The sequence below is a fragment of the Hyposmocoma kahamanoa genome, unplaced genomic scaffold, assembly GCF_003589595.1.
Source record: "Hyposmocoma kahamanoa isolate Upper Pololo Valley unplaced genomic scaffold, ASM358959v1 94, whole genome shotgun sequence".
NCBI classification, from domain to species: domain Eukaryota; kingdom Metazoa; phylum Arthropoda; class Insecta; order Lepidoptera; family Cosmopterigidae; genus Hyposmocoma; species Hyposmocoma kahamanoa.
The window spans coordinates 8,681,893-8,753,981 of NW_020654878.1; the positions used below are offsets into that span (position 1 = coordinate 8,681,893).

General features: G+C 34.6%; 1 protein-coding gene across 2 annotated transcripts; it reads right to left on the reverse strand.

Moving 5' to 3' along the window:
• Positions 1-3,116: 3,116 nt before the first annotated feature.
• On the reverse strand, positions 3,117-55,417 carry LOC113237756 (homeotic protein Sex combs reduced). Of its 2 annotated transcripts, XM_026474393.1 has the most exons (4): positions 55,084-55,417; positions 51,604-52,516; positions 4,993-5,308; positions 3,117-4,869 (listed from the first exon to the last, which is right to left on the reverse strand). In XM_026474393.1, the coding sequence occupies exons 2-3, from the start codon at positions 52,364-52,366 to the stop codon at positions 5,004-5,006; spliced, it is 1,068 nt and encodes a 355-aa protein (XP_026330178.1). In that variant the 5' UTR covers positions 52,367-52,516; positions 55,084-55,417; the 3' UTR covers positions 3,117-4,869; positions 4,993-5,003. The 2 variants fall into 2 exon arrangements, with proteins under 2 accessions (XP_026330178.1, XP_026330177.1); XM_026474392.1 differs by having other exon boundaries at positions 3,117-5,308.
• Positions 55,418-72,089: the final 16,672 nt, after the last annotated feature.

The window sequence follows — 72,089 nt, forward strand, 5'->3', positions numbered from 1 at the left end:
GTTGGTAAAATTACGGGCACATGGGAGTTGTCAACTTATGTCTCAGGATGACGGAGGCAATGCCCCTCAGATCTTTGTGATTTAAAGCTCTGAGTGGGTACTGCAACTGTTATGGTCAGGCATGTCGCTTACCACCAAGCGCACGACTTGTTCGTTCCGTCACTTGGTATCATAAAAAATAACTCATTCATTAGTAATAATGTCAATACAAGTACATATAAATGTAACGTCATTTGAAATTATTAATGGTTTATTTCTTTTCTTTTTTTTTTATAAATTATAAATGCGCATTTGACCTCTATCTCACCTGATTGAAAGTTGCGATGAGGTCGACGATGGAGCATAATACACCGAAACGCAAACAAAGAAACATTTTTTTAAGAAAAAATTCCCAACTGGTCTTGTGTAGAAATTAATGTATAAATTTACGAATGTTTATAACTGTTGATTAATAGAACTCAGAACAGTTGTTAATAAGTAGAACTAATTGTTAATTTAGGCAATTAAACAGGACACTACAAGACATTTCCCTTTTTGTGACCTTTTAAAAGAGATTTATTGGACAAGTTTTTGTTAGTTGTTCCGTGGTGATGATCTGGACAAAAGCAAACTAAACTTAATTGACGTTCGCCGCATCGGTCTCTCTTATTAACAGAAAGAAAGCGACGAGATGTTTTATTTTGGTTTTTAGTATGTAAAATTTTGACAACTTCCTCTAATTTGGCCGTATATTCGAGCGCATACTATCTAATAGGGTAAATGAAATTTAACCCTTTAATCCTTTTCTTAATGACGTCGAAAAAGACGCACTAAACTAATACTTTATTCAAGTCTAGTTTGCACTCGCCCGAATTGACGCCAGTAGGTAGTATAAGTTCGTGTCTAATACAGGTGTCGTTGTTGTAATTAGGTTTTTTATTCTGTAAGATTAATTAAACTTTATAAATCTATAATTTAATTCAATCAATATTGCTTAACATTAGTGACACATTTTTAATTTTTATTTTCTTTTTAGTTTCAAATGTCTTTCTGCTGACATAAACTTTTAATACGAAACTTTTTAAACTAGAGATTATAAATTACATCTTCCACAGATGATATATTTCTAAAATCAAACAAACACATGACTGAACAATTACTCAAAACACTAACATGCTTTCTTATCACAGTTGTCAAAACAGTGTCACACATGAGGTTCGCACAGCGTGAAAAATGAATCGCGACATTGAACATACTTTAATGCAAGGTATCTCGTGATCGTCCAGCTACAGACGGACAGCAAAACATTAATAATATTACTCATTGTGATGCTCTTCGATACGAACTGAGATACAGGAATACCACTGGAAGTATTCTTGTATCGGGTAGTATCTTTTACTAAATGGAATCGTTCGAATACTTGCGCGGAGGTTTTTAAAAAGAGAATCGGTGTCTGGAATTGCGTTTTTTTTAATCTGATTAATTATAAACTGCTACTTGAAATTGGTTGGGTAATAAATAACAGTGATAAAATGTTTGTAAGCAAATATTAATCGGATTTGGCAACTCTTTGGGCCCTCGGGAGTGTAAGCATCCCAAAGTTTTCATTGTAGAGCGTTAGTTTATAGCATAAGGGACTTAAAACAAATCTTACGCGTCTTTAATAAGATTCCGGTTGATACTCAAAATTAAAATTTTGAGGAGGTATAAACTACAGTGAAATAATTTATACTAAAGGTTATTATTACAGCTTCTGCATATTTGGATAACAAAAATCCGTGGTAGTGACGCGTTTATCTCTTACAGGTTGTCTTGGTCTTCGATGTTTGAAATAAATATTGTAAATGATAAATGTGTCCAAATGTTTACTTACAAAGAGCAACCCTTAAAGTTTCTTGGCCATTCTTATCAGGGGAACCTGCCTTACGTATGAGCAGTAGGTAGAGTTTAATCAATATGACGATTTCAAGTGCAATTTCGTAGGTTGACACATTAGATGTGAAATAGTCAAATTTACAACGCAAAGGTGACGATGATGATGAACTAGGCTTGGTCAGTAGGTAGTAAAATACAAAAACTGGGATTTACACGAGATTTCGTCACAATGGACACCTGCCGAACCAGCCACAACCCAGAGTGTAATTGGCTTATCTATGAAACAAAGATTATTTGAATTATTTTTTTTAAATTTAAGATATAATAGACATACGCTTGGTCATAATCTCACCTGATGTTAAGCGACGATGTGACCGACGATGGTACGCGTTTGCTTAAAAAATGCCTATTCACTCTAGCCTTGAACAGCCCCAAATTGTACTTTTCGGGAAACACAGATGTAGTACATCTGTGTTTCCTGAAAAGTAATACTCTACTGAGTAGAGTATTCCAGTCCTTTGCCGTACGCAGCAGAAAGGAGGAAACAAAGCGCTTAGTGCGAATGGGTGGAATTAATATTGTGACAAGTAGTTGTACCAACTGTTATGTGCCAAACAAATTTTCTTTCAGATTTCTACGGCCTGACGTCTGTATTAAAACTGTGTATAAAGCGAAATATTCCGACACGATGATTTATAGGTCCAGCCTCCGATACGCGCCCGCGACCTACAAACTAAGGCAACCTTCGCATTTTTCGACACTCCTTTGTTGCCGGCACGTGGTTCCGGCGCCCCTCGCAGGTTCGCTGGCTGTCATGTCATTGCTTCGTCGATCATTTATCATCGCTCAATACTGCCATCAAACCGGGCGTCGGGCTGGCGCTTGCAGTCGAAAGAATAGTTCCGAATTTACCAACTTTCGTGAGCAGATACATTATTTTCCCAATGGCTAGACGTGGTTGTTTCGATTTCTATTTTACGTTGGATTTGGTATTGGCACTTCTTGAAATACAATTTTAGAGTTTTCTTTAGCAGCATTTTTCAATGAAAACGCAAGTGTATCTTCATAATTTATTTTATCATCTTCACCAATTTTCAAATTTAATACATTTTATTCATACAATACAATAATTTAAATGATCAAGTAGCATACTTTTCTAGAGTTCTCATTTAAATTGGAATGAACGATTATAAACATATTTATATTTAGTTACAAAGAAATAACACAACTAAGATAAAGAAAGATTTTTTACAAATGAAAGACAGAGTATGAAAAAATTAGGCCACATCCTATTGCACAGATAAATTTACATATAGAAAAACATAAGTGATGTTAAAGTTTTACATTACAAGAATTTGAACATTATTCAGTTACGCTAGTCACGTAGGCATCTAATATTTACAAACAATAAATAATGTAACGAATGAACCAGTCGATGGAACTGAAAACATCATCCAAACATACTTTGGGAGAAAAATCAAATATACGAACTCAAAACGCGCTGTACGACTTAAGAATTAAATTTAACAAAATATCACAGTTGACCACGACATTTCTTACAAAAATGTGATAACAAAACATTAACCGAAGAAAGAATTGCTAAATCGTAAAACGATCGTTAATGTAAATTAATTTTGAAACAACCTTAGTTCACTTGAGGGAAGAAATTAAAAATGTTATTAATCACTAAGCATATTAAGTACATTTTACAAATACGACATTAAAGATTTAAAAGTAGGTACGTAATAGAGCCACATTAATTACTTTAATTGGTATTGTTTGTGGAAACTTTAAAAAATCACTACCTATTCATACTCTAAACAAAGTTTTATTTTATTATGCATTGAATCGTAGAACGATAAATACTTTGTTATTTACAACTAAGGACAGGAACATAAGACAGTTCTTCGGGAAGTTTATTGAAATATATTATCTTTATATCCATTATCTACTAAACGACAAATTACTTTTATGTACAAGTTAAGAAGGAATATCTCTACCTATTCACATGTCTATAGTTACTGAGCTTACTTTCTCTAATTAAGTTCACAGCTCTCTTACAAGCCCTCCCTTATTTTCTATGCGTAACAGGACTGGTAGGAAAAACTGGAAATCTTGATACTGAGACTCCTTCAATTATTTATGTATATCTTCTAAAGCTGATTTTAGGATTTTATAGTATGGCATTGATTTCTCGGTGGACAGAACCTTATGTGCCAGTTTAAATAAACGACGCAACACCAAGGCTACAGTTCTGTCGACGTCGTGTCGCTTTACCACGGTGATTCCAAAGATGCACGAAGACGTTTGATAAGTTTATAATTCCTTATTTCAGTACCAGAATTTCTTTCCAGCTCTTCTTAATCCAGCATTTATAATTAAGTTTACATCTCGTCCTAATTAAAAATTTGATACATTGATTTGTGTCTTAGTTGTTTTGGATTTCACTTTACATAATCCCTGTACAATTCCGAATTTGTTCTTCACTGCGACAATCACTGATATCAATTAAAGTGTAACGACATGTAATGATGATGTTGAGCCACAATTTTAAACACAATCCTCAGCCACCACAATTTATACTATTCGGTATACAGTAGTTTTATCTTACAATTTTAGGAATATGCAAATCGAATTATAGCTTATGACTAGGTAAAATTCTTTCTACTTTAAAATTTAATACCACTTTATAGTATTTTAGAATTTACAATGAAAACAATGTGAATATTGAATGATGAGATTCATTAATTTGTTCGCAAATATTAATCAGAAAAAATTGGTAAGGTAAAAGAATAGGAAACCTAGTTGGAACTACTGATACCTTAAACAGACTTGAAGGTACTTGAATAAACTTGATTTGTTCTTAACATTAGCACTTGCACTTATTCTTTTTTTAAGTCTTCACTTAGTCCACTCAATTTCACTTCGAGCACAGAATGCTCTATTTTAGAGCCACTGATAGTGTCATCAACAATTGCAACAAATTAGACTAGAAATTTTTCGGACAGCGAATAACTGATCCAGTCTAGTTGCTGTAGCATCTAACTTACCGGAGTAAAGTCAGATGTTACAATCAACCCCGCATGACTTACGGCCGACTGTCTAGTTTAATAAATCAGTTATCCGCTGTTCGAAAAATTCCACTGATCCTATGCGGAGAGGTGCGCAAACTGACTCGGGTGAAGGTCGAATTGGTAAGGGTGGCCATACGGATTCATATGGTACGGGACGATGTTCATCGATGCCATTTTATGCTCCTTCTTCCACTTCATGCGCCGGTTCTGGAACCAGATCTTTATCTGTCTCTCTGTCAGGCAGAGCGCGTGTGCAATCTCAATCCGTCTTCGTCGCGTCAGGTACCGATTGAAGTGGAACTCTTTCTCCAGTTCAAGTGTCTGATATCGAGTGTACGATGTTCTCTGGCGCTTGGTCTCTCCGTTCGCGTTTACTGTACCTGAAAAATAATGACACAAGACATAAGTATTCATCCTTTGACATATGATTGAATGAGTATTTATTGCATAAGTTCGTTAAGTATTATTCTGGTCACAAAACGTTAGGCATGTTAATATTTAGAACTGAATGTCCGTTTGAGCGCCAATGAATAGTTGGCTCGATCGACTTCGTGTCTTGCCACGCTTGCTCGATTGTGATGTACAGCTTGCGGTAACATGCATGATTCAAAACAAGATTTCTATTCAGAAATCCAAACACTATTGAGCAATTAATTTGAATTTATATTCCGACCTGTCACATTTTTCTTAATTTATAACGTGCTACTCGCCACATTATGACACCTTTTCTAAAGACTATGTTGGCACGTGTTTGTTCCTGTTTGTTGGATTGTATGAAAGACCAACGGAAAAATCTATGATTTGAATGATTAAACCTTCGTTGTGTTTTTGTGTCATATTCATTTCTATAATTCATGTCTATTTAGAATCATAAATTATTTACGAATATATTTTTTTTACAATTAGCGAATATTGTTATTGAGTATGATATTTATGTATTTGCATAGCATTTGAGGCGTAGTGTAGTTAGTATAAAGTTGGTATGTGGATTTCAAAGGAGGAACTAGCGTGACTGTGGTACGCCGCCGCGTGGTATGGCATCAAGTCATGGGTTGCATGCCGCACCTGTCACGCCGTGTCGACGGTGCGGCCCACCACTTGGTCCGCTTTGGCCACTCGCCAGTGGCCTGTGATCGATACGCGGCCTGTCTCGGGTGTGTCTACCAAATTAAACTGTGTCATTTGTTATATATTTATTTAAGCAGCCTCGGTCACTAATGACTTAAACTTGTAGATTGTTGCGGCATCAGGAATTCAATTGAAAACATAAAGGTGTTAATATTATTAAAATTGCAAGCAGCTGTAAACACAGTAACAAAATGTTAATGCCACCTTTAGTAGATAAAATGTGTTATCAAAAGTATTAATAATTCTCGAAACAATTGAGACTTCGTGAATAAAACCCTAATAGATTCAGTATAAACGTCCATTACTTTCCCTTATTCCGCCTGGAGATGTCAAGCCCGCGTCAATAAAGATGTTTAAGAAAGTATAAATATGCGATTCGAGAACAGAGAACGCCAACAAGTGCAGCCGCAGCAAAAACCCTACGCGATTGAAATGTTAGTGACAGCTTGATGCACAAACAACTGACTGACAGGATTATTTTAACATAATCCTTGTTCAGCAACGAAACGAATGAAGGCAATACGGGAACATTTGAATTTCAATGTGAATTCACAAATATGGTGATATTGATTAAACGTTTACATCGTGATTCTAATCTGGATGTTAAATTGTGTCGTAAGACGCGGATAGGACTTAATCAGAAGAAAGTGGACTTACTTAAAGTAGTTCTTGGGTAACATTGATTGTAATGAATATTATGATGTTTTACTATCATGATATTCATGTATTTTTTTGTGAAATACTCTTCTAGTTTGTTATAATTATTAATAAAAAAATCGAATACAGAGACTTCTATCACTACATACTAGGGCATAGTTCTTAGGTTTTCGCGATGGTTACATATTGGTAATGGAATATTTTTGTTTCGAATCTGTTTCTTCAGTCGTGACGATGGAACTTGTAAAGAGAACTGTATTTCTGCCGCCAAGCAGTAATGTGAGCATTACAGCGTTCAGGTTTTGAGGGGTAAGGGTTCTGGTGAAATTGCAGGCACATGGGACCTTCAAGTTATGTGTCAGGGTGACGGGCGCAGTGGGTATGCCCTTCAGATAGTTGTGATTTAAAGTTTTGAGTGACACTGCAACTGTTATGGCCAGGCGTGTCGCTGATCACCAGCCGCACGACTTGTTCGTCCCGTTACTTGGCATCACAATAAAAAATAAAAAACCTAAAGAAATCAAATTGCTCAGTTATTAAATTGGCTGAAATTAGATCAGTCATTACAGAAAATATTTTAAATAATATGAAAAAATACTATAGTTTGAGTTTTTGCTATGATTAACGAGATTTTAACAACAAACTAAACTAAGCACTAATTAAATGTGGACCCATAAACAAAAAAATCACTATTTACTCCTAAGCAACTCTTGCTTATATTTTTACCTTAAATATTTCACCTAACAAGAATAATATTTCTGGTTTAAGGTCCTTGTCTATCAGCAACGGAACTCAGCTAAGCAAATAATTCTAGGTCACAGACCATTTCATATTCTGTGTTCAGTCTAGACATATTGCATGGTCGAATTTTAAACGAATGACATCGCATTACCTATGGATGAGACTAAAATTTGAAAACTAAAATAGACTGTCTGGAGATCACTTCATAAAAATGTCCGACTCAATTTTGTATTGCATGTTATTTATTTACATTCAAGGAAATATTGTTTCACCAAACCCAAATCGTGTTGTTCATACTTATTATGATTATTTCCACACTTGGATGATTTTTTTTAATTAAATTTTTTTAACTTCTGTATCAAAGATATATTTCTTCCGGTGCTGGTTCAATACGGGTTGCGGTCGAGTTTTGTTTCTCGTAATGCAAAATTATTTATGACGTTTTTCCCTGACTTCAAGTGATTAATAACAATCTCAACTGTATATGTATAATATTCACTTATTTAAGCATCTTTCACCATAACGATCTTTCTTGCTCTGCTCGCATCCAACGAATAGGTCTCTCTTTTTAACCGATTTCAAAAAAAGGAGGAGGTTCTCAATTTGACTGTATGTTTTTTTTGTATGTATGTTATGCGATAACTGCTGCGACATTTGTGAACCAATTTTGATGATTCTTTTTTTGTTGGAAAGAGGGTAACTCAGTAGTAGTTCCATTTCAATTTAAAGAAAATATTCGACCTCTACGGGTGGCAAACTAGGGGATGAATCCGGTTTCGCGCACTTTCCGGTAACCGATTTCAATAAAACTTGGCAAATAGATGCAATTCTACGAACTTTTGAGGCCGGTTTTTTTAGTACTCTTTACTGATCATTATATTCCATTGTGCGTTGACTTATTTAATATCCAATTATTTTCCGAAGTTTGGTCTCCTTTAGGTCTACTTATTTAAATATGATACTGTATTACTGTATTTACTAACTTCTATGTCACTACGTTTCGTCAATTCTAAATTTAGAGTCACATATTAATCATTTCGGCTACTTGGAATATTTTTTCTATCAAGCCTTTTATCTTTCCATCAGCAGAAGGTACTTAAATAACGGCCTGCAACTATGCCAGCATAAAAATGTTTGGCTATAAAACATCAAAGAGAACATGACTAATGTTATCTAGATGAAAACAGAAAACATGCAATAAAAGTGTCACATATACTTTATATTTGTAGCTCTATAGACCGTGCAATTGTTAATTTTATCATTTTTAATGGAAACTGTAAATCATATTTTAGTGGATTTAATGAATCGTTTGTTTATGCTATTTATAAAACACTCGCTTCTTTATAAAACGCCACACTATTTGTCGTTGTCGACGCATTTCTTATTTCGGCTCCAAATATACCAGAATACAACATTAATAAGAAAAGTCTTCATAAAAAATTTCACGCCAGTATCTTATAGCAGACTTAAAAGAAAGAAGTAAAAAGCCTAAAAATCAGTAATAGAATCAGTTGCCATAGAATCTAGGTAACCAGTGAATGTATAACATCTTCTCATTACTGAACAGTCGGTGCATCGGCAAACAGGTCATAAGATGATATTCAATACAACATATCAGCAGACACATTTGTCACCAGGCCTTGGCCTTTGTCATCATTTGAAAACTAGGGTCAGACTGATTTTGAATTCGTAGTTTTATTTACGAGAAATCTTTTCATTTCATTTACCAGTTCTAGTCCACGGGCCATTGTCCAGTTCAAAGGTATAGTTATAGAACAATTGTGGACCGAAAATAGTACCTTGAGGTAGAACATTGGTTTTTGTTATGAATTACGTACAATAACATATTATGACATAATTAGTTACACTTAATGGATGAATTAATTAAAGGAATGGCTTTGTGAACACATAACAGACGTTATTTAATAATTGTCGTTCTACTCTCTTTTACAAATAAACATTTTTTTCAATGACAATAATATCAACAGTATTTTCATCCATCACCGTTAGTAAAATTGATGTAAAAATATAAAATCTATATTATTACGTAAATAAACTTTCCTAAATGTGCATCAATCCTAATAGCGCTACTTCACCTGCGTTCAGACTTCTTGGCTAGCTGTCACTTGTTCGTGATAGTCGCAAGGTGCTACGATATATGAACATTTGAACTAGCCTTCCTGTTACTAGCCTCTTACTATTAAAATCAACTCTATATGTAAAGACGTAGAGTTCAAGAAATTGATCTTCACATGTGTGAATGTTATTTATGTATATTTACTGATTGATAGGCGTACAAGCAATATATCTATCATTATTATGATCGATTATATACAGTGTTCTAACCGTGCCGTGTCCGGCATTTATCGTTAAGTTTGCAAGTATTATTGTTGTAGAATTTAACATAAAATTTGAATAAAATAGTAAAGTGAGTATGGCATACTTTTGTGGATAATAATCAATAGCCGAAGTAAAACCATTTCTTTTACGTGCAAGTTTACTGTAATTTTGCAGTTGCGTCATCATTAAAAGATTCAATTCATAACATAGATAATTTTTTATAAAAACGCTCATACAAATGTATGGTTCATGTCAATGTATTTCCTCTTAGAAGGTACTACTGCAAGGTTCCTTTAGCAAAAGACGTACCATTAATATGTACTTGTATACTTTATATAGTTGTTGCGTGTGTATAAGTTAAAGGTTTTGCATTCCTTTATTCGTTGCTAACCTCATGCAAATATCCACCAGACGAATACGATTCAGAGTACTGAAGTCATAAGATTTATTTTCGTATGTTAAGGTAACGATTGCAGGAGTACCACAGGGTAATTATTTTTACACGTCGCCTACCTATCGCGAGTCTTTGCTTTTTAAAGCTACCCGCTCTTTGGTTCGAGTTATACAGCCTTTTATTTGTCTCTTTTTCTATATCTCTTGGAGTTATCACTGTAATATGTCAGCGTGTCCCACGGCGTCACTTTACGAAAGTTTTGATTCTGTGTTTATTATTTTATGTTGCGATGGGTACTGCTAGGGTGCATTCGGGTTTTAGTGTAATTGAAAACATTTTTAGTTTCACTTAATTTAACTTTTACTAACTATTTTATGAAGGAGATACATATGTATCTAATATTTGTATACAAGATGTAGCCCAAGAAAGAACAAAGCTTATAACAAACAGTTAAATCAAATTTGTTGCAAAGATCGGAGACCCTGAGTTACATATCTCTTCATTTAGAATTTAAATAAATCAAATCTCTAGTTTCATTATAATCTACTTCACATTCAATCACGCATAAATATAGTCACATACACGCCTGAAACTGAAGGTGGGCCAAACGCAATAATGTAATATCGCGATGATGTGCGTATACGCACGCTCCTTCAAATCGTGTCATCGCCCAACCCGCTAGATCATGTTCTGTTACCAAATGTCAGTAGTCTCAGCTTGTTATTATTTGGCTCGTTGCCTTTTGATTATTAACGTCGGTGTTGGTGATTTTGGGAAATACATTTTAAGATCATGAAAGATCATTTTGTTCCGTACTCGTAACTTTAATTAAGTTATTATAAGACAACATTTGAAACTGGAAGTTAAAATAATCACTAAAGCAATTTGTCTTAATAGACTAAACGTTAACAAAATAACTAAAGAGTATGTAAAGAAAATGTCAAATTAATACAATATATCGTACGTTGAAATCAATACTGTCACTAAACTAAAAAGTCAACTTTCGGAAAATGGCGTATAAATTTATGAAAATATGTTTAAATTTGAAACATTTTCGTTTACTGGCTGTATCGTTTTGGTCGAACGTTGTGTTTTATGGAATCCACAACAACAACAAGCAGCCAAGTATAAGCTAACAGAGATTGTAGCTACAAAGATTCTAATAATAACAAACAAATAAACCAATAGCAATACAGAACGTAAAAGGATATGTATCGATAATTATAAAAGGTAATAGAGACTCCCATTAGCGGTGCGCGAGAGCTTATAATCGTACTAAAACAAGAGTATGCGAAGATTGCCCGATTTGAATCCGACCAAGCACGAAGCTTACCACATTTAAGAGCGGTTTTCTCACGTTCTCAGTGAGCAATAATCACGACATTGAAATATTAAGGACACTGAGGCCAGTGGTTCTAGAAGGACACTTATATACGTTTGATCACTGATCACATGAGAAGTTATACTCATGCAGACTAGACGTAATTAGTTGTCAAAAAAATCCTCTACAGCGAATCACCTATTTATGACTAAAAATGTGGTCTTCCAAATTTCATCGTTTTTTTAAGACTTCTTGAGCTTCTTTATTAGATATTGGTCTAAGAATGGATTTCTTACGTTCCCAGAGAACAGTAATCACGACGTAGAAATATTAAGGACACTAATATCTTGTATACATTTACATAACACGCAATAAATCTGGGTGCGCTGGCGCACTGGACCGTTTCCGACGGCGCCGTTGATAAATTCTTATTGGAGCTTTTTCTATGTTCTATTTTGGAATGGTCGTGTCTCAATCTAGAATTGTTGTTTTGAATTGTTCAATTTTGTTATTCTATTGTCTACGTAAGTGAATTGGTCTTACATAATTTGGGCATAAACGATTATTACGAAAAGTTGTAAAGGTTTGTATGTCTGTAAGAATTTTATATCGTGATTTAACGTCATACTCCTGCAACAGTTCTGTATCAGCATAGATTTAAATGAAGTGGGTACTTAAAATTGGATTTCGTTGATTATTTAAATACGAAACTAGAATTTTCCGGATACGTCTATAAATATAATTGTAAGGAACATCTGCCGATCCAAGGGCGAATAAAAAGGTAGTTTACATGGTGGATGCCCAATAAAATTACTTGATGACATAAAACCTGTCACGCAGAACAAGATATTATTTTAAATGGAGAAATAATGTGGCACTGTTGTCTATGTTCAAAAGAGACAACTTAATGACTACTACCACTCCATTAGCGTAGATTCAGTATTTAAAGACATTGAAAAAAATATGCATTATGAAAGATTCTTAAGTCTATGTTACTTAAGAAACAACAAATGCTTTATCAATTCTAGATACCGACAATCACGATCTACAATCGTGAAGACAACTATTACCACTAAGACATATCTAAGCTATTATTAATCAATAACAGATACATTGAGATACCCCAATTACTCTGATTATGGAGCTATTGTCTGGATACGAAACAAGAATAAAATAACCTATAATTTTATCAGACGTTAAGTTGAACGTTTAGTACGAAAGCATAAGAGAATAATTGTAACTTTTTCATCGAAAAACACATCGACCTCAAAACTTTGTTTATCGGCTTTTTTCGTTTTCCATGGGATCCCCTCATCAGATTCTGACTTCTTGGTGAAAGTGAGACTGTTACGGACTCCTTTGTACATTTGATTCTTTTTTCTGGTTGTCATAGTGACAGTGATTTGTAGATTACATGTATTGTGTCAAGTGAAAAGTCGACTTTTATTTGCGGATAATTTATTAATTTTAATTTGTGCTAGCCTAAACGAACCTTGAACAGCATCGTCGGCATCAGACTACCTCGAGAGTATACCCATTAAAAAAAATAAGAATTTTCAAAATCGGTCCACAATTTACGGAGAAAACGGTGAGTACACTACATGCCTAAAAGCCTATAACATTTGAGGATTTTCCTTGATTTCCATGGGATCCCCTCATCAGATTCTGACTTGGTGATTATGAGACCACCACAAGACTGCACCATTTGAAACAAAAAAATAATTTTCAAAATCGGTATACAGCCCAACGTATAACTTCCTCCTTTTTTTGAAATCGGTTAAAAAATAGAATTATATATATAATTTAATACTTTAACTGGAATTTGTTTGAAACGTTATAGCTCTTTGACTGTGCTTAACCAGAGATCGCTTATCAACAAGAGTAACCGTCTATCTATCCCCGTTCAGCTGTTTAGTAGCTTTATACTGTAAGTATGATACTTAACTGGCCAAGGAAAGTCAGAGTAAAACTATGAAACGGGGAAATAATATAAGATTTATTATCGATGCATTGCCAGAGGCAGGTTAGGAGATAAATCAAAATAAGCAAACGATGGTAATTCGGATAAAGCAGCATTCTGCAATTTGCACGTCATAAAAGGAAGCTTCGTAAACTACCGGCTGTGTTGCGCTGTGAGTATTGTAAGGGTAACTTATAAGAATGTATCTTGATTGCAATAAATAGAGTAGTGGTGGAGGAAACTGGTGGAAAAATGTAGCTAAGAAATTGAATTGTATGATAGTATAAACAATTATATCTATAAATATACTTGGCTTAGCAGGTACGAAATGGGACAATGTTACTTACTTTTAATCACAAAGCACAAAGCTTTTATGAAGCTTCTTCTCCTTGAAATAATTTAAGTGCTTCTATATAGTATTTTCGTAAATGTAGTTTCCATAAAGAACCATTTATTGGAAAAGTCCCTTTACTCAGTAACAGAGTACATTCAAAGTACTGTATAAACAATTATATTTATTAATGAATTTGACATTTATCGTATTATTATATAGTTTAATTGACATTTATTCGTTATTATAAATCCATATTGACATTTCCTGTATAGTGCCTACACTTGACATTGTTAGTTTAATTCAATTATTTATTACTTTCATTGACTATCTTGACTTTTATATGTGCACTATTGTGTACTATGACTTACTATTACGTAATTATTTCTCATTATTCTGTAAACTGATCCTCGCTTTTCGAAGAATATAAAACGACATGTAATTGTATTTGTATGCAATTTGTAATGTTGATAGAAATAAACTCAACTAAACATATTAGAGAAGTCGTAGTTCGAAATTTTGTTAAATAGTTAGTAATTATTTTACTTAACCATACTGAACGTCAGTTCGTAACCTTTTAGTCAATTACTATAGACTCGTTTAGATCCTGCATATATACAGTTTTGTAGAACTATGTTTATGTTAACAAAAGCTAAAATTGTACTTTTTTTTGAAATAATAAAATTAAATAACAAATGCAAAGTACGTATTTGTAGGGCTTATTAATATTGAAGTTGAAAAGTTTTTGAAGTTGAGTGTGACTTAGAAGTTTCATATGTTGAAATATGAATTCTAAATCATACACGTAAAGTGCACTCTAAAGCCGGGATGACAGGATTTGGTTATTAAATGTGTAGATAACGTAACTAAATGCAACAGGTAAACATCAAAGCAACAAAACGAGAAGAACAGATAACCTCTTAGATACGGCTTCTTAAACCGTTCAGTCCACAATTACCGCGGACGCTGGGACCGGCAATAATTTAAAAAATATCGCCCAACAAATGATGCTATAAATTAAACTTAATAATACGTACGCCCAGCGCAAAGGCATCATGTGCGGAAAGCTAATTGAATATTAATTTCATAATAAATCTGGTTGAACGAGTCTCTGGTCTTTTATTTATAACTTAACTCGTATCGTCTATAAATGTCTAATGTAGCGTTGGTTTTTATAAGGTGTTTAATGGTTAACGTAATGTAGCTGTTTAAAAAAAATATTTATCCTTTTGGAGCCGATTTATTATTTATTCCAGTTTTAGTTTACAAAATTGATAATTAGTTACATCGACGTGCAGTTTTTGTTTTGACTTTTCTTTAATTAAAGTTTCATTTATTGTCATTACAACAAAGTGCATCTCCTAATGCAGTGGGTCACACCTCTGGCGGCGACCATTACAAACACCTTCCGTTTTGTAATTTATTACTTTTATCTCGAGCACTGTCGCGGTCACCGCACACAAACAAACGACGTCTCCGACAATAAGACAAATCGACCGATTACGAAACACTACCTGCCTGGTAGGTCCGAGTACCGACCCTTGCAAAATCCGAGAACTTAAAAGAAACAATAATCTTAAAGAGAGTAAAAGTATAATAGCAACGTTCAATGTGTCGCATTAGCACATTAATTACTGTGACATCTGCAAAGAAAGGCTTTTCAAACTTTCCTATGGCGCACAATGGGGCGAACGTGGAAAAAATTGTTCCAAAGAAAGAATGCAAGCTGACCTTGCGAGTGCACGCAAACTCGGTTTTGTAACATTTGGTAATTTTCGCACAGCCCGTGATTTATTAAGTCTGGTATCCATGCTTTGTTAAAACATAAAACCGCTTGTTTTAAAAAGACCACTTGCGGTGAATTTGTAACAGGGTTGAAATTTTTAAAAGGGAAAATGTGAAGACATTCCAAGAATACATTGAGCATACAAACGAATGCATTCAGTACTTGCAAGACGTCAGTTTTGTATAAAACAAAGTGGTTACAGCACGCATGGATAGTGAGTATAAAGACCTCGGCGATCGCGCGGATGTTAATGTACGTTATAATGGGCCAGGAATAGATCATGATATCATAATACCTACTCCGCAATTTGGATATAAACCGTTTGGAAGCGTGGAGTAAATATCAACGCGCTATTGTTACTGGCTCTATAAGTCGGCCCTTTGAAATTAAGTGTAGATTTAGCGATTGCGCTAGTATGTCAGTGGTTTCATAACGAAAGGAACTACTGGTTGTCGTTTATCAATTTCGTGCATTAATCTAAGACTAGATAAAGGCCACTACACGCGAGCGGAGTTCCGTCGAAAGAAATCTCCATACAAACATTACTCGGCCGTGTTGAGCGATTTATATGACGGCCCGTGGCTGCGGAACAGTGTATCTCCTTATTGTATATTATTGTAGTGACACCGACTAATTTCTTGGTCGACTGATGAACCAACTGCGGGGAAAGGATGGTTTATGTTTAAGGATTGCGTTAATTTTATCGATTTTATTAATAAAGTATACCGGATACTTATTTGAGCTATCATTTATCTACCATGTTATAATAATATGTTAACACTCATAAACATGAACGTCTATTGCGTAGCCTTATGGTAAATAACATATATGTTCCTGTTAGAACGATGCTAATGATCAGTCCTCGAGTCATTTACAACTTGGAGTAATCAATATTAAATGTCGCATGTAGCTATTACTAAGATAGATGTCGTAATTAATGGGGATTACATCAACTTTATGCGGGCTTTTACGTGGATTTATATAATCTGTGGTTCTAGGAGCTGAGCGCTGTCGTCAAGTGACAGTTGGCGCACGCGCGCCTCTCTTCAATTCACTTGACGGTGGAAACATGGAGCTATGTTCCGGTGACTGCATAAAGAGAAGAGTTGTGTGGTGTGCATCATTATATTTTCAGATTAATTCAGAAACGGTCGATTTGCCGTGCATGTTTATTTTAATGAACCCTACCAAAGATGTGAAATTTTAAATAAGTCTTTTGTTTAGTAAGATTACCATAATGTATTTGTACGTTAGCACTGTGAACTCTAGATGAGCATGTCCCGGGCCAGATTCCCGGTAGAATCAATTTGACAATAAATTAACTTTTTCAATTTGGTTCTTAACTGGTTGCTCTGAGTGAATTTCTTTGGTACTCATAGTACACGGAATGCCTAAGTTTGGAACCAGTCAATTGGTGTGCTTGTTTGTCACATAAAATTAAGCAGGGCTAATTTGAGCACGCGTAGGCTTCTATCGGATACGTTTTTTCGGATTTGATGACCAGAGTGAAGTCTCCTAATTGCGAAGTGAGTGGAATTCCTGAGGATGTACAGCATTAGTTATTAGTTATGAACTGTGTTCAGAGGGGATCTATTAGGGTACGATCGTTTAATATTGGGTGGTTTTAATCCGTTTTGTTTGAGCCAACAAATAGTGCGTCGAAGATTTTATAGATATACCTACCTGTTTGGTTAGATAGTATTTTGACTTATCTATTTGGATACTGTTCAGTGTTTTCTTGATGTAATGTTTTTCTAATGGAGCTGATATGTTCAATAATACTCAAAGCCATAAATAAATAAAGTGTATAGCGCTCTTACTCCAAAGCTAACTGGCGGTCTCAATAGAGAGCATGTAAACCGATGTCGACCATTATATGTTAAAAAACAAAAATTTGCATTATTGTAACAAACCTACTTTATGTAATAAACGGCCTTTAGCCAGATTGTTCACTTTTAGTTCTCTAAGAATCCGCCAGATGGCATAGACCCATTTGGCGTTATTTCTGAATCGCGGTGTTAAGATTTTCCCTCATATGGTGACTACTCGGACACAATTTTGTTAATGCTGAGAATACAGAGAGCTCAGTAAGGCACCAGGAGTTGAGTCCCTTCTTGGGAACTGCTACCCGGATCTTCTGATATTTCGTACGCTCATATACGGTGAAAGATTATTGCCCATCATATAGGGTGAAAAAACCTCATCTCGCGGAACGGTTTCCAGGAGTAAGTCCCTTCTTGGGAACAATTGCCCGGACCTTCCGCATATAGGGTAAAATTGTATTGGCGACATAAAAGGTGAAAAATAAAAATTTTCTGAACCACTTGGAGTTTCACTTGGCTAGTTTTGGTAACCTCATCCAACGGACGAAAGAACCTCCCTCCTTTACATTATTTTATTCCTACATAAATTAATAAGTTTGTTTTTAAAAATGCATACTGTATTGCGATTATTAAGAACTCACGACTGAAAATTCATCCCACTAACATTTATTAAGTGTAACTCAATTCTGTCGTTTCATAAAATACTTCGTACTCTGGTATATTCGTCATGACATGAAACGAGTGCCCGATCACCGTCGACATTTCAAAACAAACAGTTTTTCCAAACGTCAGTATTTAGACGCATGTTGCTCGCAACGTGCTCTGTTTGAACATATTTTGATCGGCTAAATCGGTGCCTAAACCACTGTGCTTATTAGAATAATCCGGTATATAAACATATTTATTAACTACTTAAGTGGAATTTGTTTTTGTAATTTGATTGGTGTCTTCTAAAAAGTGAAGTAGTATAAGAATTTAATTTTTGACTTTTTTGCCTGGTTGAAATATGTCAGCAGACCATTGTCCAACTTAATGCTAATGTTATGAATTAATGCGTTTACTTTTTCTTCGATAATAGTACCACTTTTTTATTCCTAGACAAGTTTTTTCGTTGGATTTGTTTCTTAGTGTATTTTTATATTTTCATTTGAGTTGAAAGGGGTGGTGGTGTAGTAGGACAATGGCTGCTTTTTAATTAAAGTTCGACGTTGCGAGTCCCAGTAGTGAACACTTAAATGTATGCAACATTTGAGAATGATTTTGATACCAATATTTAGCGCTTATGGTGAAAAAAATAAATCATGATGACACCTTCATATTAGGTGTGTGAAGTTCACGTTGGGCTAGATTGGCGGATTAAGACCTAAACCATAGTAGCCTACTGCTAGCACCTTGTGAAAGAGTTCGTGCTGGAAATTATTGCGACTTAAGACCTGCGAATTAAGACCTTATCTAATTCAGAATTAGGTACGGTGGCAGAGTGAGCATTACTGCATTCCGGTTTTGAAGCGCAAGGGTGTTGGTGAAAATATAAGTCTCATAAACATGAGACTTGCATTTTCATGAAATGAAAATGACTTGTATTTTACTCGATGTCGGTGAGGATATTCAACAAGCTCCCGCCCATTATTAAAAACGAGGAAAAGTATTCACTGTTTGTAAATAAATTAAAATTACATCTTATTACTAAATGCTATTACAATTTAAATGAATGCTTTGATGACAAATATTATATATTATAATAAATTTGAATAATAAATAAATCTTAATTATATACAATAAAGGTATGCTTTTGTAATGTAATTAAATTACAACTTTCCAGTGACATAATTCTACTTATAATGAGTTACATATAAGTATTGAATACAGACACTTGTCAACTTTTGTCTCAGGGTGACGGGCGCAGTGGCAGTGTTCCTCAGATCTTTGAGATTTAAAATTCTGAGCGGAATTGCAACTGTTATAGACAGGCGTGTCACTTACCACCAGACGCACGACTTGTTCCTCCCATCACTCGGCATGTTTGATATAATGTGTTGATAATATTGCTGTTACACTGTGAAATGAAATGACTATACTAGTCGGTTTTTTAATCGGTCTTAATTAAGGGTTATTTTTATTTTTAAATTAAATTTTATTTTTAGATTTCCCCAAAGTGTAAGAGCATAAATGCTTAATTTAACTAAGCGAAAATTCATATCGTTTTATGAATTCTAATAATGAATTGAATGCGCATTACCACCGCCACCTTGCTAGTCCCCTGAGCAATAGTTCGGTAACATTAATCATAGTGTAATGATGTGTGGAATGGAACGAAAGTCATAGGATCTTAATTACGTTGTTAAAGGGTATAAAGTACACCTTATGTTGACGGGTAGAGAAACAAAACAAATAAAGGAATATATTTCAGCAAAAATCTTGTTTTGAATTTTTTTATGTTTAATAAAAAATAGGCTTTTTATGACTTTGAATTTTATATAGAATTCTATTTAGTATACTTTGCTATTAATTTTGGAAGATATGTAACGAATGAAATATTTTTTCTCCCTCGAGCTCTTAGCAGTAGAGCTCCTTGTGATAGTGTTCGTCCAGGGAAGTACAGCCACCTTACCTGTTTCTGCCGCCAAGCATTAATATCAGCATAACAGCGTTCCGGTTTTGAAAGGTAAGGGTGCTGGTGAAATTGCAGGCACATGGGACTTGTCAACTTACGTCTCAGGGTGACGGGCGCATTGGCAGCAACTTTAAACGGACTCCGGGTTCAGATGCTAGAAACCCGGCAGTGCCGCTCAGATCTTTGCAACTTAAAGCTCTGAGTGGCACTGTAACTGCTATGGACAGGCGTGTCGCTTACCATCAGGCGTACTTGCACTTGATATCATAAAAAAATATAATTACACAGAACAATAATGTAAGCGTCACAGAATAATTATTAATAAAATAGGCAGCCTCACTCCTAAGTTGCAATTATACTTCATATTTCATTTTATTTCAAATAATATACGTAATATATAATCAGAATCAGAATCAGAATCAGAATCGTTTATTGTTTATTGTATATATATATATATATATATATATATATATATATCCTGAAACGAATGATTATTTATATATTCTGATATAAAAAAAAATCGTTTTGAAATACATCTAAACCTATAAAATGTTGTAAGACCTAGAATAGATACCTATAAACTCCAGATCCAGACTGCACGTGCGCCAGGCCCGCCCATTTCACTGATAATAATTAACCAATTACAGAATGACAACCCATCGCCGCCATTTTAATTGGCTCCCCATTCGCTATGCATTGATCCATAAATCTATCTGATAATACAGAATTGCAACCGGTTGGGTTTGTTCGTTTACTATATCAGAGATACATACATAAATTATTGCATGCAAAACTATGCCTTATTTTGTAGATGATTATCAGAGATCAGAATATTTGTCTAAACTTCAAAGAAATAACAAACATAGAGTGCATAATACCGCCCTCTGAAAACTCATCAAACAAACGATCTGTTTTCGATATGTACGGGAGTTAAGCGTCAAGCCTGTCCATAACGGTTGCTTTGCCACTCAGAGCTTTAAATCACAAAGACCTGAAGGGCACTGCCACTGAGCCCATCACCCAGAGGAGTTAGTTGATAGCCGCCTGTAATTTCACCAGCACCATTCAAAACCGGAACGCGGTAATGCTCACATTACTGCTTGGCGGCAGAAATAGGTAAAGAGGCAGTTCTTCCCTGCACGAACTCGTTCACTCTTAAGAAGCTCTACTGCTACTATATAATAATTAATTTTCGATCATTTACGTATAGTCCATAAATTAAGGTGTACCTATACAATCTCGAAAAATTATAGTTTATTTAGGACAGTGTACATAATAATATCGTATTCATTTATTTGAAAGCTTTCTTACTTGTTTATGATCGTTACATGGTAAGCGAAACCGGAACACAGTGATCCCTCTCCCTAATTTGGCAGGCAAAACTAAAACTTTCGATCAATCAAACCATCAATCTGCTATTGGCGTTTTAATTGCACACTGTTTATTGCGCTTTAAAAGCGGGGAAACGAAACACAACAATATTTTTTCCATATAACCATTAATAACTGTCGGAGTGTTTCCTCTTCGCCCCACTGTGCGGTTGAGGGTAGTTGTGCAATGGCACAAACTTATCTGCTCCGATAGGAAAATTTTAAGTAATGTTTTATTTGTAAAATTTAAAGTGTATAAGTTCAGCGACAACGCCGTTTTCGACTGCAAATGCAAATTGGTGATATCGTAACAATTGCAATAATTTCTTGTTTAAAAAGCTTATTTTGATTATTAAGCTTTAATAGCTGGAGCTATGTTTTAGTTTTAAGAATTATAAACTACTGTTTGAAAACTAAAGTACGTATGATGGACCACACACACACACACACAAAACTTTACAATTAAAATTTGGTTGCTATAAAAATAAATACAATCTATTGCAAAGAACTTTTGTCTTTGTCTATGCGTGAGATATTGCAAGATAAACAAAATTTTGATAAAACTTCCATACATAACTACCAAAATCAGAAAGTGAAACTAACTTTAGAGAAAATCAATAACATGCAAAACTATTCTATCCGAAATTTTACATTATAAAAAACTTTCACTTCTCACAACATCGACGAATACACTACTGCTTTGAAATACACAAATACGACCTTTAGACCCCCTAGTCGGGTAATAGGAAACCAAACAAAAATCAGCTGATTTTCCCTTCCCAAACACAGAAGCAATAAGCTATATATCGTTCTAGAATTAATGAACTGGCCGAGACCCGCGTCACAAGTCACATGTCGACCTGTCCCAAACTGACTCGGGACCTGCCGGAATGTCTATACCGGACGTGTTGACTTTTCTAATCGTCACTCCTACTTATAGCATGAAAATAAAGTTCATTTTGTGAAAAATTACGATTCTATTTTCAAAACCAAACACATACTTATATAATCTGGACCACTGTGCAAGTATCCGAAATGATGTTGGTGCACTCAACTAAAAATGTAATGACAGTAGCCACAAAAAGGGTAGAAGAAAAAAGAAATCATTAATATTTTATTAATATTTTTTTACTAGGTGTTAAATTTGATTAAAGAAAAATGTTATATTCTTTTTATGTTTATTTTTCAATTATTACACTTTTCATTGTGGCGCCCTAACCTAAACCAAAACCTAAAGGGTCGTGTTGGTCCTACCTACTTAAATTTTAAGGTAGCTACGTAACATATGCAAGCAATAAACACTTTGTCTTATTTTTATGATCAGTTCACATCCATAATAAAAAATACATATTCTAAAAAATAACTTTGAATTTTAGGACGTAAACCCAGACATACTAAAATTCAAAGTTATTTATGAGGGCCAACTGTTCGGTAAAGAGGTTCTAGTTCGCTGTATTTAACCTATTGGGGACCAAAAGACTGGCAGGTAATAAAGAATAAGTTTCACCAAACAATACATGTAGCTATTTAAAGGGGACATGTTGTCGGCCCCCAGACATGAAACTAAATTAAAGGCAATAAAAAAATAAAATCGACGAAATTTTCTGGAAGTCGAAGAAAACTTTACAACTTTTTTTTATATGAATCACGTTCAGTACACACATTTTTTTAGGTAATGTCAAATATACTTCGATAATAAATAATTAAAAAATTTATGTGGGTATAACGCGATATATTACTATTATTTTTTATAACATATTCGGTTTCAGTAATCTAAAATTAATATAAGTATACCTCTACATGAACAAGGACTTCAAAGTTGATGGTAATTTACTTGTTAAATATTTTCGAATTTTTCTCTACTTTGGGAAGACGTAAATGACCAGGAACAGAACGCTGGAGTATAATGTAGGATAAATAACATTGTGGTTTTGTTAGTAACTACAATTTGACACTATTTCGCCATTCTACCAGTCCCGTAGAAAGATACTACGATCTCTACGTTTCATTTGCATCAGTTTGTAGTAAATATACTCTCTTTTATTCTTGTAATTTTGATGTGGAATGTTCCCAACCAATTTTGATGAATAAATATTATCCAGAATGTTCTCTTTGCAAATAACAGCTGTTTAAATTTGGTGTTACGAGATATCGAACCGAGGTTATTCCCGTTTTCCACCATTTTATATGTACGTACTATATAATAATTAATATAATAATTAATTTCAAATAATCAATTTCTCATTTCAGCCTTGTTTTAGTTGGTAATAAAAAGATTCACCTTCAGATAAATGTTGAATGTTTGAATTTGCAAAAAAGAAAATTTGTTCCCCTTGATTTTTCGATAGACGCTTGCATTTTAAGTAAGTGATAAAAGTACATATTTGCTAAGTTGTTTATTATTTTGAGTAATTGGTACCAACTGAAGTACAGTTGCATTTGTTTTAGTAAAAATAAGTGCGCATTTCACCCAATGGAAGGTAACGATAAAGTCGATGATGGAGCCTGGCCACCTAAATATTGCCTAGAAAAGGCTTAAGGTTAGCGTTATTTTTTTACAGCCTATATGTATGTGCTATTAGAATATGCCTTAATTTTTTTTTCAAATCTCTTCAGGTATGTTTTAAGGTAGATAAGTCAGTAATTGTATTGGTACATAAAATCAAACATAGTCCAATTTCAGAATAGAGATAGAAGTGAGATTTTATACATTTTACAATACGTAACTTTAAGACATGTACTGTTTGCTAAAACCAGTTGCACTACCCGGAGACATCCTATCAAAAAATTAAACCTATTAAATTTTCGTTGCACTAACAAAGGGTTCAATAGGAAGAACCCTAAAGTCGTCTTTAGACTATTTAAATTCCGTTTCGGTTCGTTGCTTCGCTGGTTTATACGGCGCCGTTAATTTCAGTGAAAATTGAACCAGGGGCGATATTGATTTTTCTAAACTTACTCCTCGCTAAGAAGCTATTTGGAACTAATTATATTCTAATTGTGAGTTCTAAAAATATGTTTTTTTTTAAATCATCATCGTCAACATCAACCCATTATATGTCCCACTGCGGTGCACGGGTAGCCACTAAGGAGAGGTTCTAGGTTTTAGTCTGCCAGGTTTGTCCAAAGTCGCAGTGTATGACTAGACTACACTTGTGCTCTGTGGTCCAAATTTACACTGGGATCGTACGGTGCCTTGTGAGTCCAACATAATAACAACTTTCAGGGTCTTGTTGAGGCTCCCCCGTTTCTGCAGCGCATCTGACATGTCCGCAAATACTGCTGTGGACTATTTCTACGCCATGTCCACATCGATACTACGAAGAGTAAGGGGTAGAAGCAACGAGATCCTGAAGATGATAACGGACAGGATAGATGAAGGAGTGTTCACTGAGTTTTAACTGCCTTCGTGGCCGAACGGTTACCATGCCGGACTGCCACGCAGAGGTCCCAGGTTCGATCTCGGGGCCGGGAGAAATATTTGTGTAGGCTATATTTATTTCTCTCGGGAGTTTGGGTATAATTTGTGGTTGTTTATGTGTGTCCATGACACCCGCGACATAGGGTTTCCCTAGTGCGGGGCTACGTTGAGTGTGGGCGTTATTATTATTATTATTATTATTATTATTATTACTGAGTCGTATGTTTTACATGTGAGTCAGTGAGCCACAGGGGGGCTGGGTTCATTCTGTTAGGTATAAGTAATTAATTAATTTATTATTTGTAATTTAGCAGTCTGTAGAGTGACTATAATAATCCCAATACTAACCAATTTCAATCCAATTAATAATATAAATATTTAATACATTTATATCATTAATTTAGTAGTAGTGGAGCACGTTATGAAAGAATTTTTCCAGGGAATTACTGCCACCTTACCTATTTCTGCCGCCAAGCGGTAATATGAGCATGACTGTGTTTCGGTTTTGAAAGGTCCTAGTGAAATTACAGGTACTTGTCAACTTATGTCACAGGGTGACAGGCGCAGTGGCAAAATAAATGCACTATATAGATATGTTCAATATGGTAGGTTATTACAAAATAATAATATAAATAATTAATTTTTGTTAATACGTTTTTTTTCAAATACACAATGAGCAATATGTACCTGAATTATTTTTCTAGCTTATAAATAGACTTAGCTAAGAATTACATTATTTTTGCTGTGCTCCTACAGGGTCTAATAGTCTTAATTTAAGGTACGTACCACCTATATAATTAAATTATTGAGGTAACGCTTTTGCAAGCTAAGTAAGATTACATCGAACTCAGTAATGACAAAATGTATGATACAGTACTTAACAAGGAGCTGAAGTCTGACACCGTCAGCCTTCAGAGAGTGAAAAATTTCGGAAAAAATACAAACTTCACAGAAACTGCAATAATTGTACAAATCTATTAACAAATTTAATTACAAGATAATGAATAACGATCGTAGTCGCGGACAGATGTTTTGACAGCTCCAGAATTAATTGTGACAACCCTGTCGTTAGGGCTGTATCTTCCGCTTGCACATCATTAATAAAATGAGCAATAGTCGAAATATTTATCAATGGCATAATCGATACAGAAACAATTATAAGCACATCCATCAACATTCTAAACTCCGCTTTACATTGACGGTATTCAGATTCTTACCGCCATTCATTCCTATTCCAACCTCTTTTACATCACTTTTAATGTTCAAATTTCTTTAGCACTTGTCGCCTGAAGCGGCAAATTAAACATAGACTTTAATAGTTAGTGTTATAAGATCCACTTTCGTGGAAGAGTGAAGGTACAGTCAAGTCCGTAGCAACATTAAAATTCTTATCTATGCTCTGTCACACAGCGAGAACGTCAAAGTTCGAAGTGAAGAACGCATTGTAATTAATAGTCGATGATACGCGTGGATCGTAAACAAAAGCAGTGATAAATGGATTAGGGCTTGATACTAGATAATAGGTACTGTTAAATCGAGGCTTCGTAAGCGGTCAGTTTTTGGTGTTTTGACATTGACTGACTGTTACACCGATATTGACATTTAAATTTAAAAGTATATCAAGAGATACGGTTGCAATCTTCAGGTTAGTTTTGGTAATATATTTCTGTTGTTGTCTGTTAGTTTTTAAAGAATGATTTTGTGATGGTACCTGTCTGTCTCAAAGTTGCAAAAAAATGTAGAATTGGTCATTGTGGGATCATTAATCAATAATGGAAAACCAAAATAAACCTGTAGGTTATTGTAATAACCTTATTACAAACAAAGATTGGTATATATGGATATTATCTCTGAACTACGATGTGTAGTAGAGAAGGATAGATGATAATGCCATAAAAGTGTATGTTTTTATTTGTTTAAGATTCATCTAAAACATTATTGTATTGATAATTTGGTTTCAAAAATGAAATACGTTTTATATTAATCTCAAACCGTAAAAGCGACACGACATTTTGTTACACAACGGTGTAATAGACACTCACAGTCTTATATCACTTTTTATAGTGTTTTAATAATGTATTGATTATCAGTAACTTTGATACAGTTAGGGGCGTGACGAGTTTTGTCATTACTTCACAAATTTTGAATTTCATATCATTAAATGTCTTTGAAATAAGGTTGAAAATCTGGTTCATTAGAATGTAATTATTTGTATTTGGCATCGATTGCGTGTGACAGTAATTTGTGGTTTCATTACACGTGAGAAGTAGGTCGGTAATAAATAACCAATAGAAAACTACAGTCATGCAATTATTTGCTGGTTCCTTAACTCTAAAGAAAAAAAAATGCGTAAATTAATAATTCATAACATAATACACACAGTTTAAAGAAATAAAATAAATCACACTATTATTTACATATATTGTTTAGTAAATATATCGTATGAGTCCAGGGAAGTACTGCCACCTATCTTATCTTATCTATTTCTGCCGCCAAGCAGTACTGTGAGCTTTAATGTATTCCGGATTTGAAGGTTCAAGCAGTGAAATTACAGGCACATGGGACTTGTCAACTTGTGTCTCGGAATAACGGGCGCAGTGGCAATGTCCTTCAGATCTTTGCGATTTTAATCTCTGTGTGGCACTGCAACTGCTATGGACAGGCGTGTCGCTAACCACTGGCACAACTTGTTCGTCCCGTCACTTAGCATCGTAAAAAATATCGAAAAAAACTGTAGGACACAATTTTTTAGGCATATATAACTACTTAAGTAAATTACGCATTTCCTTCTAAGACTACTGTCTCAGGCAGTTCATAAAATACCTACTCCCATAATTCGTCCAAAACGACCTCAACACGTGTGGTTCCAAAATCAAATTAAAATCATGTTCGATAAGATCGAGTGGCGGTTATGGAAATTTATGACTATATTACCTGCGCAGGCGCATCGACCGTCAAAAACCAGAGTCGGACTACGCAATTATTTATGGCGTCCGCGAAATGATTATAGTTTCCTTTGAATACGCCCCTGGCGTCCAACGGTGGTGCATGCCTAACATGCTGCGAAATCGCGTTATATTGGTTACTAAACTAGATACCTAGAAGTTGTAGCAGGGTGTAAATTAAAAATATAGAATTTTATATGGTAGATAAAGCGATCTGGTCTCCGCAACTTGATATTAGAGCGCCTATCTTCAAGGTGTTATTGCTAGGTGTTATTGATAGGTGTTATTGTCTAGCTTAGTGTTGCTATCTACTTAGTTTTATTTGGAATATGAATAATAAACATTATTGTAATGATCTGGTATTTATATTTTTATTAATATTTATATTCTAGGATCTTCTTTGGGGGACGCTTATTATCCAGCAGTGAACGTCTTTCGGCTAAGATGATAATGATAATTATCTTCATATACAGGCAGTAACAAAAGGTGCGGCCATATTTCAGCTAATAATTGTATGTGTGTATGATAACAATAAATTTGCAAAAAAATTGCGAACATTTTCTATTGGAAATCAATACCTATTATTAAAATAATTTCTTACTAAAGTTGTTTGTTTTCATGAAATATTATAGATGAGATGATGCATGGGAACATTATTGTACAACCTGTATGCGCTAAAGTCTGGTTAGACATTATTTAAATTTTTGTTGTAAGACACGATACTTTCCAAGTGACGTTTTAACATGGTCAGTCACTGGTTGTTCTTAAATGGACTTGGCAGTCATTTACATGAACAATTTTTGTTGTAAAAAACCGTCGCCGCGTGGAAACAAAAATGTGGGAAAGAATTAAAGATCTGGCCACAGACGCGTACAAAAATGTGTTGGCCGCGAAAGATACAGAAATAAATCAGACAGATGACAATTTAAAGTGGATAACCCACTAACTGTGACCATTTTAGATACCTTGATCCAATCTTGTCGAAATCAACTCAACGTTACTACTTTCAATTGCAATCTTAAAAGTTTCACGTTAAAGTTCAGTTTCGTATGTCTTAGTTTTTATTTAGTGGGTGTTTGTTCTAGAGTCTTTAGAGTCGCCGTTAAGATTTATGTTTTTATTTAAGAATTAATGATAGAGTGTGAGTAATCGTAGTTATGCTAATTTACGTGTTTTTAAATTGATATGGCCCATAAAGCTCGCATTAACTCGGATAAATTAAAAATTATTACGTGATTTTAAATTTGTTTATGTATTACTAGGTGATTGAGCTTTGATAAATTCGATAAAGCTTTATTTTTATAAAATATTTCTTTAAGAAACTTTCGATTTTGTATCTTTTTTTTTGCAAAGTAAATCATTGCTTATAACTTTTATTTGACATGAATGAAAAATCATATTTTACTGTTAATGCAAAGAATAATAACAGTCTATATTTTTATACGATTTCGACCGCAATTTTCCCCTAAAACATGCTGTTTAAAAGCAGCTGGCGCCAGAACGTGCTCTCCTATACTTTACGATCTGTTAAAAGACCGAATTCGCTGTCCAAATTAACACGAAATAAAAACGAAATCGACTCCAACAAAAAATAAGCGAAGGTACAAGATAAAAGCTTAAAAAAGGTTCACGTCAAAACATTTGATTGTATTAATATTTATAGAGTCTGTACCGCCGCAGGAAAGTCGGACTCAGAGAAAAAAAAAATGTTTATCAGCCCGTTTAGCTTTTAAGGAAACCGCGAATCCATTGTAAAAAGAAATTTATGGACTCGAAAACAATTGTAGTGTTACCATTATATCACATTTGACAGCAATAACTGTATTATATCTGTTTTTGTCGCTTAAAGACGTCGAAATGAAGATGTTTGACTTCATATTGTTGATCACAATAGGGACTATCGTGTGTGAAGTTAGACTATTCTTTTTGCTTGGATACATGTCAAAGTTTTAAGGAAACTACAAAAATAGCAATAAGAAGGAAGAACAAAAATAGCATGTTTAATGGCAAAGTACAAAGTAATATGGAAACAGGATAATTTTATGGAATCTAACGGGATGTTTACTTTAATTATTGTAAAGATTTTTATTTTATTCATTGTTTTCTTATTATATTTACAAATACATTTATTTGAATATACATTTTAATTAAAATAAATAACAATTGCTTTATGTGAACAAAACGTATATCTTATTTGTTTTTGCAATTGCAAAATAATAGTTGTATTTTACAATCGTAGTGTCACTTTAGTACACATTAATATGACATAGATACAGGATATAAAACTAAAAATATTTTTTACAAGATGTGAAAGGGCGCTGACTCATCATAGGCCAAAGTTTCCTATGGCGCTAGTTTTAAATATAATAAAAAAAAAATGGACTAAATGTAGAAGTACTTTATAAGCAAAAATAATAGAAATATCTGTCAGTAACCATAGGGTGTACCCAAAGTATGTCTATGTTAAAAATTTGTAATAATATATAAATTTGTAAATACATACATACAAAGGGTCAGAAACATTGGTTTATTTGAAAAACAAACATACACGAGAAATATATTTATTATATTATATATATAATTAGTTTTAAGTCCCCCTGACTGAGTCATGTAGGTACCGTACTAAATGTCACTTATAAGACGTGTTGTACATACATGTGCAATATGAAATAAATACAAATTAAATGTCGGGGTTCTAATTATTTAAACGTTACGTACTGGTCATCACATCATGCATCTTTCACTTGTTTGGTTAAAAATCAGAAATAGAATGCCAGTTCGCGCCACTCAATCTTTTCAAAACACCTCCGATTAAGATGGCTCCACTATCGTCATGAGCGCGATAATATTTTTACTGTTTCTTAGTTTCAGCTATTCAGATACAATCTTTTACCTAATTTTGAACTAACCAATCTAGATCAATAAAATATGACAGATTAAATGTTCTATAACAAAACTTAACAATGAAATAGTAAGTACTTAATATGGATGGAGTAAAATATTAATTGTTATGGAATTTATCACTAAGGGACATATCAACCAAAGAACTTTTTATTTAAATTAGGTATAAAACACACGAGTTATTGATTATTAAAATAGAAAAGTAATTAATATATTTTTTAATGTTATTTCTGTTTGTTCTTATTTGTGAAGTACTCTCAAGTTATACCTATATATTTTATATACTTACAGCGTACGTAAGCGTATTGTATTGTACTATATTACCTTTAAATATTATATATTTAAGATTATACATATATACATATATCGAGTAATCTTCAAACAAACCAACGTTTCGAGCCTTTTACAACAGTCAGTCGTGAGCATGGGACCTGTAAAGGTCCTGTAAAAGCCGATATGCTGGTCTGTTTGAAAAAAAATTACAGAAAAATGACTATACCCGATCTAGATTCGAAAACATAGTTTCATTTCCAATTATGCACATATTTTATAAAGAATGTGGCACTCGTAAGAAGATCGAAATGTTACGTATTCCAAACAAATACGAGTGCCATGTTTGTAAATTATTTGTAAGTATGATTGGTAATATAAATTAATTTAAAAAATGTGTGAAAGTGAGTAGCATTTTTTTTATACCAAGTGACAGGACGAAAAAGTTGTACATCTGGTGGTAAGATACACGTCTCTCCATAACAGTGGGGTTAGCACGACAGATCTCTATGCGAGAATAGCAGTATTTCACGCTTTATGTCGCTTTCGCGCAAGTCGCACCTTGTCGTGCTAGCTCTACAGTTGCAGTACCACTCAGAGCTTTTAATCACAAAGATCTGAGGGGCACTACCACTGCGCCCGTCACCTTGAGACATAAGTTGACAAGTCCCACGTGCCTGTAATTCCACCAGCTCCTTTACTTACCCTTCAAAACGCATTACTTACCGCCAAAAAGTAATACATTACTGCTTGGCGGCAGAAATAAGTAAGGTGTCAATGGTTCATAAATAATAAACTAAGTGTGAATTGGGATTGTGATAATAAGGACTAACATATTCAAAGACTACGCGTAGTTCTCAGTGACTTATGGCTACCACACTTTCCAAGATGCCCGTGGTTAGCGCTGGGTATATGAGTTCACAGTATGGTTTGTCTACTAATATGAAACTATGGACAAAATGTATTATTCGAAATAAGCATTCATACAAAATAGGCTCAGTACCTAGATCCTAACGAAGTAGTCACCTTGAACAGCTTTAGGCGTTGTAGCAAAGCCTCCTACTCTTGAGCCTAGTTAAGTAATGAGGCTGGATATCTATGCTAATTTAGGTGTGTGCAATCTAAGCGTACCTATGACGTTTGCATAGAATATAAATCGATACCTCCAATGAACACTATGCTAACTTTATTTTGGGACCTGTTCTGTTTTAATTTTGTTTTTATATTTCTTTTTTTTTCACATTTGTTTTTAAATTTACATAATTCGGGGAGCATAATATTAGTAAATAGATTATGTAACAGAAAATAACCAAAAAATAAAGTTTTTGGTATCAAAATATGAGAAGTATGGTTTTAATATTTTATTCCGTAGTTTGAAAACCAGAGACAAGTTAAGTGTTCTCAAAATTGTATGACAATATACAAGGTTATTGATAAAATGATAACTATTTTGCTGAATTATATTACATACATCAAGAACAAAAACTTTTGTTCCATGACTTTTTACAAAACATAATAAATTTACCAACAATAAACTTTTAAGTTTTCGTTATACTGTCTGGCACTTTTTATAACTGTATTTGGTAGTAAGGTCAAATGTGCATACGTCCTCCCCGACAACCCCTATCACGCTCTTGTATTTTACATCGGATTGATATTTACGCTAGCGGTTTCTTTTTATCACTGTATAGAGCGATCTATTTAAATATGTTTATTTTTGCGCGAAAATAAAATAAGAGTTGTTGTTTATGATGTTAGTGATGTATTAGTTCTGAGAGGTAGTTAATATTTTACAAGTAACGTAGTTTATGGATTATTTATTCAGCAGCAATGCCAATAAAAAAACTCGTTCTTTTTCTGAGTATGACTCTCATTTACAATGATGATTGTTGTTTATTAGTATTCTAACAAAAACCAAAGAAAAAGAAGTGTAAAAATACATAAAAACAGTCCTATGTATACAAGGTTATGGGAAAATGAATTCTATTCATTTACAGATAATTTTGAATAATGAAGTTAAAATACATATTTACTTCACATTGTTTATTCACCCACAAGTTGCACCTGTAGTGTAAATGAATAGCCGGCTAAGCCGCCTAAGGCGAAAGCACCCATTTTCATACTCAACGTTCACAGTATTTCTCTCTGGCTAATAAAAACAGTGATTTTAAGATTAACACTCAGCTGGCAAGACTGTATACCATAGGGCTGGCTGTCTTTATTCACAGCCTGTATATCAGGCTATCAGAAACAGTTGTTTTAACAGTAACACTGACTTGGAAAGTCTTTTATATGATACTAAGTGACCAAGTCACCCTGAAACAAGTTGACAAGCTTCTTGTGTCTGTAAGTTCACTAGCACCCTGACTCTGTAAAACTGGAATACTGTAATGCTCACATTACTGCTTGACGACAGATTTCTGAATCCGTAAGATGGCAATACTTCCCTGGACGAACTTTTTCACAATACCACGGACTGAATACCATTGGGCTATCTTTCGTCTTACTCTACTGAATTTGTCTGGAATAAGCATCGTAATCCAAGAGAACGGCTGTGTATTCATGTTGTATGCAATTAGTAAACATATGGGTGCATCAGTGAGCCTTTATGTAAATACCGTGAGGCGATACGGGTTATTGAAGCGAAATTAAATCTGTGTGCCAGATCTTATATCCTTTATATACCGTTGAGTCGAAACTCAATGAATGTCTTTTGTTTATAAACTGTTAATACATAGTACTTGTTTATATATAAGTTGTGTTTCGGGTAGAATAGTAGCGGATATATTGTAATTTGAAAAAATACTTGTAACTTTGAATCTGTGTGCCACACCCAACCATATTGAATCTGACCCGGGCAAGCCGAGAGGCGCTATTTAATTCCTGCCGGCTATAAAGCCCATGACAGAAAGTAAGTAGTAAGTGGGGTAGGTTTAGTGACATCATGAAGCAATTACCAAGGTCGTCGACATAGGTAGATTAAGCATGCTGAAGTGGCGGTGGGCTGGGTCGTACCTGTCGAAGAATCGTTAACCGATTGGGGAAACGAGTTCTTGAGTGGAAACAAATTGGCAAGCGTATTGTAGTTGTTAAATGGAGTGAGGCTCTGCGAACGGTTGCTGACAGCACATGAATACAGCTTAGGACCGGGCGAAATGGCGCACCTTGTGAGAGGCCCATGTCCATTGAGAGGGGCCTATGTCCAGCAGTGGATTGCAATTGGCTGATAATGGAAACAAATTGACAATGAATTTAAAAAGTTTGTAATTGAGGCAAGGTACCATTATTTCGTAATATTTTTAACATTTGAAGCAAGAAGAAATTTTTTTATCATTAGCATTGGCAATTTAGTATTTATTATATATTTATTCCAAGCAGCAATGTGATCATTACTGCGTTCCGGTTTAGAAGAGTAAGGGTGCTTGTTATGTGTATGCAAATTACAGGCATATGGGACTTGTCAATTTGTATCTCAAGGTGACGGGCGCATGGCAGTGCCCATTAGATCTTTGCGATTTAAAGCTCTCAATGGCACTACAACTGTTATGAATACGCGTGTCGCTTACCACCAGCCACACGACTTGTTCGTCCCGTCACTTGGTATAATAAAAAAAATAAAATAAAAACCATCATGGAATAGAAAGCTACGCTTCTTAGTTGATAAGTGGGGTGGATCTTTAAAGTGTTACCACTAAGTGCTTCTTCTATATATACATGTTTTGTGACGATTATACGTAATGAATTATACATTAACCTTTATAAATGTGCGAGTCTCCCACATTATAATTTTCCAGGTTATTAGATGCCGTCATATTCCAATTGGAATACAAGTTATCAGTAAAAACACGTAAAGTATTGAATTAACCTATATTATGAAGGATTACTACGATTTAGTTAATAACTCTAAAATGGCGGCAAAACGTGTCAGAGACGGTAATATTGTAATTGGTGTTGTCACAGTACAAGTTACTGAAAAAAGTAACTCCAGTTGCAAAACAATAGAATAAAAACTTTTAGTGAAGGTGTACAATAAAAAAAAAATTATTTCTGATATTACACAACATAACGTACTTTAATCAGTCATAACTAACCATAATTTTGACACCTGCTTGCTAGGATTCAGTTCTTCCACTTGCATCACATTCGACTACACACTTGGACTTGGTGCGAGTGGAGGATAAAATACATAATATTGTTTTTAGTTAATTATTTCATACATTATTTTCATTATTGAATTCATTATTTTCTCAATACAAGCATCGTACTATTTATATATTGTTCAATTCTTGACTTTAACATTTACGCATAAATAGCGTTAGGAGAGTTTCATCTTCATTCACGATCTTCACAGTAGATCACAGTTGATCTACTGTAACAATATTACAAACAAGCAGAAAATAACTTCTTACTCTTACAACATTTAAGGTTAATAATACGGATTAATGGTTTTAATTATAGAAACGGGCGACTTGATGGTGTCCGTAAAAACGTCAATTGAATGGATACGTAGTCAATGTCAAACATTTATCATAGTGTATTACTACAATGCTTAAATATAAGACTGGAAAAGACTTATGGCCGGTAAACAAGTTCATCATATTTTGAACATTATATTCTCAGCCATAGCTTAACCAACAGTTACAGAAAAAACCTAAGGATAGGACCGTCGTTTGTGGAATAGCACCAATTGCCGAAAAGAAGTCCTTTCCAGAACAATAAGAACACGCATTTCAATTACTATGGTAATTTACTTGTCTAATGTATCCTTCATTTATCTAGTAGTAGAGTTCCTTGTGGAAGAGTTCGTCCAGGGAAGTGCTGCCAGCTTACCTATTTCTGCCGCCCAGCAGTATTGTGAGCATATCTTCGTTCCGGTTTTGAAGGGTAACAAGGGTGTCGGTGAAATTTCAGGCACATGGGACTTGTCCACTTATGTCTCAGTGTAGCCCCTCAGATCTTTGTGATTTAAATCTCTGAGCCAACATGGCAAACACCAAAGCATGAAACTTCTTTGGTTTGGTGCCCAAGAAATTGAGCAAGGAATGTTTCTTTTTAACCCGCAACTAGTGTTCTTTAAATGTTCTTTAAATCTATTATATAGGTCGTAGTGTAGGCCTATCCAAAAGAGGTAGATAAGTTATAAATCATCAATCAAATAAAATATTAATATAGAATTAAAAAATACAGAGTAATTGCTAAGTCGTTTAGTGGGATTTCTTTGCTATTAGAGTACCTACTTAAATATAATTTGATTTATAATCAGTTTTTTATTAATCATATACATAGTTCAATGTTTCTCTGTTCAAGCTCGTTATTTTTTATATCATTGTGAAATAAATTATGGCAATACTTTTTTCACTGATTCTAATTGTAAGATTGGATATTTTTTTGCAAACCACAAATAATATCAATTACCTCAGTCACTACCAAAAGTGGTTTTAATGATTTGATTTAATTTTTGTCAGCCCCACTCTTCACCCTCCTCGCTGTCATTTTAATCCTGTAAGTAAAGGTTAAAAAGCCTTAAGTACCAAATAGTAATTTTTACTACAGAGCGTTTTAAAAAGAATGAGGCTCTTAACTAGGCATTAAAAATCAAACTTAAGGTCAAATAAATTATATTAAATAAAAAAAACGACGACCATAACCACACATACGCACAAAACCATATAGCTTATGAACATAAGTTAGGCTAGAAGCGATGGTTTTTCGGACATAAGATACTGTTAAGCAATAACATGTCAACCAACATTATCGTAGATTTGCGAAAATAGCGTCTAAAGATGTTTTCCTAGTTTTTGCTAGTTTGTTCTAAAATTTACTTGTAAAATGAAAACTTTTGCTGCTGTGCTTGTTTTTGTTGGGGAATAGGGCAAGAAATCCCATCAATTCATCATTCCTGAGGTGACAACAGTAAAAGTGTTCATTTTACTAATAAATTTTAGAACAAACTATCAAAAACACCGAAATAATCTTCAGGTGCCATTTTCGCAAAACTATGATCACGGTAGTTGACACGTTATTGCTTTTCAGCATTCACTGGAATCCAACTCATCAGAACGGAATCAGAAAATGTAAATAAGAATCAAAAGTTTATAAAACGAAATAAGAAAACAAAATTCAAACCTAAATTGTTACATCCGTAATCATTGCATATAAACCAAAAGCCATTGTGTGTTTATTAAAAGAAAATGTCATAAATTACTCGTGTGCGAATGGAATAAACATGATACAAGATATTTAAAGCTAAACCAGATGAAAAATAGTGTTATCCCCCTATATTTTATAGAGGCTAAGAGTTGCCATCAATAATTGAAGTTGGAAGTCCCCAGAGAGCGGGGTTTAGTTCCCTCATGAGCTGTACTTTTAGTTTGCACTCCTGTTCAGTTTTGTACTTGAGGGTTAAAAATATTGAGCCTACGTATTTTGAGTGTCAACCACTTTTTTTAACGCGAGTAGTGGTAACTTAGGGGGACAACAGAAACTTTAACCCTTAAATATAGGTAAATTATTACCACCTTATTTTTTTTAAGAAATTGATTGTAGTTAGTAGTAACAATGTGTTACGATATTTTCAAGTCCTAATATATAATGCTAAAACATTATCAACCGAAAGAAAATGTAATATTCCCTTATTCAGTAGTAGAAAAAGAGCTTCTTGTGAAATAGTTTGTCCAGGGAAGTATTGCTACCGTATCTTTTGCTGCCAAGCAGTTACGAAAGCATTGCTGTGTTTCTATTTTGAAGGATGAAATTACAGTATTATTAGTTCTCAGGTTTAGATCTTTGTGACTTAAAGCACTGGGTGGCACTGGAATTGTTATGGACAGGCGCGGCGTGCCGCTACATTCCACGCGCACGATTTGTTCATCCCGTCACTTGTTATCGTAAAAAAAGTTAGAAATGGAAAAGGCATCTGCGATCTTCAGTGTACAGGAGACCGCTGCAATATTTTATAGATTGGGCACGGAGCATCGCGTTTGTATTAAATGAACCCTTAAGGGTTAATTTCTAAATTACGTACATTTGTCAATATTTAGTTGCGATACCTGCACGTCGAAGATGGTTCACAATCCTTGGCAATCAAGTGAAATTCCTAATCCACATTGAGCTAGCGTGACCTTTATTGCCTAAACCCTCTTTTTAGAAGAGACCCATGCTCAGTTGTCTGACATAAATGGGTGGACCATGGTGGCGTTGGATTTTTACATCAATGATCGTATTGTAAGTAACCTTTAATTTAATAAATTCGGTCTGATTCAATCTTTTGACCTAGTGGCTTGTAGTAGATGAGACAAGGATCTAGAACAAGCGTAGAACAATCTGTTAGGGTAGAAATTACAAGGTGTGTCGACTCGTGCTTTTTTTGCACAATAATTTGCCAGATTGCCAACTACCAGGTTTCAAACTAGGGAATTTCGTATCTATGTGTACCAGATTAACATAAACGGCCATTATCCACACACCCAGATCAGATTTAATTTAACAACGATCGTTTTTAAATTGGTTCTACGCCAAATCGAACCCGAAACACAGTGATAATCACTGGGCCACCGAGATTGTCTCGACAAGAGCCACCAAAGCTCGAATGAGACTCGTGTTGTGAGTAAAAGAAATAAAAATCAGTTAAATATTAGTTACTTTGTAAAAAAGAAAAAATCTTTGACATTTCGAGTCCGCCCCTAGTCTGTACTACTGTTGAAAATTATGAAATAGATTATTTAAAGAGAAAAAGATGGTATACAAAAACGTACACTTCTTATTTTACTTAAACTTATATAGTACTTTAATGTATGTATATAGTTTTGGAGAGAAAAAGATGGTTTACAAAAACGTACACTTCTTATTACGCTGAAACGTTATAGTAATTTAATGTATATAATTATTATAATCAATCAATTGCTTTTTAATTGAATCTGTGGTTCATTAATCGTAAGTAATTAATTAATGAATAGTTTTCTTATAACACTATTAATTAATTGATTTTATGATCTACTTATTTCACGACTTCGCTTTTTTATAATTGTTTGTAGCAAAATATGTATCCACAGATACCTAATTTTCTGATTAATTTTTTAAGTAAAGGCTTACTAAAATCTTGATATTATTTATTAACCGACTACAAAAAGAACCTATTAAACACATCCGGTTAAATCACAGACTTTTTATCAAAACTTTTTATCAAGTTTGTTGTTAACATACTAAAAATAAAACCAAGAACACAGATCTGCAACAAGCACATAGAAAAATTCGTAAGGTCTGTTGGTTCATTCCGTGGCTTAGTTAGCATAGCGTCTAGCACGATTTGCTAGGAGGCGCTGGTTCGACTAAAGCCCGATCGAAGAAATTTTTTCTTAGTGTCCGACCTTTGTATTAATAATTATAATAAACTAGTGGAGTAATATCACAAAAATAATTGCATGTCATGATGAAACATCGTGACATTTATAAAAAAGTTAAAAATTAAAATACTAGATCTCAAAAATTCTGTCTGTAAACTGTATATTTCACATAAGATTTTTGTACTAATTTTGTCTTGACATCTGAAAGAGGCAGATGGTACAATCGATTGTGAATTTTTAACACGTACTATCTAATTATCGTCGGCTAGTTAACTCGAGTAATTTGCATAATTTCTAAATATTAACTTATGGTTTGAGCCGCTATACGGTCATCAGTAATTATCTACATTACTTGTAGATATTATAGCATATTTTTTATTCTTTTTGTTTGACTACCTTGATGGTCCAATTCTATTGCTATTCCTGTAGGATCAATTGGATGTAGTTAAACAAAAAGGATCCAATGCACAGCCAGCCACTTTCGAGACATGGCAGTTTGAAGTTGAAAAGTGTATCTCACTCTTGTTTTATTTTTAAAACTTATAATTCCTGAGATATTTATTTATGTTTATATGGTGGATTTTTTTGCTGATCTAAGAGCTTAGACTTTGGGAACCGTTAATACATACAACCAATTTTTTGATAATTTTGTGGATTGGCTCCTTTTTGCTTAACTACGTCCAATTTGGAAAATGAACTTTTCTAAAATTGGCTTCTGTCTGAGTGTTATTCGTTGTACCCCGGAGTGAATTCCCTAGTTTGAGGTTGATTTGAGTTGAGTTTGATTATTATTAGTATTATATTGAGATCGTCTAACAAACACTGACAATATTAAATGAAATAAAATAATAATAAAATTAAGAATTCATCTGTATATATAGATGTCATTACCAAACCACAATGAGTACAAAAATATAATATTTACGTTGAGACCACAAATAAAGATGTATAGCGACATTTTAGGGGGTAACTAAGAAAAAGAATAGAAGTACAAGTGATGATACGGAGTTGGGTGAGTGATATAGGCAGTACACACTACTACACGTTGAAGGTAGAGGTGAAGACTGGCATTTGACTACTGAGACAGTCACTGAGTTGGAGGCCTCTGTCCTCGAGTTACGAGGAAATAATACAAATAAAAACTATAACAACGAGATTAAGTTGATTAAAATAAAATAGATCATATTTGAAGGTAAATAAATTCATTACCAGAGTATACCGGGTATACGTAGGTAGAGTATAGAAAATAAAAATAATAAATGAATAAGTCCAGTCAAGAGCACATAGTTCTTATACGAAATAGAGTTGAATTTAAATGTCAAGTGACAAACTTAACATACTCTTTTGACCCTGTATTAGTAGAAAAGGTTTATATAACACGATTCTCACCGGTTTGTTTGAGAAATTTAATATCCAACAGTAGTCAGTATTGCGTGTTGTCTTGCATTGGTTTCCATTCTTCCTAAAAGCATTTGCCACTACGTTAAGTAAGAACTGGAAACTAAAAGGCCGGAATGAAATTGTTACAGCTTTAATAGTGACTATTATTAAAGTTATAATTGAGAGGAAGATAGAAGAAAAGAAGAGAATAAATAGCATATTGTGAACAAATAAAAGAGAACGTTAAAATCAGTAACTACAAAGAGGTCAAGGAGCTGCCTATAGATCGTGAGTATTGGTGGAGGTTACACCAACAAAACCCTGATACTTAAAAAAGGAAGAATGATGTTATAGTCACTGTTATAGGCACAATTTGCCATACAAATATTTTAAATAATCGCCAAATTTGTTGTACTTCTTGTACCTATCTACCGACCTGAGAGATAGGGTTTTCCGGAGAGACTACGGGCTCTACGGCAAGACCAGGGTACGGCGGACGTCCGGGCCAAGCCCTCCCCAGTGATACGCCTTTGCGGCTTTGGCGTCTCTGGCGGACCCGGACTTGGGTTTGTGGTTAGCTGCAGAGACGGACATGTTTCTCTGCCCCGGTTTTGCTTGTGCCGGGGCGTCTGTTTCGTGAGCAGCTAGCGCGTCTTAGTAGCGGTCTAGTTGAGGGCCTGTATGCGAGGAGATGCGCGGGGCACGTGAGTTGCCATTTAAGTTGGAAGCTATGTCCGGACATTGTCGCAGGACACTGCGACTGGCATCTCCGGTACTAGCCCGGATAGCTAGTAGAGGATAAACTAGATATCCTCCGGTCCCTCCAGCCGCTTAGGTTATTGGGAACTGGAGAGATGTCGTTTTTCGGCGTCGGGAAGTGAGCATGTCTTACAGCTCCGCCACCAATTAGGATATTTGGTAGTGGACTTATAGTCGACGGCTTAGCGGTGGCAACTGCTAGTTGTGCAATGCGCAACAGGAAGTGAGCGTGCCTACAGCTCCGGTACCTATCTGAAAAATAGGGAGGGTACTGTACGTGTACCCGGGGCGGTTCACCCGAGGCACTAGCTTCTCGAAGAACCGGATGAAGTCAAGGGACAGAGGTCGGTGACAACTATTTGCACTGGCTGATCTGGGGTCAGAACCTGAACTTGTAAGGTTCCTGTGCGCGCACAGGTTATAGTGTCCTTCTCGTATGCCCTAAGGGTAGGTAGGGAGGGTCACTACAATCAAAACTAACGTAGAAAGACATGGTGTACTTCTTGTCTGTTTCAATATAAGGAACTCAATTTTTTACTATATTACTATTTAACTGTACTTACATTTATTTAACTACAATTTTGGCAAGGGAATGAGGGAATGATATTTAAGTCTATGGTAGCATTACCAAACCTTATCCCATAGTATTGCAGTATTCCGATTGAAAGCAAGAGGCAGCCAGCTCAATCACAGGCAAAGGACTTTAAAAATCTTATATCTCACGGGTAGTAAATCTTTTGCCATATTAAGGGTAGTTCAACAGAACTACCCTTAGTATGTCGTAACAGCGATATTAAAGATACTGATTGAGCTGACTCACAGATCAATCAGTGAGTGACTATCGCCGGCGTAACCTAACCGAAACGTCAGGATAATAGGTAGGTATGTAAATACTTATTAATGCGATTTAATACGTTTATCCACGTCTGTAATGATATTACGGATACTTAATTTTCGATATTAAGGATACTGAGTGGGTTGACCGGTCAGCTAGTCAGCGATCACGGCACAGTGCCACCTCGCCGAATATTTGGGATCATGGGTAGGTGCGTAAATACTTATTAAATCTATTTTATGGCGTTTATCCCCGTTTGTAATGATATCCTTAATGATATCCTTAATTTTCGATATTACGGATTTTTTAGTAGCGTAACCGTCTATAAGCGGTGTTTACAGTTTTCATGCGTAGATTGTCTGTCCTTTTGTCAATTTGTATGACATTGACGTAATGACAGGTTTTTGATAGCTGTAAAGGTGCAATCTAATAACATATACAGGCAGAATGTATTGAATTTACTATAATACAATTGTTGAACAAATAAATTGCCTACTAACATAAAAGAACACGATATCCTAAGGATATATAACTCGCTAAGGTCAGTGTTGTAAATTATGATCTAACACTCTATTGTTGACTATGACAGAGATCCTTGATGAATGAATAATTAATAAAAATAAATGTATGCAAATTCCTATGACAATGTAATCATCCGTTACGGTATGTACGTATTATTAAGATTACACACTTTTTGATCAAACTCTATATTGCATTTAAGGCACCATGTCTCTGGGACTCAATTTGTCCTAATATTAAGCTGATAATGTGCGGTATTCGTTTGTTTCATTTCTTAAAAGAAATTTTTACAATTTAGATTACACGTACACGTTAAGAAATGCAGCCTATATCTAAACACATATAAAAACTGTAAGGTAGATTTTGCGAAGTCATCGGCACATCGCCGCCATTGCGAATTCTCCAGCCAACCCGCGCGGCCCGGTTCCACTAATCCCTTAACAAAAGTTTTATTTATTTTTATCCTCCGACCTACATCACCAATGGCTATATATACTTGTAAACCCTTTATGAATATTTAAAGGAGTATTGGTGGAATGGTTGCAGGCGTGGTTCGTTCTAGAATTCTTGCTTCATAACTCTTATCTTTGTATGATCTTACCAATGTAGCGCGTTCATAATTAAATTTATTGTGTATGTGTGTGTTGAGTATGGCTTTGATTAGAATACCTACACACAATGTTGTTATTATTATTAGAATATCTACAAACACCTTCTTGGAAATGGTATAAGTAGAAAGTTTGGTTATAGATGTTTTATTGTATATTTATTTGTGTTTTCGTAGTCGAAAGTATAACATTATACCCTATGGGACTTCTATAGTCAAACTTAACTAAATACTGGAATACTTATCTACTTAAAATAGACCCAGTGTCCATCAGTTTGAAGTAGATAAGTAGTAAAAATATGAACTTAGTAGTGAACTTATGTTAGAAGTGAAAAAAAATACCCCATATTAGCTATTGTTCTAAAACATTAAAAAATTTTCGTACATCTACTAATTTCATACTAACTTTTAGTACATCCAAGGAGGCGGCGCGGTTTTTCGGTGCTGTGCGAAGGTATATAGCTAGTGTAATAACTTGTTGATAAAAACAATTGATAAATGAACCTTGCTTTGATTATGTGCCTACTAATACTATTTATTGACGCTATACCGAGTCGCATTAGGTCAGGTAAACAGCCGCTATGCGACGGGAACCGTTTAAAAGTCAGAGCTTTGATTCATCATCAATTAACTTTTTTTTTCTACGGTATGAAACAAACAAGCGCTAATTGCAAAAAAGTCAGAATGCCTCTATATGCAACAACAGTCGATTTAATACTATTCCACGGAGCATACCTTTAGCATAATATTATTTGAGTCATAATTTACCGCGGTCGCCGGCGCGAGTTGATTTATTTATGACCGAACGCTGACTCGGCCACTAATCTTTACTGGAATTTAATTTGTTATTTATTTACTAATCGCTCTTAGTGCAACCCTAAGAACAGGTAGGACAAGAAGTATATAGATGTGGTATGTAAGTAAAATTTTAATTTTCTAGTTCTTTTTATTGCATTCTTGTTTATACTTAGTGCTATAAAGGAACTACGTCAAATAGATTGTCTATGTTGCAATTTCTTAACATCATTAGTGCATTATGTAGGTGCTGTGAAGTAATTTATCTTAAATGTATTTTGTCTAATTATCATAATGATTACTAGTAAGATTTATCATCAACGATATGTGACTGCGCATGTGCATTTTTACATATCATATATTTTTTATTATTAACACTCGGGAATTTCGTTTGCAATTTTTATAAAATAATACCGCAATGAAAACAAAAGACAATCAACTTGATAAAAATAAAAACAATTTAAAAATAAATTGTTCTACAAGTTAGCAATTTGCTATATTACTTTACGTGTGATTTGTTTTAAAGACAAAATAAGAAATGATCAGCGTTTATATAAAAAAATAAAAAATAAAACAGCTTGTATATCAAGATCTTTGTTTATTAATAACTATATGTAGATAGACTAGGTTTCAAGTACAGAACAGGTTTAAAACCTAGATTACTATCTTCAATAGTCTTCGTACATAATAGAGCCAATCTGGAAGGATCTTAAAATGCTATCGTAGATCTTAACATTATGCTTTGTTAGCTCACTTAAAAGGCTGACCTATAATTTTAGTTCAAGAGATGCTGTTCCAGTGAGAAAGGTTGTCTTTTAGTTATTAAATATTCTACTGGATGTTTATGAAATTGCTCGCGTCAGGGTAAATATCTGATCTGAGATAAAATTGGAGAACAAATTGTGTTTTTTAAATGGAAAATCAAGACATGGGCCATTTTCGAGTATTATACTTATATAGTAACTATAATAATATACATAGTAACTAAGTTAAGTGAAGCTGTAGCCTGTTTTACTTCATCTTTTGGTTTTTTTTTTATAATAAGTGATGGGTCGAACAAGTCGTGCGCCTGGTGATAAACGACACGCCTTTCCAGAACAGTTGCGGTGTTACTGAGAGCACACAAATATCCGAGGGACAATCACCCTGAGACATAGCTTGACCAATCCCATGTGCCTGTATTTCACCAGCATCCTTACCCTTCAAAACTGGAACGCAGAAATGCTCATATTACTGCTTGGCGGCATAAATATGCAAGATGGCATTACTTCGCTGGACGAACTCTTTCAAATGGAGATCTACTGCTACTAAACTTTTAATTGTGTACGTATTGGGTCGTGTATGTGTATGCAGTAAAACGTATTTGTTTTGCACTGTATTGATTAATAAAACGTGTTCAATCCAGGCCATAAGTGACGTCCTAACCAAAAAAGGCATTTTCCAACGCATGTACTCACTCGTATTATTATTGAAACAAGTTCGAGCGTTCGTGTTTGACGAAGAAAAATCCTACGAATCCATTGGACCCGAATTAGAGTCTATCGTCTCAACGTGGGTGCAACTCAGGTTAATTGTATTAAATCAAAATATGTACTACATATGATGTATATTTTTCAATAACTTTACAGAGATCTTAATCTGGTGCTCTTTTGTTCTTATATCTTTCGATCATATCTATAATACATTATTTGTCTTATTTAGTTAAAATTTTCGTAATTTTATTTATCTTCAAGGCACGTCGCGTAATATATACGAGGTCGAGTCAAACGCTTGCTATCTTTGCTTTACACCGGCGCGCGGCGGGTTTGCGTGCATACAAAACTATCGCGCACAAAGCTAAGCACGAATTGCTTATACAAACACCTTTCGTGAACTTCTCTGTTAGTTTCATGTATTTGTTAAGTTTATTTCTGCTATTTCAGTAAAAAACAAAACAAATTTTACAACATCCATCACGCAGCAAAATATTTTGACCATTTACGATAGAGCTGATAGCTGGTTGATAATTTAAAATAAATTTTCATGGTACACAGGAAAATTTAATACCATTAGGTTTTTGATCCAAAAAAGTGATGTGTACACGAGACGAGAAAATGTTCGCAAGGTCGTAATAATAGAATTCAAATTATTTGCAAAATTATGTTTTTATATTTTCTTTCATAATCAAAATAGTCATACCGATGTCACTTAAACGTAGGTTCATGGTTATGTGCATTGAACATACTTCCAGTTCTCTATGGCGCTCAGACTTGGTCTTTGACAAACCCCAGAAGTCCAAACCCGGAATTTGTCAGCGAGCTATGGAATGCAGCATTCTGGGTGTAAAATTAGTCGACCGTGTCAGGGAAACCACGCTGCGCTCACAAACCCAAATTGTTCATGTAGCTCAGAAGGCGGCCAAGTGGGACAGGGCTGGTCACACCTGCAGCATGCTGAGCGAGTTGTGGTCTTGAATAACACAGAGTAGGAGCCCCACAATTTAAAAAGGAGACGCGACTGACCACGTCGGCGATAGCGGGATGACTTGGACTCCTTTTTAAAGAACTGGGCAGATGTTGCCCAAGATCAGGAGCAATGAGAAAAGAGAGGAGAGGCCTTTGTCCAATAGTGGGACTAAAAATGCTAATAAAAAATCAAAATAGAACTTAATATATATAATTAAGTTTTAAGTGCATATATATCTGAATTGACGTTGCTTTAATCCCAAAGTAAGTAACTAAAGGAGGTACGACATTCATCCAGACCTGAGACAGTTTTTCTATATTGACCAGCCCGGGCATCGAACCTGGGATCTCAGCGATGGCGACACCATGAAAACCGATGTGAAAGCCACTCGATCAGGGAGGTCGTAAAATTCAATTGAAGGTCATAAAATTATTACAATTTTCTCTATTCGTTTTAGTCTTCCTGCAATTACGAATATCTTTTAGGAACAAAGCTCCTCCTTATTCTGCTACTTTAAGTATAAAATATACTTAATTTCAACATTTTATGAACAAGTTGAGATCAAAGTGAAATTTCCCCTTTCACTATCATAACACTTTGCATAAATAGAAAGATGTTTTTGTACTGCAAAACTAACTAAACGCCACTTTGATGTACTTAAATACTAAAGTGTTTATTATGACTTCATTTACTAATTCGAGTTAAAACAGAACTAAAGAGAGTAACTATGAGAAATAGAAGACGTAATTTTCATATTGATCCTACCCGATGACGCTTTTTATGTAAAAGTACATTGAGAGGTTTTCTTTTTTTTATAATGTGACGGAACGAATAAGTCGTGCGCCTGGTAGTAAGCGACACGCCTGTCTGTAACAGTTACAGTGCCGCTCAGAGTTTTCACATAGACCTAAGTGACACTGCCACTGTGCCCGGTACCCGGAGACATAAGTCCCATGTGCCCGTAAATACACCAGCACTCTTACCCATCAATATCGGAACGCTGTAATGTTCACATTACTGCTTGGCGGTAAAAATAGGTAATGTGGTAGAATTTCCTTGAAGGAACTCTTTCATAAGGACCTCTACTGCTATTAAAACTTATTTTTTCTTTCTGGACATTGTCAATGCCGCAAGGAAGTTTAATAGTTAATCTCTGTTTAAAATTCTATAACTCCCCTATTATTAGATTACATTATTTTAATAATAAATGTAATAAGATTAACTGATGTGAGGAAACGAGTACATCGTATAATGGTTTATAAACATTATTCATAATGAGCAAGCACGGTGGGGACCTAGTACCTATCATTGAGGAACACCTCTTCTTGGCATTGACACAAACTTGTATACAAGTTGATGTAGTATAAAACAGTGAACACGTAATGTAATAATATATGTAACATCTAATTCATGGCAAATTTATTCGTCCAAAAGATAAACTTATGAGTCATATGCAAATAGTGCAAAAGCTCAAAAGCTATCGTAAGATACTTTTACCATAAAAAATGAAACAAATGACAGTTACGCCTGTAGAAAAAAAATATTTTTATCGAACTATAACAACGCATCGAAAAATACCCTGTGCTATGACGACTTCATTTGCCATACTCGAGTCTAACTAGAGCTAAATAATAGAGTATTGAAATCTTATAAGTCAGACACGCATGCGGCGGTGAGTTATGGCTTCCAAACATGAAGGGCCTCGACCTCTAGCCTGTTTTCCACTTTATATGCATATTTAAGTGTGGTGCAGCTATACAACTGATAGTTTTGTAGGGAAATCAGTGGAATAAATTCTTGTGCTAATTTTAATTATAACAATCGTAAGTAAGACGAACAAATACATGAAATAAATTCTATATAAATAGGTATCGTGTTCACGTAAAACAATATTTCAATTGTAATAATTAAATTGATTAAAGAATGCTTAATTTTATTTTTAATTTTGATATTAAACTGTTTATTTTGGGAGAAAAACTACATTTAGCAGTAAAATAACAATACTAACGTTACTTACAGCACTACCTGCCGTTTCTACTTTCAGATCCGTTATCTTAGCATAAAATTAATATAAAAATTAGTAAAACCTAATTCATAAACAGCGGGTTCATAAGAAATTACCACAATAAATTAAAGCCTGTTGAAAAAAACCATATCAGTAACTCGATAAAGTAATAAATAACTCCTACACCTTTTATAGATGTTAATATCGGTATACCTATTCACATATTAGCCTTCAATCGCACGTGTGTGGTAAGTCTTATAAATTTTACATTTGAATAAGGCTTGGACAAACTTGCAGTTTATTTCGATTAGGTACTGTCGCTATAATTAAACACAATCACATGAGAATATCTTGAGATAATTTTTATTAACGCAAATAAGTCACTGCACTCCCAGGGCCGTAATTCAAGCCAATTTACATTTTTATCATGCAATTTTTTTTAAAGGCCAGAATACAAAAATATGGTTAAGTTTTTTTCAGGTTTTACAAATTTAAATTTTCAACAAGGACATGAAATGACGTTTAGTATACTAGCTTCCAAATTGCTACAATAGTTTTTAGCCAATCAAACATTTTTTTTAAATTGAAGTATTAAATAATACTTAAAAAGTAAGATGCCTCGAGTTATGTGTTGGGGTATATATTCCAATACTTCTAATGAATATTACGCCACCTTTATTTTTTGGTCATTTTCTGGTATTTTTGTAAATAGCTATATTTATTTACTAATGTTATGCCCTCCATATTTGGTGAAAAAAAGGAAACCAAAAAATAAAATTCCAAACAAAAACAAAAAACGAATTTTGCGAGAAAAAAACAAAAAGAAAAATAAAAACAGAACAGGTCCAAAAATTAAGTCGGCGTAGTGTTCATTGGAGGTACCGATTTAAAAAAAACTAGGCTTCTAAGTAAGTATAACCTGGTTCTCATATCTACTCATAATACGATTATTTACACCTTATAATTAAATGATCACACTACATGGATTATAATAGAACATAATTTCTGAAAAACATTTCTATACCACGCAGCTGCCATATCTAAATGCGCAGACGAGTCGTGTTAAGAACTGATAATGCATATTTAACAGCGGCAGTCCATTTCGTGCAAATGTATGTAGTGTAACTGGTTAGGCTGGTCTGGCGTTCAGGCTTTATGTAGTAGTGAGTACATAAAATGTAGTTACTGTTTTATAGATAAACAAACTGGTACTAAGATTGTAAGTAGAGACTCGTTGCTACTTTCTTGGCGTATTAGTAGCAAATTGTTTAATTATATACGAATTTACTGATCGCTTTAAAGCGTAAAGTAGTTGCATATATATAGTTCTTAGGCCTTATGGGTCTTAGGCGCTGATTACTAAAAGGGCGTATGTTTGTTTTTTTTTAAACAACCGAACGTTTCTGAGCCTTTACAGGTTCCATGTTGGTGAATCAGCCGTGACAACGGGACCTGTAAAACGCACGCTGCTTTGTTTGAAAAAAAAACAAATATACTCAATTTAGATCCGAAAAAATAGTTACACCGTCATTTATTACTCCTTTAAATATTGTTAGATAAATATGAAATACAGCGTACGTGAGATTTTATGCTTCTTAAATCACTCTACTATCATCATTTGAAATAAATGTATAGGTAAAAAATAGCAACATCGCAATTTCTTCGTTAATAGCATGTTGCTAAATCCTAATTTAGGTTATGTCTCATAAGATAAGGTACGTAATGCTAATCAATGAAGTATCTAATCCAAAAGTATTGTCGCCTCGAAAACAGAATACTGCACACCAGCAAAGCCTTAAGGCTTTTCGCGCACGAAACTTTATGTGCTCGTATAAAATTATATTACGCTTTATATATTTCTATTATATCATATTCAACCCTAGTTGAAACTAAAATTTGCAAGCACCTAAGAATACTTTGATGCAAGAGTGAAACTAATAAAAAAACCACTCACAAGGTCACAACGGATTAGTAAGAAGACAAAAGGCCGAATTTCTTGGAACGACATCTGTGACTTTTTATCTCAAGTCATCTACAGAGTGACATTTGTGTGACGATGAAACTATACATTGCTATATATGTATGTATAAAGTTGAATGTTTTGAAATTATTTTAGATTACACAGTCTGCTTTGACTTTGACAGAGTATTATTAAATCGCCTTTCCTTTGCGGGCTTTATTTAAGTTGTGAAGAGAGACTAAAAGGATTATAAGCGGTGTGGTCACAAATAAATATTGTCAAATAATTTATGTATATACAATGTGTGCCTGCTGCTCTGAGTAACTGGCAAATGTTTGTATTTATTTTACACAGTGCTTTGAAAATATATTAGTGTACAATTTAATTAAAGTTGGCAACATAAAAGATTTGCTAAAGATTAAAGCCACTAGAAATTCAATTTAAAAACGTCAAACAATTTGAAATATGTCCAGGAAAAAACCAAAAACAAACAGATTGAAGTCCAAATAATTCAAATTTCAATTTAAAACAGATTAACCCTTGAATAACCCAATTCACGGTTAACACCAGAAGGTTAGAAGCCGTCAAATCACACGTCACTGTGACGACGCACTTTCCCCATCATTAGGAGTCGAAGAGAAAAAAGGCTTCGGGATGTTCAGTTGTAGCGCCCGCCAACAAAGCCATTATGCCTTATTATGAACACCATCCATCAGCCAGCCGTATCGATCCAACATTAATGCATGCTAATGCTTTATAAATAGATATATAATTTGTTTTGTCTCCACCTCGGCCGCCAATTGATGAATAGTTTATTTCTATTACATCAAACTGTTGGTTTTACCGGAGGCGTGGTCGCGCTAAGTCTTGTTAACTCGCGAGGAAGCCGAGTCATTTGTGATTTCACGCCGCAGTAAAAAAGTGTGAAACGAGCTCTTTGCTGAGAAACCTTCGATCGAGACCGGAATACAATACCGTTATACAATTTTAAACTTAATCAAAATTAATAAGAAAAAGTTTACTTACTTTGTCCAAGATGCACTCTCTTCATCCAAGGATATATCTGCGGCGGATTTGCCTGCGGGTTAGAGGTCGATTTTGTGCTCTTCGTATTGTTTGAACTAGAGTTGTTAGCCTCATTGCTTTCGTTGCTTGACGTGCTTGATGCAGGGCTAGAGATGTTCTGGTTAACATTCGCTTTGTGCTCTACAGGTGAAGCGATGGGAGTCGTCAACCCTAATTTTGTGCTTGTGGTTCCGCTAGAATTTTGTCCACCAACACTTCCGAAGCCGGGCGATGTTCTTCCCGGGCCAGAAGAAGTAGAAAGGTCTTGCGGCGAAGCTACTCCCGTCGTAGACGTGGTGTCGGCGAATTTACAACTAGCTCCCGCCGCCTGGCTAGGGGGCGTCGACATTAAATTGGGCGATAACGCACCAGGACTCGGATTCGAATGTTGGTGCATATGACTCGCCGTGCTGCCCAATCTTTGTGGATGTAATTGTGTGTAGTCTATCATGGACTGTGGCTGCATGTGTGTGCCCGACGCCGGTGTCGCGTACGGATGCTGAGGATAATGATGACCGACTTGTGGTGGGGAGTAGCAAGCGTTCGGATACCCAGTCCCGGCATTCGGATTGTAGTAATCTGCTCCGGGTGTCGGTAATCCAGGGTGCCCGGCTTGTTCCACGGGCGTACCCGTGCGCCCGGGAGCTTGGTTGCCATAACAAGAGGCAAGCGAGTTAACAAACTGATAGGAACTCATTCCTGCGTTGTAGTTTAGGTCGTTCATCGATAACAGTGGTAGTTTCCTATATCCCAAAATTTACTCGAGTCTTGTCATCGTTCGGATGAGCACTGAATAGTTTTAGTCGGACATGTTAAGTGCTACCGACGTCGTCCGCTTCAATTGTGCTCATGGAGTGGAGGTTGATTGATGGACCTGTGATAAAATGAGACACATTAGTTGGTCAAGTGTGTTGCCTCGTTATTGGTGATGAATGTTAGTGAAGATAATGTACGAGCGCTAAAGAGGTTACTTTAAAACGCACACATCAAGATCGAGTATCAAAAATGTACGCTTTGTGAATAACATTTACCGTTTTGGTAAAATTAACACTAAAACGTTTTATAAAGCCATAATACGCGGTAATTAATGCCAGATTTCTATCTGAGTACAACATGCAAATGCTGTGAAAATATAGACATGTAAATTTAGCACACGCACTCCTCATTTGCCACTTTTCATCGTACCATATGGTAAGATATATTGTATAGTTATCTCTCCGCAGACAAACATAAACTAAGCAATAAGAGTAGGAATTTATCATCCGAGTTTATTTTTGAACTAAATTTGTTATTTAAAGCCATCACAGAAGTTTGATTTTGTAAAATATTGCACAATTCCTCACAAAACACTTGTTGCGTGTAGGGGGTCTAAAACAATAAATTAATATCGGGAAGTTTTTCTAAAGCTCCTACAGATGTCAATTGCGGAAAAAATCCCGACTTCGCCACGTGGTTAGGCCATAAATGTGTCCGCAGAGGTTTATGGGTGTAAGCGGTAGGCCGATGCGACTTCTCCCGATTTATGAACTCCGAAGTGCATACGTCTTTATGAGCAAATTAGCAGTCATTGTGTACTCGATTTATTCGCAGCGTTTGCACAAAATGATGTATGTGTGAATTTTTTGCGGCGACTTTGAATTTTATTGCAAATTTTGTGCATGTACATAAATTTTGTTACGCATGCCTCGGATAATCTGAATAATCGCATATGCTTGATATTTATACACTTATAGTCATTCATGAGTCGATCTTATCATTAGTTTTTTTTTGTTTCCTGTTCAAAAATTTCCTGTACATACCTAAACATGACTGCTTATAATTATTTGTTTTTATTATAAGGGCGATTTGTAATATAAGGATAAAACTGATTTTACTAGAAATACTCAAATGATTTTAAAATAATGCTGGAGGTAAATATTTTATTAAAAGTCACACATACAATAATATTTATTAAAGTTTTTATTACATCTATAAGTGCTATAATTATAGTCTTTTGCGTTATAGATACGATTAACTTTAACTTTTCTTAAGCATAGTCCACATTATAAATAATAGAGTCACGTTGATATATGACTCTATAATTCTTTACTTTGGAAATGTACTTAGTATTTAAAATTGACTGTATATATTTATAATTTGTTAATGAACTGCTTGACATTGATATTCATCTTTAACACGTTTAACATAATATTGTATAACATGTGCATATAATATTCAAAATAAGTTTTTAAAGCAAGTACTTTAAAAAACGTTTTCTATCTGCGCAAAACCACAAATAAAACGTAATTTACATATGTAACATTTGTGTTTTCCTCCACTGTATTTAGTAATTTAAACAAAATTACATAAAACTACCAATGTAATTTCTTTTACATTGTTATAGCTTTTCTGAAAGACAGCCAAAGAGATTATAAACTTAAAGAATCACTCGTCTGCTCTAATTTCGTTACTTGTACACAAATAAAACATAGTTAAAGCAAAGGTACAGTATCCTGAATATTTCATTGTTCATCCCAAACACATTTTGACATACAGTCACATGTGTTCAGCTATTTCAGTTTAGAATTTTTGTCAGTCCGTCCGGTCGGCATTAAATGGGCCGGACGATTTCATTTCTTTGCTTTTTCCCTTCATTTTTATTTTTTTTCTTTATTTCCCAGACTTTGAAGCATGTTTTAAACGTCTCTCTTTATTTTAATTCGGCTGTTTGATAGCTCTTATTGTGTCGTGTTTGATTTAAAGGGGAAGTGTTTTTAGTGGTTTTAATTTTGGTACATTCGGTTTCAGAAAGGGCTTTTGTGTGGTTCAGAGAGCATATTATTATTCATAAGTTATTATCATATTAATTACCATGGTGAATATAAGTAATTTGCTTTTTTTTGTATCGTAAAGTATATTCCCTTTTGTTTTCTTTTTTAAAAAATAATCACTCTTCGCAGATAGCGGCAAAATTTCTCTTTTTCAGGCAAAATTTCTCTTTTTCCAAAAATGCATTTTGGTATTGAAGTGAAGGCATTGAAGTATTTTTATTTGAAGTATTTTGGTATCGAAGTGAAGGTATTGAATAAAATTATTCGATAATCTTACAAAGATATCTTCCTATATTTTTTTTAATAAAATTATTGATATGTGATATCAAAGGAACAATAAATGAATGAAGATAATACAGAAGCTTCCGAATCATTAAAAATAATTTTAAACTCAATAAATATACATTTTATGTGATATTAAATTTCGTTTAATTGCCTGTTAATATTTAAAGCTGTGTGGATAACTTTTAATGCTCCGTGTCAAGTGGACAGTTACAATCCACACCGGCCAGAGAGATTTACGGCGATACGCTTTGATTTTATGACATCGCATCTCCAGCAGAATAAATGTATCAATGGAATATAATTTTCAATGAAAATACGAATACGCACTTAAAATAATAATACTTACTCCAGACTTTTGAGAGTGACCCAACTGCGATAACAGCCAACTTTATCGTTTAAAAATAAATCACAACCAAAAGAGTCGAAGACAAATCACAAACATCCCACAACTTAAGTTTTCCAAACACTTTTCACAAAATAGCAATCTTTGAAAAATTAAAAAAAAAAGAATTTTAAGTTTTAATGCTGAACAACTTTTTGAAAATTACTGGTTATTTATTTAAAAAATAAAACTTCAAAATAGCAATTCAAATGCGTTCGAATTCCGTAAACTTCGATGCGTATCGTCGCGGCGGAAAACGGCTCGTGTTTTCCCGGCTTTCGAGCGTCGAGTGCAGCGCGCGTCTGACGAAGAGGTGAGCGGTCGACGGTCGAGTTGACGGCGCGTCAAGCGCGACTAGTGCCGGGCGGGGCGCGGGGGGCGGGGCGCACCTGAGCCCGCCACGTGTGCGCGCCCGCTCCCGCTCTGCTTATACACCCGCTTATTCTCCCGCCATCGCCTGTGCGATTATCGTAATTAGGGTACACGGAACACCACGTACGTATCCGATTTCAATGGACCGATTGATGATTATGGATGTTAATGATTGTAATGTTGTGGAACTTTTAGTTTTGGCATTGATGTAACGTGAGCCACTTTGTTTTTGTTATTTTTGAGGTCGTTTGGTTTATTTGTTTTCCGTCGTTTCCCTTTTGTTATGAATATTTTTTTTAAGATAAAATAAATATTAGATATGAAAAATAAGACCTCAGCGACGTAAACATATTTTGTTCTGAAGCAAATGGTAAAAAGATATACAGTCTATTTTTTACTACAAATACAAATGTAAACGTAATGAATAATTATAACACAAACTACTTAGTAAAAGTCTTAACCAACGGACGTAGCCCATACGTCAGAATTTAACAATATGCGAAGCTGACAACTCTGATGTGTAAAAAATAGTCAACGTTAAATAAAACAAACTATTGCTTAAAATTTACTAGACCTTCATAAATGCACAAATATGCAAACGGTTCCTTTTAACGTTACACGATGAAACTTTTACATAAGTAAAACAATTTTTATATTATATCATTTGTAGCGCAATTTGTTTTCTTAGAACAATGTTCTTGTTTCAAAAGGGCTTACTGGAGTCTCACGGCGTAAACTGGACAGAGACGTTATTTGACATAGTTCTAACACTGCTACATGTTTTAAAACTTCTGTCAAAGTTTCATTTTTGGAATATTCTGAATGATAAAAAATGCGTTTGTTTTAAAATTTCGAAGTCACAAGAAATGAGTAGAATACATACAAAGTTTTTGTCATAGATACCTATATTTATTTTTACCTTTTTTTTATAATACCAACGGGACGAACAAGTCGTGCGCCTGGTAATAAGCGACACGCCTATCCATAACAGTAGCAGTGGTTTCAATCGCAAAGAGCTAAAGGGCAGTGCCACTGCGTCCTTCACTATGCGACATAAGTAAGTTAACAAGGCCGGTGTGCCTGTTATTTAACCAGCACCTTTCTTTAACCTTCAAAACTGTAACGCAGTAATGTGAGCTTTGATGTGAGAGATTACTGCTTGGCAGAAATAGATAAGGTGGTAGCACTTCCCTGGACAAAATCTTTCATAAGGAGCTCCATTGCCACCATATATAAAAATCAGTAAGTATGCGATAAACATTTAGTATACTTAGTAATTTTTCGTACCTATATGTAGGTATGTTTTACATATTATGTAGCAATGGTGAAACTAAACATGTCCTTGAAATTTAATTTAAAAAAAAAATCAACGATTTGGCAAAGTTCTAAAGAATACAATCTGCTTAGAATGTTTCGATACATTCATGAAAATTACGAAAACTTAATTTTTTGACCAGTTTTTTTTCCAATTTTGTTTCTTTTTTTACAATTCAGTGAAGTTGCCATAGTTTTCATTGGAAGTATAGATTAGTATTTATTCAAAAGCCTTAAACAATAGAAAACCCAAGCAATACCGTCAATTAGATTCTTATCAAAACCTAAACTGTTATTTAAGCGCAAATTTATCTAGTACTGAAAAATGAACAGATAACTGTTTCAAACTAACAATCGAGCCTAATTTTTATACGAGTCGGAAAAAGGAGGCGATGATACAGGTACGCATTACAGGTTAAAAATTCGGGAAATAAAATATCTATTGTTTCTGAAATTACGTACCTATATAGCTAAAACTAAAATAAACTTATTGTTATTGTTAAGATCGAAATTATTGTTCATTTATTATTCGTTTATTATTTGTCATATTTGTCGGTTTAAACAAAATGTATAACATGAGCATTAGAGAATCTCATATTAGAGTGCCTTTCTTATCTTTCAATGGAAATCCTGATTTATTTTGAGACTTTTCCTATTGAACAGTGACCTAACTGTAATTTTTTTCATAGTATACGAATTGTCAAAATCAGGGGCAGTACACTTGATAAGTATATACATATGTATATAATTTGTGGTTTTTCACGTGTGTGTCCATAGCACCGACGATACAGGGCTTCCCTAGTGCGGGGCTATAAGTGTGTGTGTTATTTATTTTAGTAATAACCAAATGACAATTGTGATGTAAAGGAAGTATTAACAATCTTATTGAGTAGCCGGCCGTAGGACAAATAAGTCCTCTGTTCCTGTGTTGGCTATCACGACCGTAAAATCTAGAACACAGTAGGGCTTTTTTTGGGTGGAAAAGATGATGTTATACAACCTACTCAGCTGGGTTCTACACAGGCAGTCCTTGCCACCAGTAAACTTACATGTATAGCGGCATGAAATTTATAAAATTGCCTTTCCTGCCGATCCGATATTTTCTCAGAAAAGTGTTGTTGTACCACACTCGGCCGTTGTAGGTTATAAAAACTTTCTTACCTCCTGTGAAATGTAATTTTAAAAGTAAAAACCTAAACTATCTTTGCCTTTCCCAGAAAGTATGTCTCTTCTGATATAATCGAAATTTGAATTGCAATAAGCGCCTATTTGCCCTGTGATTCCTGTAGGTGTTTTAGAAAGTGGAAGAGATTCTCAAAACTACAAAGTAACTCCATCGTCCTATCACATTAATTGTGCTATAATTATTATCCTTAAGTTTTTTTCTATAATATATTTCTACTGCATCATATGTAACTTTGCTTGTAAAGTTGTTAAATAACCGAACCACTGACTTTTGTAACACAGTGTAGTCTAGCTTGAAAGTCAGGGGACAGATAGATAACCTGAAGTCAACATTACCAAACCACACATTGTAACTTAGTAGTTAGTAAGTAATACAGCGATTGCTGAAGCACCTGTCAAGTGTCAAGCGGTAAAACAGGTAATGCAAAATATATTATATACCTACAATATATATTGCAGTAAATTTTATGATGTGAGCGATAAGAATATTAACGACTCTTAGATAATATGTTTGATTTTGCGACAAAATGTATACGATACAGCATATAACTCAGGTTGCCTCTAATTGTCCCGGTCTTTGTACCGCTTGCATTTTTCAAAATCTATATAACCTGATTTAAAATAAATTATACCACCATAACTTATTTATTAAACTTAATGTAAGTAGGTACGTTTACTATGACGTGGTCGCCACTCCAGAACTAGTCTGTCCATCGTCCATTGGCTGTCTACAGAAACATGACTGACTCATTGTCACTTCAACTTACTGATTTTGTGAGCTGTATTGATTATTTATGGCTAAATAAAGGTATTTTTTTATAATCTATTTTTTTCCTCTCTCTGCTAACTGGTTTTATTAGAAACGTCTAGTGTGTACTAATTTTGTCATTACAGAATAATATTAAGTGTCAGTAAAATTGTACTTATATACTAGACCTACTACAGTTCACTATTAGAAGAATCCAACATTGATTACTTTGGTACGTTTTTTTGGGTATGATTTCTATGTAACTCAAAGCACAAATTCTTAGAAATTATGCGTATGCCTCAGTTCTCTGTAAAGGGGGTATTTCTTCAAATTTTACGAAAAAGAACTTCTCAACACCTATTGTAATTAAAGAAACAAGTGACTACCTCCTGTCCAACGTAATAAACTAAATTAACAATACAACAATTTTTCACTCAGTCCGCCGGTTAGTGGCTCTCTACATTACACTCGTAATTAGCAGTTAATTTTAATTAAGCCGAATCGTGCGCAAGATGAATGAACGTCATTACCTGTGATTCAAACCCCCGTTTAATTGACTCTCTAATGATTGAACTTATCTGGGACTGCATCTATGCCTTGTTAAAAGTAACATTTAAGATTTATCTAAAGAAAGAGTGGTGTAGAGCATTTCGTTTGCCTGAACTCGAAAAACTGACCTAGTAACTACTTACTTCTTGGTCTTGTTGTTACTTGGGATTAAAAGTGAGCACTACTGATAAACAATTAGTGATGTAATCATCGGTTGTTGATTTATCATCATAGACTGAAAAAAACGGGATTTAAATCAACCATTTTGTTTTTTACCTTGTGTGGCGAATTTTTAATAAGATAGTAATTTACATAAACATGTTACTGCAATCGTGCTGGATGGGCTGAGATGGAACTAAGTTACCTACATGATCACCTTATAGAACAAATTGTTTATATAAATCACTTTTTTCAGTGTATCTTACTCCACTGTTTGATATTGCGAGCAATAATATTCCGTCCCATCTATTTCATCTAGCTGCTCCTGACCAACCTTTTCAGGTCATCGCAGCAGTCCAACTGCTGACGGGTGGATGGCATACGCTAGGTTTGTCACTGCACTGTCTTCACTTTGGAGTTTTTTGGCACCAGCAGCACGAGCATATTGTTAGTGCAACTTACTGATGTGATTATAGTTCTTTTGGTACCGATTTGATCCACATTTTTATCGTATTGATGGCACTTACCTACCTATTTACCTACCTATTTCTTGCTATCGTGGTGAAAAGTTTTGCCAATCGGCGTAAGGTACTCGTCGATTGTTGCCCAGGGTGCGCCAGACGCATAAGAAAGGAATGACACGTCGTCTGAAGTGTCATTCATTTCTTGCACCACATTACCCTACTATAATCATTCTTAGTAATAATACTGATTGGTCGGTGACCGCTATATTTAAATTTGTGTTCAACTAATTCGCAAAGTCTCTGCTGTCCAATTCTGGTATCTATAGAGTCAACAAGCATGACAAGCTTGACTTACTTTGTTTAAATGCGACTATATACCGCTTGCTATAAGAACGTCCTAAGTGTCGGTTTTGGTGAAAAGGTTCTTACTGTCTCTATTGTGCGTACCAGAAATGAAACTTGAATTTGATAAGGTAATAAATAAGTGTGATATAGCATCAGAAGTACTCCAACAACCAAAACAAAATCTGAAAAAGGTGGTTAAGTCTAAAATCTCTCACTAGATATCGCTTACGGCATTGTAAGCCGAAAAAACGATATAATATGATATAAAGACCTATCACAGACATATAGAAGAATTTCGTCGATCTCCTAACTCGACCTTTAGCTCAGTTGGCAGAGCGACACTACGATACAGCGTGGTTGCAGGTTCAAGCCCTATCAGGTAGAAGTAATTTTTCGTGTTTCGATTTTGAGAAATATTTGTATGGCCTAAATGTAGGTTTTCTCTCGTGAGTTTGGCTGTAATTTGTTATCTATGTGTGCGTCTATGGCACTAAGGGTTTCTTTAAAGTGGGGCTATAAGTGTCTGCAAAAAAAAATTGTGGTGATTTCAGGAGCTTTCAGGGTTCTCAAGGGTATCTCTATTCGTAATTCAAAAATGCTATTGGCGAATAACCGGTAGAAAAATTGTTTCCTTCCGTTAACTAGGAAACATTTACGTACTGCCTCTCCCTTACTGTTTTCAAATTAGCTTTATAACCTTTATCCCGTATTTTATAAGGCCATATAATTTATTACGCCTTAATAATGAAATGGTCACGCGACAACACATATTTCAAAATATACCCTTGATTACGAAATCCATACAAAAAGTTACGTTTAGATTTCCATTGCTTGCGGAATATGGAAAGTGCTGGAATCGTCTTTTTGTTTACCAAGCAACATATAGTGTTTAACAGTTATAAATAAAAATTCTGATTATTCTCGGCGATAAAAACCACAGAAATCCCTCTAGACCTAGCGTAATTTACGACTTAAGGGTGACTATTTCTATCTGTTACGTTTTCTTCGAGTAAGAAAAGGATAGCTAATTATGTTTATTTAAACAATATTTTATTGGCTTTTAATTATGTTAAAGAAAACGGGTTCAAGAATTTGTTGTAATAAATTTCATGTTTTTATATGGTTGGTTTTGGAATTTCGAACACGTCGTTCGAATTTCGAGTCGAGTTAGATTGAGGATTCTGATAAGACCTTGGTGAAAAAAAAATGATTTTATTGGCTATGGGAAACAGTTTTTGAGACTTTGAATAAGTTACGTATTTGATGTGGTGATTATTTGGGTACGCAAAATTAGTTTTATTTAGGTAAGTAATTTCAAAAATTATCAAAATCTCTAGTTGGATTTATTCAATTTTCAAACTTAGGACTTATTGAGTAAGTGTGACTTTAAGATAAAATCCAATACCTACTTTTAGAGCCTTTATCATTGTATAGTAGTTACTTGTGCACCTATGTATGTATACCTATACATATATTTATTTATTTACATATTTATATAAGTAGGTATGTATACGTATCTCCTTGAATGGGTAACCTATTACAAAGTATATTGTGCAACAAAGTCATTCATACAATGTTTACAATTAGCATCTCTTAGAAATGTGGGTTTCTCAATTACAGCTCTTTAAAAATATTATTGTCTAGGTATTTCCTAACCTTCCAGCTAAGCTGCTTTGTAGCACAGTTAACAATAGCAAAGCAAAAGCGATCGTGATCCAATACAATGAAACATAATTACTTAATGCAACACTTAATTTGCAAATGAATAAAAAATTTGCATCTAATCATAATGGCAAATTTATTTGCTATCACTGTCTAACACAAGGGTTTTTCATAGGTGTGAAAGAGATGACAACGGTGTCCGAATTGCGTTTGTAGGGAAGCATGCGTAGTGCAGAGGCAGTGGGCGCGGTCAAATGCGTGCGATGACGGCACGTGATTGGCGGATCAAGTTGGTAGGGTGTAAATGTGTTTGAAGAAACTTTCAGACTTTTATAGTTGAGAAGTTTTAGAAATTATACAAATTTTCCTTTTTGATCCTCCTTGGTGACGTGATAAGAATAATTGTGGGTTAAAGATATTAAACTGCAGCTACTATCTTTATGACGTTGTTTTTGGGCGTAACTTGGTTGATATATTAATATAGGTAATGTATCAGAGATTCTCAAGTCAAAAGAAAATTTAGTCACTTTCAATGTCATATTTTGGAATTATTTTTAATGTAAACATGTTTCAATATATATTTTGACGTTTAAAAGATGAAAAATACAAAGTAATTTATAGGGAATACCACCTTTTTCAATAACATGTAATTTTGAACAAATCATTTATTGTGTACGCACGTAATGATGAACTTTTTAATAAATACATACACTTAATAAATCGTTAATTATAAATAAATTACAATACGTAAAAATTATTGTTTAAATAAAATTCCAATAAGTCTCAATAATCTACATTCTCATTAAAATACTTGCTAGAGTAAGTTGTGTGCAAATATTTCGTTTTTAACATCTTTTTAGCGGCATTTTAGTAGTACTGTCACCTTAGCTATTTGTGCCGCCAGGCAGTTACGTGAGCATTACTGGGTTCCGGTTTTGAAGGGTAAGATGCTGCTGAAATTATTAGGTAGGTAGGAACATTTCATACTACGGAATATTTCAACTAGTGGCAAGTGTAGTGGTAGTTAGTGCCCCTCAGGTCTTTACTATTTAAAGTTCTGTAGCAATGCAACTGTTATGGACAGGTGTGTCGCTTACCACCAGGTGCACGACTTGTCTCGTCACTTATTCACAAAAAAAATTCAAGACGTTGTAATTTCTTCGAGAAATAAGTGCCACGGTGATTATAAAAATAGAAATGTGCTTTGAACAATGTTACACAAAACAGTATTGTCCTAATAAATTTTAATTATTTTAAGTAGCAGTAGAGCTCCTTGTGAAAAAGTTCGTCCGGAGAAGTACTGCCACCTTATATCTATTTCTGCCAAGCAGTAATGTCAGCATTACTGTCTTTTGGTTTTGAAGGGTTAAGGGTGCTGGTGAAATTACTGGCACATGGGACCTATCATCTTATGTCTCAGGGTGAAGGGCGCACTGGCAGTGTCGCTCAGATCTTTGCGACTTAAATCTCTGAGTGGCACTGTGACTGTTATGGACGGGCGTGTAGCTTATTATCAGGCGCACGACTTGCTCGTCCTGTCCCTTGACATTAAAAAAAAAAATTCAATAAACTCTTCAAATTCAGGAGTGTACAAATTTGGAAAAATAGTCAGAATTTTTTCCTGAAAAATATTTGTTTTTTGTAGTGTTAATGTTTTTTCAAGACCCAACACTAGTTTTGCATAAGCATTTTATAATGCTATAACAAAATTATGACATAAGTCAATTAATACCTTGGAGAATCTCTCTATCACTCATAGACACACAAGCACACACAGACAGACACACATGAACACACGTAACAAACTCGTCTCTTACATTGTAATTATTAAGTATTATTCATTTACTTAATAAATAATAAATCTTTCATTTATTGCTTTTTTTTAAATTTTCTAGTTAGTAGGTTTAAAAGTGAAGTTAAGGATGTTGGTTAATTTAAGTCATTGACGAACACCAGCTCTCATACGCCACGTTACGCTCTTTCAGAGTTAACGTACATAATTATCTTGTAATAGTGTATTATTTTTTGTGATAGGTATTCTTTTTGCTGTAAACCAGAAATTGGAAACCGATATCGCCACTAAACGAAAAAGTACACTTTTCGGAAATAGCGTTTAAAGTGACTTACTGAAAACAAGTTAAAATTAAAAAAAAAAACAAAACTTTCATTTAGTGGCGGAATTGGTTTTAACGTGCTACATATTCCTGTTGGAATTCATTCCTTCTTTTCCATGACATACGATGTTTGTTAGACAATCATCGTATTGTCCATTATGATTGGATCTCACGTGTCAGAATGCTCCAGTACGCGTGTTTATATGTTACGATACCAAGTGACGTGACGAATTCGCTATAGGCGTGGTGGTAAGCGACATGCCTGTCCATAACAGTTGCAGTGCTACTCAGAGCTTTAAAACGCAAAGATCTGAGGTGCACGGCCACTGCACCCGTCACCCTGAGACATAAGTTGAAAGTCCCATGTCTCTGTAATTTCACCAACACCCTTCAAAACTGGAACGCGTGTTTCGTCAGCAAACTTGACCGGCATCAAGTTCTCTCTTGCTTGAGCAAGCGTGAAGCGTGTGGAGTTCAACCCGTAAAGTTAAGTCTTAGGACTTAGTAGGATGCTTCAAAAATAAGATTCAGTTACTATGGCTACAAAATCACCTGGAAATATAACACTAAACTCTTGGTACACTGAGTCACAGAGTAAAGCCAGACAAGCAGTCACTATTCAAAATGCAAATTTGAACGTCATTTAAGTGACGAGAGGTACGTTTTTTATAAAAGAGTGTTCACATATTTGTAAGCAAAAGCTTTAATATATGATCAATTATTTATTTTAAACCCTTTATTACAACTTGCAATAATTATAAAATTTAAATAAATCAGTTACGGATTCGATTTGGGTGTAATTAAAAGAAAACAAAATGGCAACACTGAAAGGTATTGGAGAGGTGGTTAAATAAAAGACTAAGATAGCGGAAAGCGAAGTGAATGGACGGGTTTAGAGTTATTTTCCTGAAAGGATGTGTGTTTTTTGCAGGTTTTAAGGGATTTCAAATCGGATCACAATTTGTGTGTGTTTAAAGGTCTATTGTTTCATTTTAAAATTATATGAATATGCTTATACATTCTATGGCTAGCGAATTCGGTGCTTTAGCACCTCAAGGCTTTTTTTTGCGGCAACGGCGGGCAGCAATGGCAACACGCAGCTTTCTTCCCTTGTTAACCAATGCCGTTACAAGGCTAGATAATATTTTTATTATACAAAGATCACAAACAGAAAATATAAGCAAAACAAAGGATGTTGAAACTTACAATCGCCTCTTGAAAACAAAATTGTTTTGCGACTGGGAAATTTTCCACTTTGCTAATAGTTTAGTTGTGGTCCGTTGTATACTTACTACTTTCTTTTTCTGTAATAGTTCCTAATAATAAATTTCTAATATTACTATCATATATTATTTATATTATACCTACTATCATATCTATTATATATTCTGACAATGTACCACTTCACATTGTAGCCTGAGTGGCCTAAAACCTGCATGCTTGACGATGTAATGGCGGCTGCTAGTGAATTGGATTGCGTGATTAAGTTCTGGGCCGCAATAATTAATAATAATGTGCTAGAACTAATATACCACCGATAGAATAAGAAGAAGAAATATATATTATTGGAATTAAACATATTTGTGAACATAGATAGATATTAGACAGAAAGCTAAAAAAGGTTGAATTATGATAACAACGTCCTTATGGATCGCTGGTCACTACAGCGCCCACACTCTATGATGGCCGTTTTGACAGATTACAATAGTGAGGTCAAAACTCAATTCATTATCGAAAAAAATGTAATCAAATGCGAGTCGCAACTATAAGTTTTTAAATTTATAACTAGTATTGCAGGGGGTAGCAGATTAAAAAGTTTTAATAAAACGAAAATAATAATATTTACTCAATATATCGTGAATTCGAAACTGCTTAGTTTTGCGTTGAGCTTTGACGCGAGTTTGCCGGAGGCAGAAGATGTGCAGCGATCCTATAAGTGGCGATCGTATTAGATTTCATTTTTTAAATTTCGAAGTTCGATAAACAAATATCGAGTTGTGCTGTAAAATTGTAAATCCATAAATTTTACTGCACGTCACTATTGACAACAAAATACTTACATCAATTAGCTTTTTCAACGTAGTTATGAATTAATACGAAACTTGAGCGAACAAACGTCAAACGGCCATTATAGCGTGCCGATACTTTAATATTTATTTAGTGCCTGATTGTCTACTATTTTTGAATTTTAATTTTTTTGTACCTAAACATATATATCACTTATGATGTTCCAATTTATGATGGGCAATGACACAATTACAGCGAGGGCTATGTAATTAGCATAGTCCTTAGATGCTGAGTAATGAACCCTTTTAACATGTTTTTTTAATTTTATTTTGAATTTTTTTGTTTTTTGTTTAATGTTTGAAATTTATGTATTTTTCATGTCAAATAAAGCCGATTTTATTTATTTTGTATAAATACCAGAACGTTTAATTCAAATGAAAAGACAATTGAAGCTACTCTTTTTTTAAATTAAACGTTCTGCTATGTAACCAGTAGTTCATAGGAATATTGTTATAATAAAACAACCTATTTTAGTGTTCCTCTAAATACGTAAATGTGTGTGGTGTATTTTTTTTATATTACCTACCTAGTGACGGTATGAACAAATCGTGCGCCTGATGGCTACACGCCTGTTCACAACAATTCCAGAGCCAATCAGAGCTTTAAATAGCAAAGATCAGAAGGTCACTACGCTCGTCACCGTGAGATATAAGTTGATAAGTCCCAGGTGCCTGTACTTTCACCAGCCCTCTTGCCGTTCAAAACTGGAACACAATAATGCTGACATTGCTGCTTGGCGGCAGATATAGGTGGCAGTACTTCCTTGGACGAACTCTTTCACAAGGAGCTCTACTGCTACTAAATTTACTTAAAATACTGCCTAGTAGAAGTTATTTTCCCATCTCCAAATAATCTATCCAAACGTTGCCTAGAAGAAATTGCTACTGAGTAATAAGGTCACCTTTTCTTTCACACCTTCTTCTTTCATTCACAAGGTTCACAGCCCTTGGAAAATGTTTGGAGTCCTCAATCCGGATTAGGCCAGCGTGACGGACTATGTCGTAAACCCTCGCCTGATAGGAGACCCGTTCCCAACAGTGGGATGTATGGCATATACGTACAAATAGGTTGATTTAAACCATCACGATTTTCACACAGTATTTGATTTTTAGTTCATTATGATTATCTAAGTCACGAACCAAAAATCAAATATTACGGAACAGTCACCTTAATCGTTTAACTGGTAGTCATCCTAACGTTTGATGACTTCAGTGGCGCAGCAGTTTGCACTTTGGTTGCTAGATGAGAAGGTCTTGGACTCGACTCCTGGGATCATTAGAAACGAACTGATGTAAGCTGGTTCTAATCTGGGTCTTTTGGATAATGCCGCGGAGTAAATACCTTTGCTTTGGTAGGGAATTCCCTAGTTTGAGACCAGGTATTTGGTATGGTGGTCGATCACATTATTTCTACTATTATTACGTTCAGAACGAATTACTAAATGCTATCTGTACAATTTCGAAGATCACTAATGTCCATCAGAACTGAAACATAGCCAATGAGTTTCAATTTAACATTTTACTTTTAACATTGGGCTTACTTTGAATTTAGTATGTACTAGATAAAGTTTTTAATATTTCAGTTGATGTATCTAATATAGCAAGTGGCGCCGCCATGTAGAAACTTTGTCGTCTGACGCACGATGCTCTGCAACCGTGGCAATTGCGACACAGATGGCGCTGTTCAATAATTACTTGGTGGACGTTCTTTCAGAAACGTCCGATTTGGCCGTTTTTCATAAGAAAACAAAATTATAAAAGGCAAAGCTCAGAGATAACCCAATTTTTTATTATTACTTAAGTATCCAAATCACGTAAATTAATTTTATAATGTTATTAAAGATACAAAGACGTGCTCTACCTACTACACGACTGTTTATAAAAAAGTATCCCATTACTACATACTCCGCCATGCTTAGCGGACTAAAAAGTGAGAATATAAAATAATAACGTTAATATTTAATAAAATAAATACGAATTAGATATAGATAAAGTAGCAATTAGATTAATAAATTTAACATCGACAAATATTTCAACCTTACTGAAACTGTATTGAAAAAATAGATACAAGAGGAATTTCATTTCTTCACCTCACTAGCTCGGAAAGGCTTTATTTCTCATTAGAAATCTGCGCGCGAAAGCGTTTTTTCGACAGCGTGAAAAAGCTTTTTGAAATTCGAACTTGACGATGGACTGTGGTGCATCTAAGTTTTTCTTTCGATGAAAAAAAAACATAATGATACTTTCAACTACGCTATTTGTCGTACATTATTTTTATGTAATATAAAACCGTGGTACATTTTATTCTTATTATTGTTGAAATTAAATTGACAATAACTAATTTTTCTTATTAAAACTGATATGTGATAGTTCAACTGTTTTTCTTTCATTTACCATTTTCTTCGCTATAGTGAGGTGAAAAGTTGTGTGTTTCGCTCGGCAGCAAAGTTGTTTTGCGTCTCGTGCCTTGAAACCCTCGCTACGCTCAGGGTTCTATTTTTGAACGTTAGGCGCCTTCACTTGCTCAGATTTCAATACAAACGCGTTCAACACACGCGTCAAACAACAACTTTGCAGCAATGCATATAACAAATAACCATTGTGTTTCAAATTTCACTTTTTCAAAAACTTTTCAACCAAAATTTCAGATTTTACAAGAAAAAAATTTAAACCACGAGCAACTCGAATCTGTACTGGTAAGAAATTTATGAAAAAAAAAACAGTGCACATTTTTTTTCAAATCAAACCAAGGCTTTGGGAATATCACTAGTGTTCCGCTGTGCATTTTAGGTATTCATCTTTTTTCTACACCACATATCACTATGTATAATCGTAAAAAGCGTAATTTTTTAAGGTATTGACAAATAAAACAAACAATTCAATTGCAAATATTCAACTTTAATTTCCATTACAGTTTTACTAATAAGCCAGCTTTTAGATCCAAATCTACCGTATCCTTACACAATAAATGCCGCATGTAATCACACGTCAAAAGTGCTTTTAGCACATCAAGTCATAAAAATAATAACAACTACATTAAACAAATTACATCGATGTGATAATTTATAACTCTCCTATTTAAGACGAGTCACTGGAGGAGAAGTGGGAAAAACTATTTTGCCAGATCAAATGGTTTATGTATTTCGTCTACTAAATAACGTTCATACAAAAAATATACGATACACGTCAGGATATTTTCTAAATTACGTGCTAATTCGTTACACAAAAGGATGTACTTTATCCGATTATATAAAATCCTAAAATCAGGCTAAAATAAAAAACTAAAACGAATAAAATATCTAACTTTCATATGGAGATATTTTTTTTATGTAATGTCGAGTGACGGGACGAATAAGTTGTGCGCCTGACAGTAAGCTACATGCCTGTCAATGACAGTTGCAGTGCCACTCAGAGCTTTAAATCGCAAAGATCTGAGGGACACTGCCACTGCGCCCGTCATCCTGAGACATAAGTTGACAAGTCCCATGTGCCTGTAATTTCGCCAGCACCCTTCTAAACCGGAACGCAGTAATGCTGATATTGTTGCTTGGCGGCAGGAATAGGTAAGGTGGCAGTACGTCTCTGGATGAACTCTTTCACAAGGAGCGCTACTGATACTGAAGTCTTCTCTTTAAGTACTACAGAGAATCGGCTAAGTTTTGGTTTTCATCTGAAACCCTATAATTATTAAATTGCCGTAAAGGGGATTAACGACGCGCTGCGCCGCCCGCTGCCCGGCCGTTGCCATCGGGCGTTTATCAAAGTCGGAACTGTGTTAAATTTTCTCCACTTGTTCTTATTTTATTCATATTAATTTTCAACGCGTGGATTGCGTGACGCGCGGGGTGACCTCTCTTACCTCACCTCCTAAAATATAGGCTCTCGTGGAAATACTTCGCCTTAAGTATAAAAAAGTTGTCGACTAATTTTATTTGTAGAATCTTTAAACCTCTCTCCTGAAAAGATGTCATTTTGCGGATGTGGCCTTATTACAGCTAGGGTGCGAACTGTACTCGGGCGTCTTGAGGAAAGTAACGTCACACCATTAGTCAAGCTGTCGTCCCTTGTCAAACGTTCACAAGTCGCCCTTCGACACCCGACCTGCTAATACTGTGCTAAACACTCGCTGCTGACAGCGTGTGATGTTATTGAACTACGTATTTGACATTTAATTAAAAAGTACCTACTTTATCCATTATACAGAAGTTAATGTGTATTAATGACTTGCCTAAAGCATCACATCATCCAATGGTACTCTGTGGACGATTGTACACTCACATATGCACACTGAAGATGACGGGTGACACAATGCAAAACATTCGATTTTGAGAAATGAGCAATTAGTTCCGAAAATTGTGATGACTTCAACTTTTTATTTAATAAAGATTTTGAATGCGGTTTTCAGCTACGATAAAAGGAACCTACTTAGTTTTCGAAGTATAATTATACTAACTTTCACCTAGGTACCACAATAAAATAAAGGTATTTTTTGAGAATTACGTTTAGTTTTTATGTAAATTTACTTTTCTCATTACGTAATATCGTCAAAGGATTCATAAAAACAAATTATGTCATTGAATGTAATTTCAAACTTCGTAAATAAAAAGATAAAGCTCTTCATGTGGTGTATCCCGCGTAGATCTGTTTCAGCAATCCTATCCTATATTTATGTAGCAGTAGAGCTCCTTGTGAAAGAGTTCGTCTAGGGAAGTACTGCCACCTTACCTATTTCTGCCGCCAAGCAGTAACGTCGGCATTATTGTGTTCCGGTTTTGAAAGTTAAGAGTGCTGGTGAAATTATAAAATTATAGGCACGTGGGACTTGTCAACTTATGTCTCAGGGTGACGGGCGCAGTGGCAGTGCCCCTCAGATCTTTTAAATTTAAAGCTCTGAGTGACACTGTAACTGCTATGGACAGGCGTTTTACCATCAGGCGCACCACTTATTCGTCCCGTCTCTTGATGTTATAAAAAAAAACTATATTAGTCTAAATTTTGCGTTATAAAGTTCGTACTCTCACATCTAAGAGGGCGTTATAAATTAAAAAATCCGGATTTTGTACAAGGACGTTATCGTCATTCTTAATGTGTGATATATTAAAAAAATGAAATAAATAACAATTTCTAAAGATTGATAGAATCCGAGCACTTCGAAGACACGAATATAACAAAGTTTTTAGGTATACAGATTGATGACAAAATTAGCTGGAAAACACAATCAGAAAGTATTTGCACTAAACTCAACACATATGCATAGGTACTTAGCAAAGTTGTAGTTGAAAAGTCGGTTGTTCAATCAGACCACGATGTTGCTTCTATATTAAGATCGGCTGATTTCGGCTTTGTAGAGCATTGACTCTGTCACTCATACCGGTGTGACATTGTATTAGTAATTTATCAGTCGTTAATCAACTTCCTCAATGAAGCAGCGCTCTACAAATCCGAAGGTAGCCGAATATGGTCGGTTGTCTTTTTCTACAGCTCGATGATTATATTTATCAGTGTATATTTGTTTGTTCAAATAGAAATATACGGTTTGTTTAAAAAATATATCTACTTACTTGTTTAGATCCGAAAAAAATAGTTTCATTTCCATTGAGTAACAATCGCGAAAACTGTACTTTTTACAAAGTTAAAGCTTTACGGTCATTCGGGTGTTACGGAAGTTGACGATTGCAATGTTAATTTTAATTTCAATTTATGAAAATGGGAAGCGATACGAGTATCCTGAGCACCAGGGCGCAGTGTTCGCATTCTCGTTGTTTTGTTTATATTATAGCATATTTGGTATTGTTCCCTTTATTAAATGCCATGGACATACTTGAAATTACGTGGGTGTACTATTTGGTATTATAATTTTCTCAGTATAACAGCAGTAGAGGTCCTCGTGAAAGGGTTCGTGCAGGGAAGTACTGCCACTTTACCTTTTTCTTTCTTTTTGAAATCTTGAGATTATTCAGACTCCTCAGATTAGAGCTGACAAAATATTTGT

Bases quoted from the DNA above. Each gene is read 5' to 3' on its own strand.
- LOC113237756 (XM_026474393.1), bottom strand. From the start codon at position 52,366: ATGAACGACCTAAACTACAACGCAGGAATGAGTTCCTATCAGTTTGTT. The intron at 5,309-51,603 runs GTAAGTAAACTT...ATTATTTTTCAG, and splicing joins GAGAGTGCATCTTGGACAAA to GTACAGTAAACGCGAACGGA.